General features: G+C 37.4%; 1 pseudogene across 1 annotated transcript; it reads left to right on the top strand.

Moving 5' to 3' along the window:
• Positions 1 to 63,217: 63,217 nt before the first annotated feature.
• On the top strand, positions 63,218 to 66,329 carry LOC306875648 (zona pellucida sperm-binding protein 4-like; annotated as a pseudogene). Its single transcript has 7 exons — positions 63,218 to 63,503; positions 65,105 to 65,292; positions 65,352 to 65,449; positions 65,524 to 65,681; positions 65,752 to 65,942; positions 66,018 to 66,165; positions 66,237 to 66,329. The product of its transcript is annotated as a zona pellucida sperm-binding protein 4-like (transcript).
• Positions 66,330 to 72,089: the final 5,760 nt, after the last annotated feature.

Here is a 72,089-nt window from a genome sequence, read left to right as displayed (position 1 = left end):
AGATCATTATGAATTTGCATTTGAGAACATCTAATTAGCGTTCCCCCCTTTCATCAGAGTAATGGATGATAAATTCAAGTGAATAAATAAGGAAGGGAAAAACACTAGCTGCACTCGAAAGCTGAGAAACAGAGTTAGGAAGGCAACAAGGCACGTCTGAATCCAGTGATTGTGTAACATCCTGTCTACTGCGATTATTTCATTTGAAACATTTTTGATGTATCCTTCACTGGCTATGATATCCCACTATCCTGTGCACTGGATGATAGTTGAGCTAAAAATAAAATGCCTGAAATTTGGTGGTTGGTGTGTGAAATGTTTTCGGCTTTTGATTACATTTCTAGTGAGAAATTAGTATTGCAGTATTTAAATATTTGCTTAGTTATCACAAAAACACTGTGCATGAACACTAACTGCAAAGACGATGATAGGCAACAAATCAGCCTATTAGCTTTCTGACTCAGTCATTATGAAGGAAACTTCTTGTTTCAATTCAATTTTGAAATGAAATAAAAACATAGGACTGAAAGATTAAAGTCAAGCTGTCTTGCATTATTAAATAGGTAGGTTATTGCACAAAGAAAATTACCGCATATCACCACCTAACCAGTGTTATATGTTACAATCAGTTTGAACCATGATACCATTTCACCATGTGAAAAATGTGACATTTTGGCAAGTCTAACTGATTCACTGTGCTATATATGGAATCTGCTGAAAGATGTTGTCTTAGATTAACTGATTTTTCAAGTAATAGCAGTTTTATTTAATTAATTCAGCTTTTTCAGATCATTATGAACTTGCATTTAACAATATTATCTCCCTTCATCAGAGTAATGGATGAAAAATTCAAGTCCACAGCTATAAAGTTCAGATACATATAATGATCTACATGGTGAATAAAACAGATGTCCATTTTTACAAGCAAGTTAACACTTTGTAATGTGAAGCTACAGTATTAACATAATAACCAATCATTTACAATGCCACACAGTATATACAATATTATAAAATGCTTAACAGAACATATATAATTTTTACAGGCCTTTTGAAGAAGTGTGCGAGCCTGCAGGTGCAGTTATCATTACAACACTGCTATTATACTAAATACATGGCACATTCACGGCACAAGGTAATAATTTCACTGGAGAAAGTGATATTGAAGTCATTCCAAAAGAAGTCTACTTACTTGTATGCAATGTATATGAGGCACTCATGGCTCATGAAATTCATCAGGTAAAGCTTTCTGCACCGCTTAGAAAATGAAATTAGAAATTGTCCCCCACATTTTCCGTCAGTGCATCCAACGCGTCTGGCTATGTGCTTGGCTGGTAATTCAATTAAAGTGTGTTTAAGGTGAGCTGCAGCAGCTGTCAGTCTCACTTTGCTCAGAACACAGCGTGTCAGTGTGTGTTCTCCCTCTGCTACCACCCAAGGGAAAAAAAATAGGCAGGGTGAGAGACTGCCAGAGAGAGAAAGGCACTGCCTGTATAGCTAGCTAGAGGTCTACTGCTTCATCCATAGTTCCTCTCTCCAGCTGTATTCTCTCTGCTCAATTGAGCTTCAGTCTTTTAGAGAAGTCTTGTTCAGAAGAGGCCTGATGTGACAGATATTGCAGGTCTAATTGACTGCTGTTCTCAGTTTTACTTAGTTGATTATGTGATAAAATGTAATTATGGGCTGTCAATCAATTAAAATGTTAAACAAATTAATTATATGATATGCAGAAAAACTAATTGAATTATTTATTTATATTGACATTTGCTGAGAAAATGTCTTAAATAAGGATATATCAAAGATAAAAGCATTACGGAAATTGATATGTACTGTACAATATAAAAATTATATAATAATAAAATAACAAAATATACATTAAATTATATATTTTCTAATTATTTTAAATACAAATTTGAAATATATATTTAATATTATTATTATTATTGTTGTTGTTGTTGTCATTGTTGTTTTTGTTTTACAATTAATCTCAGTCAATTACTGTTTTAAATTGACAACCTTAAATTAACTACATCAGCAATCTACCTGTATTTCACCTTCAGTGCAGATTTCAAAGAAGTAAAATAGTGGGCAGTCATTCAATTAAAATGTTAATCAAATTCATTTTATGATATGCTAATTAAATCAATCATTTGCATATATATATATATATATATATATATATATATATATATATATATTTATTTATTTATTTATTTATTTTTTTGCTGAGAAAAATCCTTAAATGAAGACTATATATATATATATATATATATATATATATATATATATATATATATATTGAAATTAAAATAAATAATGTAATAATATATTATTATATTATTATTAATGTAATGTATGTGTTACATATTATACAATAGTTGTGATTTTAAATTTATTACAAATTATTTTAAATAATTTGTAATATATATATTTTATTATTATTAGTAGTAGTAGTAGTAGTAGTAGTAGTAGTGTCAGGGATTCACAGTCACAGCCACCTCAGTCACCGGCCACAACAATCACCAGATCACAATCACCTGCCTTCTGATCACCCACACCTGCAGTCACTCATGAGCACTCATCAGCTCCCCTTTAAATACATGCTTCCCACAGACACTCACCGTCTGGTCTACCGTTCATGACCTTGAACAGTCACCAGACCCAGCTATACTCTTCCAGATTCTCCTGTGTTTCCATGTCTTAGTTCCTAGTTTGATCCTGATTCCCGCTCTCCGTTGTTCCTGCAAAGAAAGGGCTCTGGTCAGTTTACAGCTAAGACCCATTTGAACTGTTTCTCTCTCTGGATTCCTTACCTGTTCCTCCCCGCATGATCAACATCCTCTGTTCAATAAATCATCCTGTTTCACTCTCCTGTTTCGCAGCAGCAGCACCACCACCAACATTTTCAGATGAAGCTGCACTGGAATTCATAGTAAATATTACCTTAAGTGCTTTTCTATAGTAATAAAGAATGTCATATTTGGCTGTAAAGTTTTCCCAGAAAGTTCCACACTAGTATATGATTTTGCTGATGAGAATAAACAAAGTGCTTTGAGGTAAATGGTTCTGTGGCTAGAGAAGCAAACAGTGCTGAGCAGTCATTTTTAGTTACCTTCAAATAAACAAGTATTTTGAAGAACGTCAAATCCATCGTTCATCTGTTCAGAGCAGTTAGAAGCAGAAAGGGGAAGAGAGGAGAGATGACATACCATCTGTGTTATGTTCTCTGGCATTGTCACTGTATAGAACAGAAAGCTGAGGAATTTTGCTGACTGAATGAGAGCCTATGGAAATCTGTACTGCTCAAAAAGGGCGAAAATATGTCACGGCTGAGCTGCTGCCAAATTTTAGTCTCTTCTATCCTAACAAGTGTCTGTGGGTTGTGATGATACAGGACTTCATTGCAATGTGAACAATTTACCAACGAAAAGTATAATTTTTTTTTTTTTTTTTTTGAAAATGGCCGATCGATTCGCAAGATAAGACCCTTCTTCCTCAGCTGGGATTGTGTAGAGCCCTTTGAAGATGCATTGCAACTGCAATTTAGACCTTCAACCCATTGACCGCCATAGAAGTCCACTATATGGAGGGAAATCCTGGAATCTTTTCCTCAAAAGCCTCAATTTCTATTTCAGAAATCTGGGAATGCAACCTTTATTAATGTCTCAAATAGCCTACAGGACTGACAATCATATTGTGAGCATGGCAAAAGGTTTTTTTTTTTTTTTTAAATGCTCTTTTGCGTTCTGTAAGTGAGACAGTCCTACATGTTAGGAACAGCATGAGGGTGAGTAAATGTGGCAGATTTTTCATTTAAGGGCAAAAGAGTCCACAAAGTCCACAAGACTGTAGGGATTGACGGGGCATTTGGGACAAAGACTGGTATAGTATGGTCTGGCTCAGTTGATAACCGCTGTATGTTTTAAAGAAAAAAGAGGGGGAAAAGTGAAATGCTATTGAGTGTATGAAGATGTCTTAAGTTTTTTTTTATTGCAGCATCGTGGGTGCCCTTTCACTCTGCAACAACGACTGTACTTCAACAGGCACATAAAAGTTGTGAGACCACCATAAAAAGTTTGGGCATTGCATTTTAAGAAAGCTATTACGAAATTGCATGTTGTAAATTGCAGGTTTACAGTTACAAAGCGTTTACATTTGGTCATTCTACCACTACAGTTTGCAAAAACACATTTAAAAAAAAAAAAAAAGAAGATAATCTGTTATAATTAATATGGTTACACATAGTTGGCCTAATGTACCTTTTGTACAGCACAGAGAGCCCAAAATGAAAATTAACAGCCAGAAACTATTTGAACAAAATGAATAGTACAATCGTGTGATTCACATTAAGTGGAAATGGTCACCTCATGCTATTCACAGTAGGTGCAAATAGCACTTTGCTGCTGTTTGCACTAAATGGTCATGAGTGACTGCTATTATGAACCTAGAAATGTGGTCCATATGCTGTGAATTGACTCTTAAAGACCCCTGATCATCTACCTTTATAGAGTGTCCTTTCACATTGCCTTTATGGACTGAATGAAGAGAGAAGTGAGTCATTTTTCAAAAAAAGAGTATGTTTTTTTTTTTCAGTATGCTTTGGACTGTTGCTTTCATTCAAGGTTAATTAGAATGACTTCATAAAGTCTCTCAGACTTTCTGTAACTGCTGTGCTGAAAGACTGGTTTAAGTGTATTTTTTGGTTCACGTATGGGAAGGACATAACATGCTCCGTCACATCACACCTCTTCAATAGACGGCCAACTGATAAGCCAACATCATTATTCCAAAATCCTTTATTGAGTATTTTGACAAAAGCAGGAGGCCACAAAGGTCGGTTTGAACGAGAGAGATTCTTATCTGAGCATACAGTCATTCTTATTCTGAACAGAGCCTATCAGACTTGCACACTTGCTCGACAATAGAGCGCTTTCCATTAAAACACTTTTAAATCAATCATAAATGTGTATTGAAAACCACAATGCTGATTGCCAGGAAATTCTGGTCAAAGAGCAAACCACACAAAAGATCACCAGGCGAGTGTGGTGAATAAAGAGTAAGAAGGAGTGAATGAACACTGGGGGAGGAGAGAGAGAAAGGCAACAACAGAGATTAGATCAGGTGTTTTACTGTGAAGGAGAGTCTGCTCTCAGGCTTCATTATGCTAGAAGCTGTAAATCCATTGGGGGAGTTAATTCAATTTGAAGCACCATATAAAAGCATCATTTACTGCAGCTTCGCATCCATTTCTGTTGGTCGATAGAGCCCTGGTTCCTGTAGAAACGACGCTGGTAAAAACCAAAAGCATACTACATAAAGATGGATACTTGCACCTTTACAAGCACAATGTGTTGGTTGTTCAACACAAGCTTGCAGTGTTGGGGAAGCCACGTGGAAACTAGCTTGACGTGCTAAGCTACGTATGGAACATGTTTCCACCTAAAAAGGTGACTGCTACTCATGACTGTCATTATTCAATGTGACTTTATATCTGATAATGTGACTTTATATGTAAAATTGTTACTTTTGATCTTGCAATGTTACTTTATATTGCCTAGTTATGACTTTTTTTCTCACTTTGTATCTTGCATATCTCACATATCTTGCAGTTGTCAGTTATTAACATTGTGACTTAATTTCTTACTTTCTAAACTATATCTTACAAGTACCTTGTTTATTTTTAGGCAGAAACTGGCTTCCATCATTTATACATTTGAATATATTATTATAGTTATTTACGCTATAAAAAGTCTGTTAAGATTTTTCATGTTTTTGAAACCAAGGTATCTGATAAAAATAAAAATGGTAATATTTTAGAAAATATTGTACAGTTGAAAATAAGTGTTTATATTTTAACATATTTTTTAAATAATTTATTTATGTGATGGCAAAGCTGAATTTTCAGCAGCCATAACTCCAATCTTCATAGTCACATGATCATTCAGAAATCGTGCTTACATGCTGATTTAGTGCTCAAAAACATTTCTTCTGCCCTATAAATGCTGAAAACCGTTTGATACTTTAATATAAAATATTTTCATAAATATTAAATATTTAAAATATTTCTGTGGTGACCAGTTTTCAGGTTTCTTTGATGAATAGAACGTTCAGAAAAAAATAATTTATAAAAAAAAAAAAAAAATTTAACAATACAAAATTATGTACTGTCCCTTTTGATCAATTTAATGTGTCCTTGCTGAATAATTTTTTTTTTAAAAGTTTTTATTTGACAATTTCCTCAGAAAAAATGTACTAAACTAAACTTTTAAACGGTACTACTGTATGTAATTTATCAGAGACATATTTGTGACACAAAAACAATGTATTATCATTTAATTTACACAAACCACCTGCACAAATTGATTTACTTGATTGAATCCACTTTCCAGTGCCACAAGAGAGAGGATAGTTTAGGAGAGTGTCACCCTTTTGTAAAACTGTGTGCTCAATACAAATATGTGCTCGTCAGAAAAAGGAAAAAGTACCTTGCTACTGGAAAAAAGTTATGCTATTTACAGTGCCTACAATATATACAACTGAACTACTGTGACACTTTAAAAAAAAAAAAGGTCAGTGTAAACCATAAATGCATTGTATGTCATTGGATAAAGGCACCTTCCAAATGCATAAATGAAAATGCAGTTAAATGTGTAGTGTATAGCTACTTTTAGTAAGTTAGGTGCACTGCTAACACTACTGGGAGTTTGACATTTTAATTAATTAATTTATTTGCTTATGTGTTTTTCTCTGTAGGATCACTAGATGCATGACACTTGTGTACCCGCTAGAATATCGGTCACGCTTTAAAATCAAGATCAAAACCTATCAGCTGCCTGGAAGCAGTGTGGAGAGCATGTAGACCCCTGGGAGATATGAGTTTGTGGCGTACAGCACAGCGGTTTGGGTCACCTTGACCCAACTAGCAACAAAGTCCCTTATAAGACAGCAATCCCCCACTGGGTTTGCAGATTTCAGTACGTGTTTGTCTTATTTCCTCTAAACATGGTCACTACCTGTTGTTCAGCCAACCTAGATCAGGAGATCGCAGGCTTTAAAAACTCCATCAAATTCACTGCCTCACTGACTCCATCAAAGCATCTTTTTTTGGGTGGTGGATAGAGGGCTGAGTCAGGGATGGAGGTAAAATTGGATAAGTCCATAATCGCCTTTGTGGTTTTGTAGACTCTGCTTCTTAGTTGCACACGATCTGGTGCCCTGACACAAGCAGAGATGAGGATTATTGGATACTTTGGTGAGGAGTGTAGTACGCATTAGGGCAGGAGGTTAGGGTTGAGTGGTGAAGGACAGAGGGTACGTTAGGGTGCAGTGGGCTAATACACCAACTGAAAAGACTAGCTTTAGAACTGCACAAATATTTCCATGCCAGTCAATGCTGGTTTATTCTGGTTAGCAGAGTTGAATTGAATTGAGAATTTTTTTAAGTTCCAGAACCATTTGCGAAACAGAAAGAATACCGAATTATAATTATAATTCCAGTTATTATCAGTAACTACAATAACAAAAAAAAAAATCTTCACTTAAAATATAATAAACATTAACTGAAATAAATTAAAATATATATAAAAAAATATATTTTATTTCAGCATTTCGAAAGGTAACAATTATCAATTTCATTTACTTTAAGTCCTAAATAGCTAAAACTAAATAAACTAAAACTTCAAGTTTTAAAAATTCAATTAAATATTAATTTTTAATTAAAGTTATAATAACTATTTAGACATATTAAACAATAAAAACAAATAGACATGAAATTAAAACAACATTTCTAAAATTTAAAAAGAAAATATACAAACAAATCTAATTCACAAACAGACAGACAGACAGACAGACAGACAGAGAGACAGACAGACAGATAGATAGATAGATAGATAGATAGATAGATAGATAGATAGATAGATAGATAGATAGATAGATAGATAGATAGATAGATAGATAGATAGATAGATAGATAGATAGATAGATAGATAGATAGATGAAAGTGCTGATGCTCCACACTGAAAAAAAACTTGATCTGTACAATTGAACAATACTTGGTACACAATACACAATGATGGTAACATTCTCTGGATCATTTGAATGTGTCATTTTAAGTAGAAAATGAACTCCAGATGTAACAAAACCACAAGTTACTAAACCTAACAACAAAAGCAATAATAAAACAGTGTAAATAAATAAATAAAATCAACCTAATTAATTATTCATTCCCCAGTGCATGATAGGAACACCAGTATCAGAAATGTGTGTAGGTTTTACTTAATTTTATAATATTGATATTTACACTTTAATTTCTACAAGCTAGAATTGAGTACTAATAATTTACTGTACTAATAATTGACTTAATTTTTGCCTGAACTAACTTTTGGTAAACGCATCATAGCTTGTCATAAAAAGTTGCATGGTGCCTCCCTCAATGTAATGTCCCTGGGCATTTGCCCAATTGCCCATATGGTTAATCTGCACATGCTGACAACCCAGCAACCAAAACACAACATATTTTTCAGAAAGTACATATTCACTGTTCAGCATCAATTAAAAGACTGAAACCCACTGTGACCTGAGGTTCAACCGAAGCTAAGTGGACCAACCAGCCATTAGTATCTGAGCTAATGACTCTGGACCCTCAGTAGACTTCTGCCTGCAGTTTTGAAGTTTATATTCCTCCCTTTAGAGTACCAGAATCCTTCATCCATGCTTGGCCTGGAAAGTTTTAAATATGGACGACCTGATTTCTGCCTTCAGTGACCCTGGAGAGACCCCTGATTCTATTCTACCAGGAACCTTTCTCCGTCTCCCAGTTTGACATTAATACAATGGAAATACGCAGAGCACTTTATCATTCATGTGAAACACCGTTTATGACCTACACAATCCCTCATTACTCATTTACATGTAAATGATTTCACATTCCCGCACTAGCCTCCTTTTTTCATTTTTGCCAGGCACCTATCGTCTTTTTATTTCTTTTAGAGGGCGCTTTATATATTTTAAGGCGATAACCGAAGTGGGCAGATAATTGAAATCAAAGCAAAGGCGCAGTACGGAAAGCAAGAGCTATATATAATGATTTTATATAACTTGTTAACCGATGCATAATATTCTATAGTAAGAATGAACTTGGGAGCATGTAAGATCTTTACAAAACTGTATAGCTTTGACAACCCTGAAGTTTTCACATTCAGGATCAGCTTGGGAGAAGTGTTAAAAAACACAGATACAGCCAGATCATTTCCATTATGACCAGCGCAATCTACCAAGAGCAACGCAAATACCAGTAATTTGACGAGCGCAAACGTTAGTAAATCCTGTTGCGTAATTCATTTTAATGCTCTCCACCCATACATTTTGTGTCTGAAAGGGAAACTCCTACAAATGCATGTTCAATAAGGTCATGCGCAAAAATAACTGTGTCCACGCTTTTTCAGTGCTAATTCTTCACTACGTGTCTTTAGTAAATCCTGACAGTACTATTTTAACACCAAAAGATGGTTTGCACTGTGCAGGCTATTAGTAAATCTGGCCCTTAAAGTTGTGTATAAATTGGAAAATGCTTTATGAGGTTACTGTTGCGAAAGACCAGACTGGGTTGGATCCATTTGCAGCTTTTATTAAGAATGGTCAAACGGGCAGAGTAAATCACCAGCAAACTTGAACAATGGAGGCAAGGCAGAGACAGAGTCGAGAAATAGGCAGAAGGTCGAGGCAGGTAGCGATAATCAAGAGTCCAGTAAACAAATCCAAGTTCCAACAAATCCAACGTTAAACAGTCCAAGGGTCGAGAGGTACAAAACAAACACGGGTAAATAACGCTCAGAAATGACAGCCGGGGCAAATCAAGACTTCGCCATGTGTGAATGGCTTATATGTGTGTGTGTAAATGAGGTGCAGGTGTGGAGTGCAATCAGTCCCAGGTATGAGGCATGATGGGAAATGGAGTTCATGAGATTCATGAGAGTTAGTATTCGGGCGATGGCTCCATCTGGTGATGCGAGGGAGGCGGTATAGGAACCTCTACCGTAACAGTTACATGTTAAAATTGTAAGAATTAATTCTCCCCTAAATCCCTTGAGATGTTGTCCCTTTGCTGTTTGCTGCTCTAAAAGCTTCAGTCTGAGAAACCATCTCTGACGGTTGCGGTAAAAGCAGGGACAGTTCTCAAAAGTGCTTTTCCAAAACATCACTCAAACTTTCCTCTACATTTACCAATGGACACTCTTCACCCAACTTTGATAAAATGCATAATTTCCAACACTGAACCCTTTAAAGTGCCTCTCAGGCATTCTTTCTCTTAACAAAGCAGACAGCAAATTGTTTCTTTCTGACAGCAGCAGTTCTGTCTCTCAAGCAGGTTGAGGTAGCAGGACACTCAATTAAAACCTCTTCATACTTATGGCTGCCTGTCTCAGTACTTGAGCTCTTCTAAGATGCCACAGTTGCAGGCCACAGCTCTTCGCTTAATTACAGATTTTTATACAAATGGGAAAACATCTTGGCTGGTGTCATTAGTGTTTCAATCCCAGTCTGGAACTGTCAGCAACCTGCATTATTCACACGAGATGTGTTGAGCGTTGGCACATCCTGGTTTCTGAAACCCTCAGTTTTGGCATGCTGCTAAGCTCTGGTATCCCTCGAGAGGAGAGCCAGAGAGAAAGAAGCCAGCAGCCTGAAAGCACTTCATCATGGGTTTATCAATGGGGTCAGAATGAATATGCAGAATTTATATTTGATTGGACACTGCAAGGCCAATTTGTGCTTCTGTACTGTAGGTTTAGCAAAGGTGATTCATCAAGGTCAAAACTTGTTGTGGTAATAGATAACCAATAAGTCAATGTTACTTCTGCAGCTGCATTATTACTTTTTAAGGTACTTTTGCAGTACTTTTTCTCACTGTGAGTTGGCTCATGCTCTCTCACTTATGGAGCAGAGGCATCACTAGACCCCTTTTACTTGGGCTCGAGCCCTGGTAAAATACCTCTATACCCCATTAAAATATTACTGGTAAATCCTTCTGCGTTATTTTCTCTGATGATATTTCAGTAGTCAAGTCATGTGTTTTCTCTCCACTGTTAATAAATAAAACTGTTGCCAGATATTCAAATAACTCTTTTTCAATCTTTTTGTTTGCAAAAAGGTTTGAAATTGTTTGCAGTTTAGCTCTATTCATTCAGACATAACTTACACACTGGATCATTAGTAGGGGTTTCTCACACTAAAATTGTAACATGATATTTTTATGAGAATGGAAACAAAAAGCTTTAGATGGAAGAAACAAAATCTGAATTTGTGTCTGAATTGCATTGCATTTGATGCAAAATTTCAAATCAACTGGCATATGCAAACAAATGATGATGGAGCTTTTCTCTTACTTTTCTGAGCCACCTTTTCACTAGGCATTTACATATTTTGAATTGTGGCTCAAGTGTCCAAATACTTTTTGTGGGCGTTGTATATTACCCAAAAATGTATTTTCAAAGGAATCACAAATGTGGAAAACCATGAACCATGAAACCATGTTTGACAACGAAATTGCTTGGTTTCCACAAAGCAAATCCATTATTTGCTGTGTTATTTTTTCTGCTATACAAATAACTTGTTTTACTTCATTGCTATTTACCAGAAGTATTTTGAAGTCTTTAACACATAAATCAGAGTGGGGTGAAATAAATCTTTGCATGCTCTGTTTGTCATGATAAGCTGTCTTGTGATGAGACTCTTTCATAGTAAACTTCACACACATTCTCTAGAATGGGGGCTGACAGATATCCATGTCAGTACTGGCATGCAAAAGTGTAATTAATAGCACCTGAGCAATAGAAAGTGAAAGAGAGGTGTATGTATTTTAATTTAAATGTTAATTTAGTAGTGCCTCACACTTGCAGAGCCTGTATTAGTTGATTAGGGGCTATAAATAGACTATAAAATAGTGAGAATTAAACACCGCGCCACTGATTGTGCAACACAAATCGTGGCGGCACCACATTTGTTTAGGGGAATTTGGAAAGTTCTGCTGTATTTCTTTGCTTTTAGAAAAATGTTACCACCATCACTTAGAAATAAATTGTTCATGAACAATTTGTTAATTTTGAATAAAATTTTTAGTGAATTGCAGTTTGTTTCATGTTGTCCTGGCCATGCATGTGCAACATCCTTTCATTCATCGGCTCTGTACATGCAACAGCTCTACTCAACAATTGTTCAAAGTGCTTTGAAATCATTCCGAAACGCATAAAATGATTTTTATGCTTAAAACATTGATGCATTTCCAAGAAACACCTTTGAAGTTCAATGAATAAAGGAAAATTTAGTAACAACATTGGTAGTTCTTAAGGTTATTTCTGTCTGCGTTAAAGCACTCTTTACTTTAAACAAAAAAAAAGGGTGAAGTTTTTTCTTTCTTTTTTGTTTGGCCTTTTCAAATGTCAGTGGTACATGAGCTGTAATGGCCTGGGTTGAGCACACAATGAAATAAGCACCTCTGAGTACTGAATGCGAGATTTTGCTTCACTAAATTATAACACATCCAAGGAACACAGCATTCATTTGTATGGAAGAGGTCCTGACTAGCAAACACTTAACACCCTCTTAGCGTAATTGGATTTATCAGATGAAAAATAAGCAATGCATTACCACTGACAACATTTCTATGACACTTCTATGGCTTTAGTAACTTTACTTACAGCATATACTGTACCAACAAATAAGATAGATATGGCGTAAGAATTCTAAAGGCAATCGAACATGCCACCCATTGAAAACCTTTCAGATCCAAGGACAACTCTTGTATTGACTTCTTGAGAAAATCTTCAGACTGGGATCGTTAATAGCTCAAAATGTAATTGAAATTACTTTGAATGAAATCTGAAGTTCATAAATGTACCTCATGCTCTCACACTGTCCAAACTGTCCGCTCTTTGAGTTACAATAACCTCTTTGACTCTCAGATGACCACTTTTTGTTGCATCTCAATGGCCTCTGGAAGCAAAGAGAAGTGAAGCGGTTGCCCTATCTTTAAACACATTAGAGATTCTAAGGGGGGAACATGAATATTTTATGCTGTTACCACAGGTTTATGCGGTTTTGTTGAATATGTGTGGATGGATTGTCAACGTTGAGTAAATAAATATGAACAAACAGCAAGAAACATAGTCTGGATGCAAAAAATCAATGCGTTCAGGCCAGGAGCCAGAATCAGTCTCCTTCCTCTGTGGCAAACCATATACCCCACAATGATTATTCCTCAGAGACGACCAATAACACTTCCTGTACACTCTATAGCATCTGTCTCATAGTCTGATGCATTGCATCAATGATGTATGAGGAGATGGCATCGAGGGAGGTTTATACTGTAGGCATGAAAGATTCATAAATGTCATTCAAAACAGAATATTAGACAGCCACCACAAAAAGTCTGCACGCCATTTAGAGAGAGGCTCCGTTACGAAGAAAGAAGCCTTTTGTCACCTATGGAGACTGTGGCGTGAGCTATTTTGGTCTTGCTTAATGGACTCGTGAAAGGTTCCAATGTAAGCGAGTAACTCAGCCTCAGTGGGCTTCCTCTGATTGCATCCACAAGCTTAGAAAAAAGGCATTTGGGGTGGACAATTAACCTTTAGATCTGGGCTCTGATTGGTTGAATTGTGGTTTAACCTTTAAATGTAGGTTTACGGGGGACAGTGAGACATCAGTAAACACGCAGAAATCAGGTCTTGCCCCAGTGGTTTTACAAACACATCAGCTGTATTAACAGCTCATTATGGACTTTGTTGATGATATGTGGCATGCCCTGCAATGTTTCCCTTGCTGTGATCTCAGTGAGAGCTGCATGTGTGCATCTGTGGTGTCAGCATACTTAAGACATACAGCTACAACACTGGTGTTTTCTCAGAAGAGGCATGACTATAATTAGAGGGATGAAAATAAACATAAATAATAAAACTAAAAAAATATAGTACAGAATCATTTAGAATATGGATACACATTATATTGGCACCATGAGTACCATTAGTATTGATTAATATTGGATATTCATGCTTATTTTCTCTATTTTTACATTTTGATTACCCTTCTCGTTAACAAATATTAACTAAAGTTTATCTTTAAAAACATGAAGCATTTTATAACACTGCTGAATGTAATTTTGAGCATATCTCAAATATGTATTCTTTTTTAATATCGTACATTGTAATGTTGCAATGCATACATTAAGTTTACGTAATTTACTTAATTTAAAACAATTGATTTGGATTTTTAGTTTTTCAAATATTTAGATTTTTTTATATGTTAATGTATTTATACTGTACATACATACATAGAGCAAAGCCTATAATACTAAAACTAAACCATATTTTTGTTACTTTAAATAAAATATCTTAAAACAAAATGTATTTCAGCTAAGCAACATTTCTTATTTTTGTTTAGTTTAACTTTAGTAAATTACCATAATAATCCAAATTAAATAAACTAAACCTAATAAGTACAAAAAAAAAAAAAAATCTTATTCAAAATATTAACAAAACGTGTAATGAACGCCTTTTTCGGAATTCTACCAATTGCATAACTGATGCACACTTATCTGAGGGTAGGTGAACAGTTATGAATTGTGCATTGGTGTCTGAAAGTGAACTCAGCACTTATTACATTCAAGCTTGTGCGGATTAACAATTTGAGGCCCAAGAGGATAATAATTTATAGAACACTGAGATGGCTAATGAATGGCTAATGAATATGTAATTATAGATTTTCTATCAATCTCAATGACCTGTATATTCATCTCAAGAGAGCAATATACTAGGAATACAGTATAATAATTGTCCAGTTCCTTGCTAGGCTACCTGCTATAGCTCAGCAATCTCCCCACTGGAAGGGTGTCAGGACAAGGACGGCAGATACAACTCGAATCTCTTTCGTTCTCTTTTATTGTGCACACATTACAATAATCTCCCACGTTGATTTGTTTTGTTAGTCAGAATTGTTCGATCAATTAGATCAGTGGTATCAGCTAGATCAGGTTATAAACTGGCAAGTCATCCCCGCCCTGACCATCAACTCAAAACGAAACCGAAACCTAAAACGTAATACGCTAGCACACTGTATCCAACTAAGTATATACAGACACACAGAACGGTGATTAGGAATAATAATAAACATTCCTGTAACCTAGCAAGATTACATCATACATAAAATATAACCTAAATTTTGTCTGCTTTTATAATAAGGCAATAAATCTACACAATTACCCCCCAGAACATTTTAATAACTCCCACTTCTTATTATACATATAACAATATTTACCTACTGGAAAGTTCTACAATAATGTATGTGTATGCGCAAGAACATCAGAGGAAGAGCTGACAGAAGTATGATTTTTTTATGCACATGTGCAAATAATTCTGTAGGTTTTTTATGCTGAGCAGTGGAGGTTTCACTCTGGCTGAGTTTCTGTCTGTATCAGAGTGACTCTGAGATTCACAGCTGTCTGCCTGCTTATCTCTCCTGTTGAGTTTCTTGCTCAGAGTTGCTCTATAATTCATGGATGAAGAGTCAGCACTAGAGGATCACCATCTACTAACAATTTCAAGTCCCTGTTAGTGCTGTGGATGCAAATAAAAGACTATAGCTTCAGATCTGTGATCAATGACAAACAACAACAAACAGTCTGTCCTCAGAGAGAGAAAGTGGAAGCGAAAGAGCCATTTATTTTAGTAATACCCACTAACATATTAACAAAGGAAGAGGCCAATATCATAAAATATTGATTCCCCTGTCCTGTAGCGGGGGAGCTGACTTGTGTTTCTGCAGGTTATGCTTTATGTTTTAATATTGAATAAATGTCTATATCAATATTAGATCTAATACTCCTCTCCTTGCATCTTAACAGTGCTGAGCTGAGCTTTTAGGTGCCGTCCTCGGCCGAAGAATAGGAATTTCCATCATCCCCCTGACCAAATCTTTCCTGCAGCGCCCCATGACCTTCACAACATTCAGACAGTCATTAGGTGGAATTAACAGTGGCAATTAACCTTTCACAGATCACAGGAAGTGAGAGTCACAAAGTGTGTGTGAGGACTATATGATGTCTTTATGCGTCACTGTGAGTATGCAAACATTATGAAGTTATTAAGAACCCATTAGGAAGCAAATACGTCTTAAAAGTACAAGAGGTCTGTCCTAGTTCATATACTTCTGCACTATTTTACAGAAAATGGGGTCGGTTGTCACACAGTTGATATGTTTGAAGATAGTTGTGAAGAAAGCTGGAAATGTATGACAGCAGATATGTGTCTTTGGATGTGCCTTTTTTAGCTGGAAGGAGTGGTGGGTGTTGGCATGACTGATCAAACAGTGGCACAGCCTGGCCAGAGACTGAGGGATGAGAAGCAATCTGAGCAGGAAAGGGCTTTGATGAAACAGATTTGGACTAATCTATCGCTCTGCTCAGTCTCAACCTGTTATTCTTGCTCCAAATGAGATCTTAATCGCCACATCGATTACACCTTATTTATCAGCGAACAAACAAATGATCCTGCATGCATCAAAGAGGATGGTTTTGAGCTAGTGCAAAAAGAATGAAACATAAAACAGATTAATTCCGAGTGTGGATAGGATATTTGTGTTGTTTTTGTTGGTTTATGTAGGAATTTCTTACAACTTTTTGTTATGCTCTTCTTATTTATGTGACATACAGTATACTAAGGTCTTTGTTGTATTTACAACAAATTTGTTCCAATGTGATGCTGTTATTCTAGTGATCATAATTGTATTTGTGACATAGAAATGTTTCTATGTTTTGAAAGAATATTTAGTCTGCTTGGATAGAAAAGCCCAGTGCCTCCAATATATCACCAAATATGTCACCGAAAATGTTTTCCTTGCAATCAGTTATATATATATATATACAGTGGTGTGAAAAAGTGTTGGCCCCCTTCCTGATTTTTTATTTTTTTGCATGTTTGTCACACTTTAATGTTTCAGATCATCAAATAAAAACCAATAACGCACACACTTCAAGTGCACTTACGTGGGCGCTGCCTGCACATGTCCGTAGGGTCCAGGAGACCATAGGGTGTCCCATTTGTCATTTGCAGCCGTTATGTGCCCTTGATGCTCACTTCTGCCGAGCCCACACTGAGGCGAGCTCACCGGCAGACTTCTATCTGAGAGTCAAAGTGGCATTACGTCTCGCAAGTGCATACTCAGAAGAAGACTGCAAGGGTTTAGGGTATGATTTGGGACAGGGTCTTTGAGGCGGTTTAGTAAATCTTTTTGACTGATTCATTAAAATGAACCAATTCATAAGAGTAATTTGTAAATTCGGTCATCCTTGTTTGAGCTATGTTCGCTGTTGCTTGAAGGAAACAATGTCACACACTGTAAGGAGATGATATCTGACTAAACTGCATATGGACATTGTACACAAAGGTTTCTCGACTACATTTTAAAAAGTCTTTAAAATATTGGATTTAGTGCTCACGGTAAAAGAAATAAAAAGATATTTGAGAATTGAAGTCACATAGTAAAAATCGCAATTATAAGAAACAACATTGCAAAACGACTTTATATTTATTATTTACTCTGAGGTGGAAATTGGTTCCAAAAGATATGCTATTGAGAGGTTAATGTTGTTGGATAAGTCACTAAAATGGCATAGATTTTCAGGCGAAAAAAGGTATATTTCCAAGGTATATTTGAGCCAATGTGCATGTTTGCATGTGTGAGAAGAACATGCACCTTATGTTTGTGAAAGGATTATCCAGTGTCAGTAGCTCTTGGGTGAAGGTGGAACAGATCGCTTAATGTACAGATGTTTCATGTGCTGTCACGGGGATCAGTCATTTGCTGAATTCTTTGTTTCTTCTACCTCATCCGGTTATCCTGCAAAACCCTTATAGTTGAGTCTTTCTGCTGTGTCTCACCTTTGTGCCTATGGCCTTTTATCGCTTCACAAGAGCAGAGGATCCGGGCCAATCTGAAGGCCAGGGCCTCTCACTGCCTTTGAAGTCAGGAGCTTTGCTGGTAGATCAGCTGGTTTTATGAGAAAATGTGCCTTTGAAATGCGGAGGCACGGAGGACGTGGCATTCCTCTGACTCACGTTTACCATCTATACAGTCAAAAAAAGGATGGAAGTGTGAAATGTGAGGCGTTAATAATGTAACTGCTTTAAATATATCCGTCATCAATTTATATTCAAGGGCAGGAGGCCCTTAGGGAGGCTGGAGGATTCTCTAGAGAGCGACTTAGTGTAAGTGCATGATGGGATGGGTCAGTGAGGCACTGCTCAAGACGTTACATTAAAGCACGGATCTTTTTCTCTTCTCAGCTTTCTGTGTTATACAGCAGGGGCTGCAACACCAAAAGCCACACACACCGAGTTCTCATGTCTGACTTGCTGCTGCATGAGGAAGAGGTTCATTTCAGATGCAGTCTCTCTCCGCCACTGATTTACTTTGCAGTGAAACAGGGGGAAACCTTCAAGTGAGACGGATAAAGAGACTGTTCTGAAAAGTTAGTTTAATTTTCTTTTGAAATTATAGCGGTGGTACATTTTTCCTCCAGGTCATTCTGTGAATTGGGCACCTTTTCCATTTTGTTAAAAAGATTTTTAGTCAATTTTAATCAAAAATCTTAAACATTGTATCAAACTAATAATGTGTTGAGATAGATTGTCAAGTGCATTGTGTCATCCAAGGTTAAATTTATACAATTTAAATTTATATAATTGTGCTTTCAGTTTAAGTTTTGTAATTTAATTTAACATAAGAAGACTTGTGATTTTCAGACTTTTGGTTATCAGTTATTTAGTGTATAAAATTATTTAGGTGGGGTTTTGACAAATTTCATGATGCAAATCGATTCTGACTCACAAGCTTTTATTCTATATGTCAGGTTCAGCACGTCAAATTTACAAGAAAAAACAAATTAAATGCACACTTTGCGCTGCCGCTTCTCTTGAACTGAGGTGCCAAAACTAGGGGTCGACCGATTATCGACCTGGCCGATTATTGGCACCGATATTAAGCATTTTTATGATAATCGGCATCGGTCATTTTCAAAACCGATGTGCCGATAAAATTATTTAATTTTGAAACGCGCTATTTGGCTCTGATGCAGCCTGTCGGAACTCACCACTCTGTGGCCTAGAGCAGTCTCCGCCCACCGCGCATCTGATTTGTTGAGAGTCAGGAGTCCGACCAATCAACGTGGAAGACTAAAGGCACTCTCACACCGAAAGCGCTTGCTAACTGGTGCACCTTCACGCATCAGTTCTCTCTCAAAGGCAGCAGCAGACCTTGCACAAGTTGCAATAAATTACAATCCACTACACTGAAGTTGTAAAAACCTCAAATTTGATCTATTTATGGTTTCCGAGATGGGGGAAACGCAGGGGGAATCGCGGAATCCAGTCATATGGAATTTACTGTATAACGCGGAGTCACGGAATTAGTCAAAGTTTGGATGAATTAATCAAAAGTAGGTCAGTACACTTAAATCGACTCATGATATGGACTATCTGTAAACATTAAGCTGCAAAAAGACTATTTAAATATGAATTCTGCATGTTCGGCGTGTCTCTGTATATGTGAAAGGCACAGACGCGCGGTTTTGACACACACACACACACACACACACACACACACACACTGAAGTGCGGGACGCTCGCGGTGTTTTCCGCATCTGCCATGTCACTAAATGAGGACATAAATACATGAACATCATCCCCAGAACTGCTCTGAGAGTTACTTCATGAGCATTTGACTGTTTCGTTTGAGTAAAACGATCGTCATATCGTACATGGGCTACAGAAACTTAAGAGGTCCTCATGGCAACCCGTCAAAATAAAAGTTCGGTTTATTTACTAATGCTACTACAATTATTACAACTTTTGTTTAAAAGAACAATCACACAATACGCTATTTCTTACATGTTTTAATTTTAAGACTAAGATACTGTCACATAGGCCAAGATTAAGTTACTGTCACATAGGCCAAGATTAGGATGACGGAAATTGGGACATTTCAATAGGCTATTGAACCAAGTGAGCCTATAACAGGCTATTAGTGTTATAGTTTCATTAAAATAGTTGCGGTCTTCTTCACAACTTCTACAATGGAGCTATGAAGACAATTAAATTATTTACACGTATTATATACATTGCGCTTTTTAAATTAATCAATTGATGTGCATTAGATGATGAATTGAATAGTCACCTCTTGTAGGTTATGATTTAGTCAACCGAAAATAATTAATGAAGAATTATGAGAGGTTATGCTATTACACATACATTTCTAACATGTAAATTATTGAAGCCAAATACTTACATTTCCCCAAGCTGTTTAGCTTTAGTATTTAGTATTCATAGGCTTAATCATGAAGCATTAAGTGGCCCCACTTTTAACTCTCTCTTTATACATTACCCTTATTGTAGATGGATGCATGGGGGAAGACAAGAGTAAGAAGTTCAACCAACACTAGGGAAGGCCGTTTTTGTCAGAGCCCTTGTTATTCTTAATTTTGACATTCATTTTCATTTTTACACCAGACATATATATCGGTTCAATATATCGGTTATCGGTCTACTTGGTCTGTAATAATCGGTATCGCATCGGCCCTGAAAAACACATATCGGTCGACCCCTAGCCAAAACGGCATTTATTGTTTGAATACTGTAATAATATGGTAAGAATTTGAGACTTTGTTTCACATCAAAAGTTACAAAGCACAAAACTTATCGCAATTTATTGGGTGGGAGGTGCACTGCAAAGATACGTTCAGGCTAGACTAATCAATTCTTGGGATTTAAGAATTTAAGTTTTGTGAAAATGAGACTTGATTAAATTGAGAAATCAAGATTTTATTACCGAGCCCTATAAATTATAGCAACAATATTGACATTTTACTGATAGATGTACAAAAAACAAACAAAAACAAATAAAGGGATTAAACATGAGACTTTGGATTGTCCTTGATGACTTCACTTCTGTTTGCTGTAGCAGTTTGCAGCGCGCTTTCAGAAAACCTTCCCCTTCCCCAGCTCCACCTGTGTAGATACATGCCAATCAGAGAGCTGTCATTGATTATGTTTACATGGACAACAATACTCTGTTTTTAATACGATTAAGACAATACTTAATGATTAAGAATCCACCATGTAAACAGACATTTTTGACATTTTTAACCTTAATCCGGCTAAAGTCATAATCGAAGTAAACGCATATCGAATTAAGACATGTGGAGTATTCCTATTTTATTCGCATTATTGAGGTGCAGTGCAGACATGTATACATCTTAATCAAACTATTGCCTTTTTGGATATTTTCTCCAGAATCCTTGTAATTGTTCACGTATTGTAATAGAGAGCTATAGCAGGAGAAAATAAGTGAGTGATTGAGAGAGAGATTACCAGCACAGAGGTCATTTTCCCAGCGATTAACCACAACTATCTGGGCAATAGTCATTACTTCACAGTTTTTCTCCCTTGAAGAGTCCAATGCTGACAGGAAACCACAATGAGAGTTTGTTGGAGGAAAACAATTTAATCTTATTTTAAAAAGCAATTAATGATGGTTTCATCAAACGCCTAAAGGTCAAAAATTGATTGAATTCCCGAGTTATCGTTAGCGATGAGAAAGATATCCCATCAGACTGCTTTCAGTTTCTGTCAATGTTTGCGCACATATATGACCTTCATACATAAATGATTTGTAAGAGAAAAAGGTGGAACCATTGTGAGGTTGTGCAGAGTTCACAGCTTTTTACAGAGAAGTAAAATATTTTATGTTAGCAAAGGCAAGAAATATAATCAAGGGATTTTCCGCCAGCATGGTTATGCTACCTTATTTTCCTTTTGGTTATATGTTAAATAATCCCATCTATATTTTACCTGCCAAACACAGTTTTAATATTTCAAATCAATCCATGATACCTGAAAGAAAGAATTATTATGGAGATGTCTTAAAGGCATTAAGGATTACGTATGTGATTAATAACATAATCTGTTTGAGTGAAGCTGATATTTCTTCTTAATTTAGCTTAAAAAGACTTTTGGGAACAGACATCAGTCTCCCATATTTTTTATATCTTAATATCAATCTAAGAATATGCTTAGTAAAATCAAATCATTCTGACCTTTACATGCCAGATATTTGGCTTGTTTATACTCTTTATGCATTCCTTAATCGTAACAGACTTGCAGAAATCTTCTTACAGAAATCTCATTCATATTCAAATGCCCACCATTTGCATAGTTTGTAATAAATACTTGACTTTCAGCTAACAATAAGAGTAATTTCAGCTGTTTTACACATTGTACTTTATGTAAATCCATTATCTGCCTGTTTCCATAGATTTTCCACCACAGTCAACAGAGAAAATGTGTAAAATAACTGTCATTCTTATGTGTTTCCTCCTGTGACTATGCAGTTTCTCAGTGTTTTTATGAAACATATGTGATGCTGTATATGTGTATAATGCTATTGAACCCTGTTAAAAACAATGAGTTGGTGTGTGCCTTTATTAAAAATTAATAGAGTATGTTTAATAAATTTTAATGATGAAATTAAGTAACTAAAATGCTAAAATGTTCTCTACAGTAAATATTCGAAACAATAGTTTGTGTTGTATTTTCTTCCACATATATACTGAATACTGAATAGAGTTCTGCATAAAGAGGTTTTAAAAATCTCTTTTTTTTTTTTTTACAAAGAATGGCAAGAGCTAGGATATGGACTTTGACTGTGGGGCAGCAGAGATGACAGTGGAGAAGCTTTTAGCAAAAATGACCAGATGAATGAACAAGGTGATTCATCATCATTATTATTTCTTTGAAATCCAATATTTTAAGTGTACCTTCATGAGTGAGGAACAAATGGGCCTCCTTATTCCAGAAACTATTTGCATTTGCATAAAAGGAGCTCTTTTCACTGAGCAGCTAAGGTAGCTGGATTGAAAAAGTATTGAGCGTCAATTTATAGCCACTCACAAATGAATCTGGCAATCATTCCTCAAGCCTGCAAGATCAATTGGTCTTTCCAAAGACATAAAATAAAAGAAATGATTGCTTAGTGGAATAGCGCTTAATTGCCAAGTCTCGTCACAGTAAAAGTCAAGTCGTTCTAGTTCTAGTTTATTTTTGTTGTACTGCTCCGGGAATAAAGATCTCTTTGATAACAAAAGCATCTCAATGTCATCGAGACTATGTCTTCCTGCTGCAGTAAACATGCACAGCCTTGCCTCGCATCTCATTTCATCTGGATGTTTACCAGTTATGTGATGTGATGCTGTTAATGCACACTCAACCAGGCTGTTCCACTCACAAAAAGCACTCTGTCAAAATGAGGATGGCTATGAGAAGACTGATGGCCTTCACATTTGCCAAGCGCACCATTAAGGAAATGTTTAGACCCATAAACAAAATGACATAACGGGCGGCTATAGCCCTTAACAATGCCATAAGGGGAAGGTTATGGCATTTGCTTGCACTCAAAAGCAGCGTTTTAAACCCACAGCCTGTAAATCTGCCCGTGTCACTGGAGATTGTGAGTTTCATCAGTTCCTGTCACCCTGAACCGTGAAACGTGACGTCACTTTTAGTGTGGCTGTGTGATTTATGAGGATGAGAGAGCGCAGCCAATGGCCTGTCTCGACATCAGTCATGTCAGTGTTACCAAAATACAATTTAGTCAGAGTGAGTGTAGTCTGGGCCTAAGACGGCACACCCACAGACTGTTCTCTAACCGTCTGATGCAAGCTACACGCTAAACTGGCAGGCACTTTCTCCATCTGGCAAGCTCTAATATGACTAATCTGGCTGGTTCTACTAAACTTTATCAGTTAGTGTGGAAACAAAGTTGTTTTAAAAAATTGTCAGGTTGATACAATGAGTATGGTTGAAAAGGAAATAATCACTAGATTTACTAAAGTTTGCAAGGAAAGGCATCAATTTTTTTAAAGACATTTAAAGCATCTAAAATAGATATTCATGTATGTGCCACAATGTTTTCAGAGTTATGTTCCATCCATCCAGTGAGTCAGTGAGTATATTCTGTATAATAGTTTGCAGAAACATTCATGCCATTTCGAAAAATAAATAAATAAATGAAATCCTTGAAACAAGATAAATTTACTTGAGAAGCAACGGCGCATAAGATATTAAGACCTGTTTACAGAAAATGCATCAAATTTGAGTGTATTTTTCTTACTGAACTGACAACAAATCCCAGTGCAGAAAGAAAACAATGTATATGAGCATTTATATTCAAGACACAATCAATGAAAAGTTCTAATATTTTATATATATATATATATATATATATATATATATATATATATATATATATAGTTTTAGTATAAGAGAAGAGAAGAGAAGAGAAGAGAAGAGAAGAGAAGAGAAGAGAAGAGAAGAGAAGAGAAGAGAAGAGAATGAAAAAGGCATGATTTGAAATGTCAATGACAAGGTTGTTTCAATAACATCTAAAATCAGTAAGAACAACAAAAATTGCTTATGTATTTTCAGGCTGGTCCAGAAAATACACCTAAAATAAACAGGCCTCTATCAAAATAGTGATTTGGTCTTTTAACTGAAAGGTGAGACTTGCATTCCTGTTCATCACCACATTTTCCACATTCATTTTTTTCTATGAGCTGTCCGTATCTTCCTCCTAACACTGTGTCTGACTTCACGTTGTAGACTTTGCTCACTAATTGTTGTTTAGTAAAAATCCTGTTTTTAATTTATTTATTTTTTAGTTAAGACTGGTCTTGTAACATCTAAATTAAAGGAAAATAAAGCCAGTAATTTAACAGGGAAAAAATCTTAAGTACGATGCTTAAGGGATTATAAAGATTAATTTTAAAAGGGCAGCAAAGATGCTGAGGCAATGATCAGAAGATCCTGTGTTGATTCATTCCCACAGTATGCAATATGGGGTGAAGTATATTGGAAAGGTTTGACTTGCCTTACTTCAGCAATAGATTCAGACGCCAGACGGAGAATCAATAATGATGTTCTCAATTACAGGAATAGTGAGAGCCCCAAATGAACGCTCTAACGAGTTACTTAAGCCTTGCACGGGTCAGAAAGTGAGAGAAAGGGAGAAGTGAAAGATGGTGTGAAGAAAGAGAGAGAAACTCTGCTCATCATAAATAGATCAGCATGCTACTTGAAACTGGAGGTTTGTTAGTTGCAATCATCATTATTCATCAAACCGTCAAGGATCACTGCTAGTGCCGTATCAAGGTCAATTTGGCTTGTGTCGCATGTTTGGGATGAGTATATAATAAGATAAAAACTCTAAAAAATGCTGGGTTAAATACAACCCAGCGCTGGGTAAAATATGGACAAACCTAGCGATTGGGTTGTTTTTACCCAGCAGTTGGGTTACTGCCCAGAAGGTTGGGGTTAATATTTAACCCAACTGTTGGTTGAAAACAACCCAATTGCTGGGACTGTCCATATTTAACCCAGCATTTTTTAGAGTGTAGTAAATACTAATATTGTCACGTTCCCTCTCGGGACACAAGGAGGTGCGGAGACGTGGAAGTTCCAATAATCCTTTTTATTGAAGACACACACAATGAGACGAGGAGCTTGGGGAGAGACGAACATCAATGACGATACTGACGATAAGACCGGACACAGGGGCTAGGAAACACAGGGCTTATAAACACTAGGAAAACAAGGAACAGGTGTGGACTAATCAAACACAGGGCTAGGGACTAATTAAACTAATGAAGACAAACGAGGACAGGAACAGGAAGGCCAAATATGGGCACGGGAGGAGGGGAAACACAAGACAAGGACTGACATTACGCCCCCCTCCGGAAGGCGTGTCCTCACGCCTAACACCATCCAATGGGGAGGGGGGGTGGGCGCTCTGGTGGCCTCCAGGGCGGTGCCCGTTCCAGGGGCCATGGCGGGTCAGGAGACTCGGGAGGCCAGGGAGGATCTGGAGACTCGGGAGGCCAGGGCGGATCTGGAGACTCGGGAGGCCAGGGCGGATCTGGAGACTCGGGAGGCCAGGGCGGATCTGGAGACTCGGGAGGCCAGGGCGGGTCAGGGGACTCGGGAGGCCACGGCCTATTTTTTTCGGGTCGTGTGGCCTTGGCCCTTGGCCCGGCCACACAGGCTGTGACCCTCTTACCCCCCCCCCCAAAATTTTCTTGGGGAAGCTCCCCCTACAGAGGAGCGGACTCTGTCGGGCGCTCTTGCAGCGCGGACTCTGTCGGGCGCTCTTGCAGCGCGGACTCTGTCGGGCGCTCTTGCAGCGCGGACTCTGTCGGGCGCTCTTGCAGCGCGGGGCTGGATGGAATCAGCGGAAATGCAGGAGGGCGCGTGCGTGGAGCCGGCACGGGGGAGCGCTCTGGAAGCGCGGACACTTGGGGGCGCTCTGGAAGCGCGGACACTTGGGGGCGCTCTGGAAGCGCGGACACTTGGGGGCGCTCGGGAGGCGCGGGGCTGGACGGAACCAGCGGAGACGAAGGAGAGCCGGACGGAACCAGCGGGAACTCAGGAGGGCCGGACGGAACCAGCGGGAACCCAGGAGGGCCGGACGGAACCAACGGGAACCCAGGAGGGCCGGACGGAACCAGCGGGAACCCAGGAGGGCCGGACGGAACCAGCGGGAACCCAGGAGGGCTGGACGGAACCAGCGGGAACCCAGGAGGGCTGGACGGAACCAGCGGGAACCCAGGAGGGCTGGACGGAACCAGCGGGAACCCAGGAGGGCTGGACGGAACCAGCGGGAACTCAGGAGGGCTGGACGGAACCAGCGGGAACTCAGGAGGGCGCTCTTGAAGCGCGGGGTTGCGGGGGTGCTCTGGGCTGAGGACAGCAGCAGTGCTGGGAAGAGTTGGGTGGCCGGAACATTTGGTAGGGCATGTGGAGGGTCCTGGCGAGCGGTGAGCTGGTGAGGCCGGGTTGTTCTCGGGTTGGGTTGGACGAAGATCGGTTTGACATTCTTCGACTTCGAAATCAATGCCATGTACATTGAGGACATAATTTATCAGCCCGATAAGGGAAAAACTGGACGTGGGGATATCGCAGCTGATGACATCTTTGTCCAACCCAAACCGAAAACACACACCGAGCGAGGCGTCAATCCAGCTCACCTCGTTGGAAAGCTCAAGAAACTCCTCAACATACCTTACCAAATCCCGACCATCCTGCCGCAGACACCAAAGCCTGTCTTCAGCCATAGTTGAGTTGTATTGTTCCGGTCTTCTGTCACGTTCCCTCTCGGGACACAAGGAGGTGCGGAGACGTGGAAGTTCCAATAATCCTTTTTATTGAAGACACACACACACACACAAAAAGGATATACCTTTTACAAAATTGTGATATAGGCATACAATTCATAGTAGATACAATTATAGTTTAAATTAGCTAACTAAAACAGTAAAAAAAAAAAAAGGAGAATTATTTATTACTATATATATTACTATGATTTATTTAATGTTTTTTTCAAGTATTTGTAAAATAGTTTTCTAATATATTTTTAATTTTTTTTTCCCACTCTGTCCACAATTTTGGTCTTTCTCCACCGAGCTTTGCAAATCATTATGGGACTGCATACTCCACTAAGGATACATACAATGCTGTCTAAACATTTGGCCAAAATAGGGCATCTTTGCATGCAAAGGCATGTCTTTAATGCCTTAAATTGCTTTTTTACATAGACGGTGCACTAAACTTTGGGACAAAGGCATGGAGTTTGAATATGGATGTCCATGGAGGGATTTATTTGACTGCCCATCACTTCCTTTCCTTTCGAAGCACACTTATTTGTTTCCTTATGTGAAAATCACTGCTTTCAGAGTCAGAGTGGGGTGAGAGACTCTGACAGCTTCAGCTGGTTTGTCAGTATATCAGGTGGAGGGGGTCAGCGTGGTTATGCACCCATCAGACTGTTAGCTTTACAGTGGGTTCAGGCTGCCAGAAAGATGAGGCCACTGCCAGTCTGATTTCATCACTTTACACTGACAATAAAAATTGTTCTGCTTCCCAAACATCACATTAAGACTGATACCAGATGCTCAGTACAAGCACACTATTATTTAATGCAGGTGGAGTTTATACGAAGTGACGTACAGCGCACTCAACATATGTATTTTTATGTTGATGTGTTGAAATATGACTTTGTGTTGCTAGCATGTGTCATTGTAAGCTGAAGTACAGCAACATATAAATGACGATCCGATGACTAAGTTTAACTGACAAACCCAATTTACATAATTGAGGTGCAGTCTCCATGTACTGCCACCATGGTTCCATTTCAACGTGCTTCCTATGAGACTAAATGAGGAGTTGTTATCTAATTACTTGTAGACTGGTTTGATGTATATGACCAGTCCATCATGACAGCCCTTGTCTTGATATGTCACATGACATGCACAACCATTCATTTTCAATTATTCATTCATGTTCGGATGCATCATAACATCAGCCAGCATTTCATAATATTCAAGGCATATTCAAAACAGTTGTATATACTTTATGTGGCCATTTGTATGTTTGCGATAAGACTTCATTTTTGTGGGTGTGTTTGTGCCATTATTTGATTTGCATAATTTCTTTAGGGAATTGGGTGCTAAAACAATAAAGCGAGAGAGTTCAAATGATGCTTACAGCAGATGCTATCTATTCTTAGTGAATCGCCCCTTCATGTGTTCCTTATGTCTTTAATTATCTTTGATTACCACACTGAGTATTTCCTTTAACAACAAACATAAATTATATTATTATGAATGAGCCATTAAGAATTATCAGCCTGATCGCAATAGGATTTGTAGGATTTTTAAGATCAAAAGTTGTATCTGTTAACATTAGTTAATGGACTGTGAATTAATATGAACATAAAGTTCATGCAGTAACTAACAATTCAGAACTTATAAAGTGACACCCTTTTTTAAAGAAATTAATATTTTTATTCAGTAAGAATGCATCGAGTAAAGAGTGCAACAGAATGACAATGACAGAACAAAAACACAGAAAATAAAAGAATAAAAATAGTACAATTGTATGTATATTACAATAGACAGTTTTGTATGTACAGGAATATTATGTGCAAATTTGAAATGTAGACTAAGATTTTTGCATTGTTACAAAAAATTGCTTTAAAAAAATAGCACATCTTCTGCAAAAATATTAAACAGCACAACTTTTTTCAACATTATTATTATTATTATTATTATTATTACCAAACCAACATAGAATAATTTCTGAAGGTTCATGTGACATTGAAGACAGGAGTAATGCCATCATATGAATAAATTAAATTTTAAAATATATTAAAATAGAAAAATTTCTTTTAAATGGTAATAATATTTCAAAACATTATTATCTTTACTGTATAGCGTACATTTAGATACATGCTGAAATGTGAAATATGGACTTATTGACATATCGATCGAAAACTGCTTTTTTAAAATAATGACTGAATAATGACACTGTGAACACAATCAAAATAGGCTCAGCATCAGATTGCATCTTGCAGCTACATTTCTGCTATTTCTGCTATACTCCTGCTGCTCAGAACTGTGGTGCTTACATGAAAAGTGTGAATGCTGCAATCTGTTCATTTGGGCGCTAAAATAAGTACACACTGCTATGCAGTTCGAAACAAGGTCTGAGGTCATTACAGCGATCATTAATCAAGGTGAGTTCTGAGAAGAACCACTTATAATAATGCCAATTATGTGGACTGTAGACATATTGATAGTACTTCTACATTCTGTATGTGTGTGATTAGTATAAAGAGCAGCACTCATGGTTGTTCTTCTCAGGTCACTGAGTGACAGATGAGTTTAATCTAAGGGGCCGGACCAGCTGCTGAATATTGATGGGGGCAGAGAACTAGTTAACCTTTCTGAAAGCAACATGATTCCAATTTTTGCGGTGTCTATGCGTGTGTGTGCTTGACTGTTTGACATCTAAACTGAAGACGTCATAGATTAGCCATTTAACCATTGATTCGAGTATTGAGCTCTTAACAGTGCTGACATTTGGGTTGAATGTATTCTGCCGCCCCAAAAAATTTAACAAGTATGCTAATATCATATTATCATAAAACTCATCATTATATGATTTCTTACTAATTTAGTCTGATAATGACTTTTTTGTAGTTATAGATTTATTGTTTAGAAAAAAATGACACTAAACTTTATCGTCCTTTTAACTATCTCAGCCATCTAATTTCCTAGCTCCCCCTCTGTGCCACTTCTTTCAGCAAACAAATCTTTATTGAAAATCAGATTCTCTGAGCAGAGAGCTTGTAACAAAAGCTAAGAGCCTGTTTAATAATGTAGGTGGTGACCTGTGTGTTATTGGAGACAGTATGATTGGATATTACATTCAGCGGAGGAAATGTCAAGATCTGGGCTTTCTCCGAGAGGTGTGTGACCTCAGTTATTAGCAACAGCTGCTCTGAAAATCACAAATGTCACTGGCTGGGGAACCGGAGAGCTGGGACTCGGAGAAGAACGGTTGAGAAAGACTGGCGGATGCAGGACCACCGATCACAGACACACCACACCCGACCTGTGTTAATGAGAGGTTGTGAGGTGAGGAGACCATTGGGCACTGACGGTTTCGGTCTTGAGTCTGAGTGCCAAGTGTATCTATTTGTGTCAGGATTGCAAACCACAGCTAATGCAAGTTACGCCTACTACCATTGCAAAGAATAAAGTCTGGTCATGACAGAATATATACATTTTTTAATTCTGTTTACAAAATTTTTTCTTCTTTTGTCCTTTTCTGGGAGTTAAAGAAATGTATTTATTAAACAATATTGTTAGAAAATATTTATGAAGCCTGTCGAACAATGTTCCTTCAATAGGCATTTAGACTTAGGTTAAGATTTTGTACCTCTAAATAATATTATATCATTTTTTTCAGTGACTATTTCTGCAGATTACATTAATGCTCCAGTAGGTGGTGACAAATGACTGATCATTCATTCAACCGATTTGTCCAAAAACACTGATTCTTTTGGGAATCAGTCAAATGATTGTCTTTGAGTCGTTGAATCACTCTTTTAAATTATTTGTTCAATACTCTGATTCTTTCAGAAATCAATCAAGTAGCTGTTTATGCCAAGCTTACACGATTTTAGCCCAGATTTTCACTTTTTGCAAAATCGGCGACAAATTCCCGAAATCGGATGAATATGAGAGAATCGCCAACGTGTTGCAGACATCCGTGAAATATTTGGCATGCTAAATATCTGGACCTGTCGGCAATTCAAAATCCTGCTGTGTGAAATGAGTTCTGACTGAAAAATACATAGGCGATGACCTAGAGCCAATGAGAGAGCAAGATAAACGTTAGCGGGAAGTTTGAGGAGGAGTTAGGCTATAGACTTTTGTATGGCGGCATATGTATATTGAACTTCTTGCAGGCTACCATTTTAATAACATTCCCAGTCTCGCACGAGAACTCTGATCTCATGGTGATCTTGGGTTATTTCCTTATCACTTCTTGCGAGCGTTTAATTGTGAAACTTAGACCAGACAGAGTTGACGGCAATTCTTGCTATTGTAAAATCATGCAGTGTATAACCTCCTGTCGCCGATCCATCATGCAATGTGAACATGGCAGCAACTGAATGCTATATCAGATAGTCGTGCAGTGAGACCTGACGACTTTGAAAATCATGCAGTGTGAACTCATTAGGAGTTCGATCATTTCGTTCAAACAAAGCTAATTCGCTCCACAACCACACGTGTCTTTTTAAATGATTTATTCAATCAATCCAATTCACACAAATTCATTCAAAAATGAAACACCACTACCGTGTTGTTCCTTGAGACTGTGGCTTTGTTTGGAGGCATTTGTCATCGGCGGAGCAAATATAGACAATATAGACTATTGTCTAAAACGGAAGTTATTAAACTACTTGTTTGCAGTATAATACCATCAATTCACTCATATGTGTTATTTTAAACGAGGATTTGATTCAAATGAAATTCTGCTACAAACATATTTTAGTGTCATTGCCAACAGACAAGTGGCTTTCAGGAGCGTTTAGTTGGGTTTGACAGGACAAGTCGATTTTTAATCTCTGGTAGCGTATAATAAATGAACAAAAAGAATCAGCAATTAAATTCACCCAGCATTTATTGGAAATAGGATTGGCTAGCAGACAGTACAAGCTCTTCCTGGAGACTCAGTCATAACTAAAAGTTTTATGGGTATAGAGAATCAAGGTTATAGAAAAAAAAAACATAAGATCTTACACAAGCTACAACAAAAGCACCACAGAGCACACACTGAAAGAGTAAAGTACTGTACGAGCGACCGTGACTGCATATAGACATTGTGTACATTTATATAAGCCAGATAGGTATTGGCAACCAGCTTCATCTGATGAATGCAATTATAGTATCTGAATGTAAATAAATTAAACAGTATTAGGGATGTAACGATTACCGGTTTGACGATAAATCATGATAAAATTCCCCGCGGTTAGTATTACCGTTTCATATTTTAATTATCATTAAAACCGTATTCGATTACCGTGATTTAAACAACTCGCGATAAATAAATACTGTCCGGCATAAAGCAGAGTTTTCAGTAACAGTGTCACGAGCGCACAGCAGCACAGTAGTTTCGTTCTGAGTGAAAATAGGGCGGAAAAGCTGGGAGGTTTTAAAAGAGTGCTTAGGGAATTATACAAATTAATATATCAATGAATTAATCATATGAATGTACCTCTGAAGGATCTGACTGTCTTCAGAAACGATTTGATGGCATTTTGTTTTCATCTTCGCTCCATGTAATACCTAAAGGAAGTGTTCGCGGAGTTCACAGGAATCAACTGTAATTCAGCTTTTCCATATAAAGCGCCACCCGCTGCCAGTGAGTGGATTTACAGACACTTAATTACATTCAGTCTGTGTGCAGTTTCTGTCTGGCCAAAAAATTGACCAAATTTGCATGACCTGCTGTAAATTTTAACCGGTTGATGAAAAACAAACTTATGTACATTTAAACAATTCAGATATGCTATATAGGATTATTTATGGAGCCGATAAAATACATATAATCATTTATTAATTATCATTTTAATTTAACCCTTTTCTTTAAAGGCTGAAATGTGTGGTCTACCTTTATGTTAAACTTTTTCAAAGCTTTATTTGAACATTTACATTATTTATTTGAACATGCTATTAAACTGGTGTCAGTCAAATTGTCATTTAAAATCCAGAGCTCACTGGTAATGTTATTGTTTTAGTGATTATGTAAACAAAAAGTCATTTTATTTGCTGTTTGTTGATTTTTAAGTATGAAACTTGGTGAAGTGATTTATGTTTCGGTACTTTTTGAACATCTCCAGCACATTTTAACAATACCGTGATAATACTGATAACCGTGATAATTTTGGTCACTATAATCGTGATTAGAAATTTTCATACCGTTACATCCCTAAACAGTATACTATTTATAGTATATTAGATTAACTGTATATAATGATATTATTATTCACATAGACCTGAATGATTTCACATTACATAAAATACAGAAAATGAAAATTACAGTTTTATTAGCAGTTTTAATAAGTCCATGTGTGACATTTTCCATGTATTTTAATAAAATTATATGCATGCAAATATTACTTATTTGATTTTATATATTGGGGCATATAAATAAAAATGATTAAATATCGTCCTTGTGTTCATTTAATGAAAAGCATGCCTTGATTAGTTTTTAATTAGCTATATTGTGTCTTGTCAAAATAATGGTTCCTTTTATTGGAAAATGTTACATTTTGGAAATGATTAACTGTATTGACCATATATATACTTATTCAGTATGAATGGAATAAAAAGAAAAAGTACAAAAGGTTACAAAGTTAAAATAGCATATAGACAATAAACATCTATGTATTGCATTTCATAAGCATGTAGGGTACATAAAAAACCTCAATATGCTAGTCTCTTATTCTCTAGCACAGGACATTTCCTAAAAGAACACACTTATTTTATTTCATTTTTTCTCATAATTCAATATTTTAACTTGGGTTAAAGAACCTGCGAATGTCACATATTAAAAACTCTCAACAGCTTTTAATAATAGTGACACCCTTTAATACACAAAGTGCTAAATATTAGTAAGAGATGGCTTACATTGTGCTAAAACTGCTATTAAAATCTAAGATAGGGAGGGGTCGTCATTACATATTGTCATTGGCCTGACCTATTCTGAATGCTTTTCCATGCAGTGCGAATAACTCGGCATTAATACTGACCATTACTGATTAAAGCTGAAATTAGACTTTTTCTAGACACTCGTTATTGCTAGTTTAACTAATCTGCAATATAAAGAACATTTGTGCCATATCCTGCATTCAACGTCTGTCTCCCGTCATCCCATCTTTTCTTAATTTTCAGTATAACATCCACGATTATATCAACACAGTGTTCAAAGATTTTTTGCTGTTTACAGGAACACAACAATTGAATATTCACCCGATTTTCATAGGTAATACAAAGGCAGCTCACAGGTATCTACAGGGAGTTGAAATGCTGATTAACTTCTTGCTGTGTAATGGCATCAGAAATCATTCAGCAGTGTTTTGCATATACGCAAGCGGTCGTACAGAGGATTCCAGGCAGAGAGAAGTAATTTAGACTAGGATTTTGGTTTAGAAGTGCAGGAAGAGACTGATTTTACTCATTTCGTGCATGCAAGAAGTCAAATAAATAAGGCTGGTCTTCATGCACCATGTGTCTCTGTGACATTGCACTGAAATATGTTGGTATTGTGCCACTGAACTAGACACAGCCTGGCCCGAGTACAAAGCTTTGTGGGATTTCAGAGGTGCGGGTACAGGATGTACAATGCAAATCGCTTTCAGTGAACTCGAATGAGGACGCCTTGGTTTTTGACCTGTTTTCACGGCAGACACTTTTGCTGACAGTGAGGTTGTTGTGTTGTGTCTGGTAGTCGTGAATAAAATGATAACCGCAAAGTTCATCATTTAGAAATGATTATGGTTTGAGTTGTTATTTTGCATTTTTGCATATATTCTTGTATCTTTTGCATTTGTGCATTCAGCGAATAGCGAATTTGAGAGTTTGTGTATCAAGTCTTGCACTTACATGGCTCAGCTTTTATTTATGTTGGCATCTAATGCAGCCCTCAACAATCAAAGCGCTGCCAAACATGGTGTGATGACTGAGATTAAATTAATAATGCACATCACTCTCAAAAAAACTCTGCATTGCTTTTCTTTCAGCCCTGTTTTTTTTTATTATTTATTAAGTTCATTTTTATTTAATTATTATTGTCATATTAAAAATATTCTTCTGAGTATTTTAATATTTTAGTTTAGTTTTATTTAATATTACTTTATGTTAGATAATATTAAGAAATTAAATATTATTTGTGAAATGTAATACAGATGATTTACATTAATCAGATTTAGTTTTGTTTATTATAATATATCTTAATTAAGAATTATCATTATTAAATAGATTTTTCAGATTATTTTTTAAAATATTAACATTTTAATATAGTTTTTGGTTAGTTGTTTTATTTAATAATATACATTTTTAAACAATATAGATAATAAATATTATTGGTTTACTATTGCATTTGAATAAAATGATCTGCTGTTTCTTACTTTTAAGATATGTGAAATGCATTTTTGTTGTGTTTTGGTTAGAGCTTTAGACCATGATAGATTATGATTATTTATTATATCAGTACTTATGAATGTCTATTGCTCCAAATTTTGTGCACAGTGGTTTTTACAAGGCAACAAAAAGCTGACCTCTGTTAAATCATTTCCACAGTTAAATTCAATTGCATTTTGGGTAAATTATATTATGGGGTAATTCTGTTATGGTTTGGGCTAATTTGATTGTGTTATGGACCAAAGCTGTTTGTTATCAACTGTAGTTTGCTTTGCAAATACTGATGTGTTGTGCTGTTCATGGCCTTTAGCTTTCCTGTGCAAGGAATAATTGATGACGGACCACTGAATTATTATTTTAAATTAATGTACACCATAGGTGGCCAAGATGCAGATGATTTTCATAGATATTAAAAGTAATCTTGGGGAAAAAAATCTGATTGTCACATTACCCAATTTGCTTGTCCTCTCTCCAATCAGAATTGAGCATTCAAGCATGCTGTGGTATAGAAATGCACCTAATACTTTCGATGCTAAGGGCCACGAACCATATTAGAGTGCCTGCTCACCAACATTGAGATTTACCTTGATGTCTATCTAAGACCAATGAAAGATGCTGCGCTTGAACAATCTCACAACAACAATAAGAAAAAAAAGTGGTGTTGCAGCTTTGACCACAAGGCCTGACTTCAAAGTGCAGATGAAAGCTTTTCAGATGTGGACGGCTTCCCAGAGAGGGTTTGCTCAGTACTCAAAATGCTCTGCATTTCCACTTCGTGAGACCAAAAAGAGCCAGAGTGGGCATTCTGACAGGCCAACCCCTGGTACTGGACTCAGAGGCTTCAGACAAGCCTGGATATAGTGTAATTCTCAAATGTTTTTGGTACAAAGCAGTGCCTAAAGCAGAAGACTATGACAAGCTTTGTAAGAAAAAGGAAAATCTGGGAGAATACAAGACATATTAGATTTTTTCTTCCTCATATTTTATTGAATTTTATCTAAGGACACTACTGGTGATGAAGATTATGGTTTCCGCCAGTGGGGAGATTGTGGCTAGTTGTCTTTTTGTACTTTGATTATTTTTTACTTTGATAAAGGCCTGCTAACTTCTCTGTATTTTTCATTTATTTTAACTGGCCACTGACCATGAGCTGGGGAATTTAATTAAAAGCCCTCATGTCCATCATATGGTTGATTGAAGTAAATATGAGAATGAATAAAGAGAAGCTTATCACTTGAATGAATGTGCTGCGATATTAAGCTAATGGAGAAAGAGTGAATATTAGTGTGAGTCATAAGCTTAAATTAGTATGTGTAAGTGAACAGAGATGAGGCATGTCAGACTGTTTGCTCTTAACACTATTAGGGGATTTATAAACCTTGGGGCCATAGTAAGATAAGAAAAGAAGAGCAGAGTGCCATCAGACACTGACCGTTTTAGAAATGTCAAATTACTTGGTTTGGTTCAAGAGCCAGACTGGTAACCCAAAGACGGTGCATTCAAATTCATAAGCTATCACCGATGTTCCCTTGACAAGATATTTGACATTTGCCATATTATCAGACAAGCATTTGCTCTTTTCTAAAGGAACTGGATGTATTTGCATGGTTTTATTATTCATAATTATGATAAAATGTTCTTGCCAGTGCAGTTCTAATAGTGGCACTCAGTTGCATGTGATATTTATTTTTCAAATCTTCCAATTAATCTGTTAATGGAAATAGGAGTGGGCGATACAACCAAAATCTTATACCGCAATCATTTTTTTTCTCAGTTATCAATTTCAATGTCACAAAAAAACAATACTAAACTAATTTATATAAATAATAAAAAAACAGTCAAGCTTACTGAAGATAAGTAAACAGTCTGTGATAAAATAAGAAACATAGATCTACGTGAAAAGCAAAAGTGATTCATCTTGGAGCAGTATGAGATTTTCTGCTTTTTTGTTGTTTGATTAATATTAATGGCACAGACGGCACTAGGTTTATTAGCCTGCTGTCACTTTAAGACTGCATGCATGGATCTAATAAATTCATATGCATGTGCTTTCTCAGGGTTTTACATTCAAGACGTAAATGACTGTGATTACAAGGATACTCGTAAATACGGGTATTTAAACACAAGCCCAAGGCGCCAAAAGGAACTCAGTTCGGCGTTTTGTGTGCTGGTTTGCAGGTGCGTGTCCTCAAACCATCTTTCAGACAGTGCGCACATACCAATTTTCACACTCACAAATTTATGCTGCTTATTGCGCTCAAACAGTTTAAAATCACTTGTTTTTAAATCGCAGTGCTTAAAAAAATGCATTCAAATGATAAGCTTTAGTGATGGCGTAGCACAGACACATTACATGAGCGCAACATGTTGCTATCTCAGACAAGCAAGTGCCGATGCTTTGCAAAAGGGTCAATTGTTGACACAGTAAAAGAGCAGAATTTCAAAATTTGATGGGAAGATCAGATAATTAATGCTCAAAGAATTTGATGAGATATCCCTTGCTTTTGATCACAGTAGGCCTACCTTAGCGAATCCGAGCACAGTGTGTGACATTGTCATGATCAATTTAGTGAAACTCTTGCGGAGACACGTGATTACTGGGGTCTTATTCTCAGGAGAAAACCGTAGATGCAGCTACGCCATGCTCATACAGACGGCAATGGCAATCATCATGCTAATTTATGTAAATCTCTCATCTGATACAATCACTTGAAGTGACTTAACCTTTAACCTCATGTATGTTATACATTCTGAGTGTCATAAAAAAACAATTACATTTTACTGCTATCACACTCTCAGGGTTATTACAGAAATAAACTTATGAATTATGATACAGAGTAAAATACATGGCAGAAAATCTCTAATATTGGCCAAATAGAGGTTTGCAACTAATTCTAAAAGACAGGAGATGGTGGGATTATTTTTGCCAGATCAGAAAGCAATAAAATGTTTGAAAATGTTAGCCTCCCCTCAAAATGTCTGACATTAAAATATTCTCTCAGAAATATCTCCACTTTGAAGGAATAACTGTTCTGTGTTAGCCAACCACATTGTGCGCCGTTGGTTTTAAGTAGCTTTTGTGCTAATAACACAAAAGGGTGGTTAAATGGATGTGAAAGGCATGATTCGAATCCAATGTTTGAGGTCAAGAATCGGTCACAGAAGAGACTGAAAACAGTGAAAGGTTTGGAAATAGAAAGTCTGAAATATTTCTGAATTGTATACTCTACCATTCAAAAGTTTGGGATGTTGCTTGTTGTTTTTGATGAAAGAAATTACTATTTTTATTCAGCAATGACTCATTAAGTTGATCAAAAAAAAAAAAAGAAAGACATTTATAATGTTGTAATGTAAGATTTGTATTTCAAATAAATTATGTTCTTTTAACCGTAATATTCATTAAGAAATCTTGTAAAAAAAAAAAAAAATCCACAAAAATATTAAGCAGCATAGCTGTTTTAACATTGATGATAATAATAAAAAGAACAAATTATTATATTAATTCACAATAATACCGTTTACTATGCTCACACATAAGAGACTTCTTTTAAAAAACTTTTTAATTAAAAATCTTACTGACTTCAAACTTTTGAACAGCAGTGTACCTGAAATGCTTGAGAATGAGAATTTATAGTGTGTATCCAGTGGCCGTGTCAGTCTCGGGTCACAAACAATGAGATAGTATCAGCAAGCTTTGAAACTTCTTGGAGGATGATACTTGTGGGGATATATACTAAAGAAGGTTCTGAGGAGCTGGCAGCGCTTTCTGAATGTGTGATGAGAGGGGAGCGCTTACATCAGTGTCTCATGACGCTGCAGTTCTTCTGCTGTTCAGTGGGTGGTAGCAGAAACCCCTCTGACAGCCCATCTCGCTTTAATAAGCAGGACTGTACAGGGAATTCAAAGCCCACCTTCACAGTCACAGAGACAGTGAAACAACAGAGAGTAGAGGAAGAACGTGACTTGTAGCAGTATTACCACTGTTTTATGTCCTGCGCTCATATGTAAGTCAGCTGATACTCTCCTGCTCTGCCGGCCTCTGTCTGTATCCTTGAGCAAAGGGCTGAACTTAAAGTATACCCTCTTTGTATTCAGCTTTTTTTTTTTCAGGCTGTTGAATTATGCCAAAAGTGTTTCCTGTATTACAAACATGCTGTCTATGCAACTATGTTTTATGAGGAATTTGACTGTCATCACTTTCCAACTGAAATTAACTAACTGGATCATAATACTGAATATATTTTAAAGGCCATTACATTTTTATTGACGGCATTACAGTGAGTGGCATCTAAAGTTCTATAGCAGAACTTTGAAACTAGTTTCCCAAACTACATAGTACTCAGAATTTTGAGGTACAGACTTTTCATTTAATTTTATGGAGCAAGTGCCAAAAAAAAAAAAAAAAATGTGTTCAGCATTCTTGACTTAATGGAATGATTTATATTTTGAGTTGAATCAGGTTTGGCACGATGTCTCAGGGTTGCGTAATTTATGGCAGAAGAAATGCTATTTATTTGCATAAATAGCATATTTTTTAGATATATCTTATGACTCACTGGCGATTTTATCTTTTAGATTCAAAAGAATAATTAATAAAAGTAGTAACGATACAAGTGACTATCAAAGCGATGGTATAATTTATCTTGGATCAGATTCGGCACAATATCTCAGGTTTATATCATTTATTCCAGAAAATATGCTATTTACTTGCAAAGACAACATTTTTTATTAGATGAACAACTTAGGTAGGAATGTTGTGACTCACTGTGTACAGCTAATGTAAGAAATTAGCAATTTTATGTTTTAACCATAGATGTCAATAGAAGTAGTTTACTAATAGCATTACAAGTTAGGCTACTATTAAAGAGTAACTATCAATTTTTTTACAGCCAGAACAGCATCTGCAGAAACATAAGAATCCCAATCAGTGAACAGATAATTTTACACTAAACACATTTGACAAAATTAAATTCAAATGTATGGTGAATTTGTTTTGAATTTGTTCATTTACATGAAACATGCTGTGGCGAAACGTAACGTGTAGCCACTAATTAACTGGTTGTCTCGACAGCAAATTGACATTGACTGTTTAAAAGGGGAATGGAGAAGTGACGAAGGGATGTGACGACAGCAGAGGTGGTGCGAGTGCGTTTCCAGCGCACCTGATGTGAGAGCGTGGCTCGTTATGAGAGGTGGCGTAAGAGGGTGTGGGTGGCTGTGTGCTCTATTGCTGTGTGCTCTTTTGCTGTGATCTGCCGATGCACGAGTGAATTCGTTCTGCTACGGAGATCGAAAAGGGGAAACAAGTAGCAGTGAACGGAACAGGTGGTTTGATTTCCTGAAGCGGACAACGAAGCCGGAGTATGAGTGGCTGATATGGTTACATGCCGTATCTCTGGTCCAGCTGCCGGCACGGGTTTGTGCTTCCGTGGGTTTGACGCCACAGTGATCGTTCTGGGATCTATTGCGCAAACAAAAGGTACTCTCCAGAAAAATCCGGGAATTTCGAGCGAAGACGAAGTCCAGGAAAACGTGGTACAAATCCCATGCACTCACCCCAAACACAAACGCCATACATACATGACTTTTTGCACCGCACGTACAGTTACATATTTGTTCACGCTCATAAGCAGTTTTTTTTATTATGTTTTTTTTTTTTGAACGGGTTTGTTGTTGTTGTTTTTTTTCTCCTATTTTGAACTGTTTTTGAAAAATATTGAAGTGCGCTTAAACTTGCCAGTGGCTCGTGTGGGACTGAGTTTTCGTCATCCTCTGGAAAGAAATTGGTGAATGGTGCATTGTTTTGTTTTTGTTTATGGTGTAGTGTAAATGACAAGGATTAATGTTATGTGTCTGGTGGATAAAATTCATTGTCGAAGGAATTAAATGTACACTTTTGAACATGAACTATGGGTTCTTGGTATGTGCTTCATTGTCTCCCAGACTGCATCTTTTGTAATCAGTGGTTTTTAATTCTGAGCTATCCGGAGGAAAAAATTGACAAAGTTTTATCTTTGTCTGGCGCCCGAACTTAAAAACTTAAATGAAAATTAATCTGGTAGAAAGCCAGGGGAGGCACCACCGTTACAGAATTGGCGCCCAAACAGGGACCTTGAACTAAAATTAAACAGACATCCTAAGAAATTAACATTTCAAGAATGTATAGGTTGTTTTTGAAGTCTGGGGAGAGTGAATCACATTAAGCTTTGAAAATGTAACCTGCGTATTGAATTTAAAGTGTTTAAAAAAAAAAAAAAAAAAAAAATGTGTATAAATTTCTGAAATCTGCACTTCATTTTGATCTGCCAAACGAATTGTGAACTTGGGGGTTGGTATGAACTTTTGAATCATGCCTATGGTGAATGTGTACTGTGCAGCTAAAATTGTGCAACTGAGTTTAATGCTTACAAAAACACTTCAAAGTGGTTTGCTGTGAATGTTGTACATTTGTAAAATTGAACTGCTAAGTTTGAGGGTGATCTTTACCATTTTGTTGTTGCCTATTGGACTTGAGGTGCATTGTCAAATTTTTTTTTTTGGTTCATAGTTGAAACGTGACTTTTGTTGTTTTGCCCAAGTTTATTATTTTTGACACTGTTTGTTATTTTGACCCCAAAAAACAAGACCCAAAGACCATTGATTATCTACTGATTTTAATTTTTTCCCTCACACACTGACATACTGACATGTCTAATACATCTTCCCCCTCAACATTTGTTGAGATGGAAGTACCTGAAGTGGAAACTCCCAGCTGGCAGCCACCAGTCCCTATTATCTCTCGAGCATATTCCCCAAATTACACTCAAACATCGCAATCGGGTACCCAAGTGCAGGTTGTGTCATCCATTCGGTCTGGCAGTACTCCAATACAACATCTCACCTGGGACCCGAATGCAAGTCCCATGCAGATTTGTACCACTCCTGAGTTGTCTTCATCTGTGGGGCAACAGGAGTTACCACGTGAGTTACAAACACCTGGAAAAGGGATACAACAACTGATGAAACGAGTACAAGAAGACTTGGACACAGTAAAGAAATCCTTTCAGCGACAGGAGACCACAGTTTCAGAATTCACCCAAGAGGTAAAAGATCAGTTTGTTTATCATTCAACTCAAATGTCAACTGCAATCGCTACGATGGAGGACAATCAGAAACAGTTGTTCAAGTGCATTGCTGATAACCAACAAAAGATGGAGACCGAGATGGATCAATGGACTAAAGTCACACACCGCGTCATCACAGAGGAATTAAACAAAAGTGGGGCTACTCTTGTGTCTGAAGTTCATTTCCTTATCCAGCAGTTTCAATCAGAAGTTCAGCAGGATCTTAAAGTCACTTTTCAGAGTCTGAAAGACGATCAACAGCAGCTCACAAAAGAGTTTCATCAATGTAAAACCCAAATGGATGACTTGTGCAGGGACACTCAAAAGTTGCATTTAGGTCTATCTAAAGATCTTCAAACACCGATCAAGGAGTTGACAACTTCTCAACCTCAACCAGGAGTTTCATCTATTAGTGTGCAAGCCTCATTAAGCCCAGTATCTACTATTGCAGATATCCCCTCTTCTATAACTAAAAGGGATTATCTAAAACTCACCTTCCCCACATTTGGAAAACCAACTGATGATACTGACCCATTAAACTATCTGACTCGATGTCACGATTTTCTGGCATTGCATCCTTTAGCAGAGGCAGATCTTTTAGCTACATTTCGCACAGTCCTGTATGGAACTGCTCGCGATTGGTGGGAAGTTGCACGTGCCTCCGTATTCACCTGGACTGAATTTGAGGCTGGTTTTCTTTCTGCGTTTCTCACGGAGGACTATGAAGATGAGTTGGCGGAAAGGGTGAGAACAAGAACTCAAGGAGAGAATGAACCTATTAGAGACTTTGCTTTTTGTTACAGAGCTTTGTGCAAGAGATGGAAATCAAACTTGACTGAAAACGAAATAGTAAAGATGATTCTGAAAAACATTAAACCTCACCTTGCCAGTCAGCTCCGCAGCAGAGTATTCACCGTAGAGGAGTTGGTGAAACTAGGACATCAAATTGAGAAGGACTATGAGCAGCAAAAACGGTATGAAAGCAGTTTACCTTATAAACCGCAATCTGTCTCACCACAAACATCTCTAAACCGGCAATCGGACAAGGCTGCAGTTCAGTGCTGGCGTTGTAAAGGACATCATTCCCCAGGAACCTGTCCGCATTTCACTTCATCCGTCACCCAATCATTCCCACAAATGCAATCTTCTCAAAGTAAGAGATCTAAATCACATCTACCGAATCACAATTCTGCAGGTTTATCCACTAATAATGCGGTTTCAGCTATAAAGAGTGCATTTCCTTTTAAAAAGAAACATGTCACCAATAGCATTCAAGGCACAGTACCCCAACAACTGGTTATTCCAATAAACATTGGTACCTGGAAAGGAAAAGCCATTCTTGACACCGGAGCCAGTTACACCCTTTTGCATGAGAGCTTGTGGAAGGAACTTACCCCGCAAGAAAGTCTTCAACCGTGGACTTCTGGACCCCTCTATTTGGCAAATGGTCAAGCTGAAGTTCCCATGGGATGGATCAACCTTTTGATAACACTGCATAATCAGAGTTTTAAAACACGTGCAGTAGTACTCACCTCAACATCTTTGACCTATGCAACTGTCTTGGGTCTGGATTTTATCTTCCTCAGTGAAATTCAACTTAATATTGCTGAGGGAAAATATTTCTTTAAGAGTGCTCCTGGAACTGAATACTATTTCCAACCAGGACCTGCTAGTATTCCGGCAAGCAGAACACATTATTCTCTGAACTCATTGAGCCCCCAGCAGTTAACCAGATCTCAACAGAATCTGACCCTTCTAAGTGCTGTTCCACCACCCTTACCTATAATAGTATCAAGAGATATGGTTTCTACACTTGCTGAGGATCTAGTTTGGATTGACAGATTGATCAAAGAAGCTAACTTGCCAATCAACGAAGACAATCAGCTTCGCCAGATCCTGGAATTCTACTCCACTGTATGCACCCTTCGACCAGGACGAACTAATGTTCTGGAACATTGTCTGTACCTTCATCAGCAAGTGCCTATTAAACAGCGTCCCTATCGACTCTCACCTGTCAAGCAAACTATAGTTAAAGAGCACATTAAAGACATGTTGAATGCTGGTATTATTGAACCATCATATTCTGCTTGGTCCTCACCAGTCGTCCTAGTACCAAAAAAGGACGGAAGTCTCAGGTTCTGTGTTGACTATCGGAAAGTCAATGCTATCACTGAATGTGATGCATATCCACTACCAAACATCACAGAAATTCTGGAATCCCTCTCTGGTGCAACAATATTCTCAACTTTGGATCTCAACAGTGGGTATTGGCAAGTTCCGATGGAACCGGCAAGCAAACAGAAGACCGCATTCATCACGTCAGGTGGGCTATATCATTTTAATGTTATGCCTTTTGGACTTAAAAATGCACCAGCAACGTTCCAGCGACTTATGGAAATTGTCTTAAGGGAATTGTTGGGAGTCATATGTTTCGTCTACATTGACGACATTATCATTTATTCTTCCACGATGGAACAACACTTTGCAGACATTCAGGTCGTTTTGGAAAAGTTGCAGTCTGCTGGTTTAACACTGAACCTGAGAAAATGCAAACTCTGTCTTCATGAGATTTTCTTCCTGGGTCATGTTGTCAACAGTCAAGGAGTGACTGCTGATTCAAGCAAAGTAGAGGCTATTCATACTTATCCAGTCCCGAAGAATCTTAAGGAAGTCCAACGATTCCTGGGATTAGCCGGCTGGTATCACCGATTCGTGCCAAACTTCTCTCAGATTGCTGAACCGCTCAATGCTCTGAAGAAAAAAAACAAGTCATTCCAGTGGACGCATCAATGTCAACAAGCCTTTGATCACTTGAAAGCTTGTCTTTCATCACCACCAGTTCTGGGTCATCCACAGTTGCAGTTGCCATTCACTGTATATACTGATGCAAGTGATAATGGATTAGGCGCTATCCTGACTCAACGAAAAGAACAAGGCAGTGAACAGGTGATTGCGTATGCCAGTCGTAGCTTGAATAAAGCTGAAATAAATTACTCCACTACAGAGAAAGAGTGCCTTGCTGTAGTCTGGGCTCTTGAGAAGTGGCAACACTATCTGGAGCATCGACTGTTTACCGTTGTCACAGATCATTCTTCTCTACAGTGGGTAATGAATTCCACCAAAACAACCAGTCGACTCATTCGATGGGCACTTCGACTACAAAGGTTTGATTTTGTGTTGGAATACCGGAAGGGAATGTTGAATGTTGCCCCCGATGCTCTTTCTCGAGTACATAATGTACCTGAGTGTAATATGTACACGAATAAGAGAGAGGATTCGGTATTCCCAATTTCTCCTGAAACTATCTGGAGTGAACAACATAATGATTCTGAAATCACTAAGGTTTTTCAGCTTTTAGCAGAGCATCAAACTCCTGAAAACGGACAGTATGCAGTGTTGGAAGACAAGTTATACCACATCACTCACCTGTCAGAAGGTAAGAGTCGGTATCGGGTAGTTATACCTCAGAGTCTGGTGTCCACCCTTCTTCAGTATTACCATTCCAACCCGTTGAGTGGTCATCTTGGTATCTTTAAAACCTACAAAAGAGTGCAAGATGTTGCATATTGGCAAGGTATGTGGACTGACGTAAAAAGATATGTCAAGAACTGCATTAAATGTCAAACCATAAAGGGTGACAATAGGAAACCTGCTGGTAAAATGCAACCCATTATCACTTCAAGGCCAAGTGAGATGCTTGGTGTAGATATCATGGGACCATTACCTAAAAGTTCCAAACAATATGAATACCTGCTCGTCTTTGTAGACTACTTTACCCGATGGGTAGAGCTGTTTCCTCTGAAACATGCCACAGCATCAGCCATTGCTGAAATTCTGAGGAAAGAAATACTTACCAGATGGGGTGTGCCTGATTACATTTTGTCAGACCAAGGAACACAATTCGCCTCATCCCTCTTCACTGCACTATGTAGCCAATGGAGTGTGATCCCTAAACGAACCACAGCTTACCATCCACAAACCAACATGACTGAAAGAGTAAATAGAACCTTGAAGCAAATGGTATCTGCCTATGTAGAAGACAATCATAGGAGTTGGGATCATTATTTACCAGAACTACGTTTTGCTATCAACACTGCTGTTCAGGAATCTATTGGAATGTCACCTGCTGAGCTCCATCTGGGTAGGAAAATCCACAGTCCATTAGACAAAATTTTGCATGGATGCAATCTTACTCCCTCTGGTCCTTCATATGACGTTGTGTACCAATTGTCAGAACTTCAAAGGAAGGCCAAGGAGAACTGTAAGAAAGCACAGACCAGACAGTTACGAAACTACAACAAAAACAGACGAGATCTATTCTTCCATGAGAAAGATCGAGTCTGGGTCCGGAATTTTCCACAATCCAGTGCTAAACGCCATTTCAGTGCCAAGTTAGCCCCAAAGTGGAAGGGCCCATATCGGATCGTCCAACAGATGGGATCACTGAATTACAGAGTAGCACTGGAATCCTCAGGAGAGGATGTGCGAATAGTGAATGTGTGCAACCTAAAGCCCTGTTTTCCCACAGCAGAGGAGTTGGAGTTGAGAGAGCAGAAGAAATTGCAGGAGATATTCCTGGAGTCCTCAGATGAGGAAGATTTCTTGGGATTCTAGTCAACACTTATGTGTTGTTTTTCCAAAGGGGGGGGAATGTGGCGAAACGTAACGTGTAGCCACTAATTAACTGGTTGTCTCGACAGCAAATTGACATTGACTGTTTAAAAGGGGAATGGAGAAGTGACGAAGGGATGTGACGACAGCAGAGGTGGTGCGAGTGCGTTTCCAGCGCACCTGATGTGAGAGCGTGGCTCGTTATGAGAGGTGGCGTAAGAGGGTGTGGGTGGCTGTGTGCTCTATTGCTGTGTGCTCTTTTGCTGTGATCTGCCGATGCACGAGTGAATTCGTTCTGCTACGGAGATCGAAAAGGGGAAACAAGTAGCAGTGAACGGAACAGGTGGTTTGATTTCCTGAAGCGGACAACGAAGCCGGAGTATGAGTGGCTGATATGGTTACATGCCGTATCTCTGGTCCAGCTGCCGGCACGGGTTTGTGCTTCCGTGGGTTTGACGCCACAGTGATCGTTCTGGGATCTATTGCGCAAACAAAAGGTACTCTCCAGAAAAATCCGGGAATTTCGAGCGAAGACGAAGTCCAGGAAAACGTGGTACAAATCCCATGCACTCACCCCAAACACAAACGCCATACATACATGACTTTTTGCACCGCACGTACAGTTACATATTTGTTCACGCTCATAAGCAGTTTTTTTTATTATGTTTTTTTTTTTTTGAACGGGTTTGTTGTTGTTGTTTTTTTCTCCTATTTTGAACTGTTTTTGAAAAATATTGAAGTGCGCTTAAACTTGCCAGTGGCTCGTGTGGGACTGAGTTTTCGTCATCCTCTGGAAAGAAATTGGTGAATGGTGCATTGTTTTGTTTTTGTTTATGGTGTAGTGTAAATGACAAGGATTAATGTTATGTGTCTGGTGGATAAAATTCATTGTCGAAGGAATTAAATGTACACTTTTGAACATGAACTATGGGTTCTTGGTATGTGCTTCATTGTCTCCCAGACTGCATCTTTTGTAATCAGTGGTTTTTAATTCTGAGCTATCCGGAGGAAAAAATTGACAAAGTTTTATCTTTGTCTGGCGCCCGAACTTAAAAACTTAAATGAAAATTAATCTGGTAGAAAGCCAGGGGAGGCACCACCGTTACAATGCAAATGGATAAGTGGCCATATAAATTTTACTTCAAAATGTGGCCTGCAAAATAATGATCCTTAAACTAAGATAGTCACATCAATAATCAAGGAACTTTGCTGCTGTACCATGGGTGCAGAGGGCGCAATCATATTACGCGGCGCCTCAAAGTAGTCCTAGCTGGGGACGTAATATGATTGTGCCTGCTGCACCCACGGTACGGCAGCAAAGTTCCTTGGTTATTACGCCGGAATGAGAGTATAGTTCCTAGCCATATCGGCCTAGAAAATCGCAACTTTTTATTTTCCATCGGTCTTAGTACACGATGTAACTACAGAAGTGTCAAGTTTTAAATAGGAAAAATATTGAAACTCTTTGGTCATTTTTGAGCGAGATGCTAACGGTCTAATCTGATCCAATGATCTATGCTAAGCTAAGCTAAAAGTGCTACCGCCAGACACAGAGATCGGCTGAATGGATTCAAAAACGGTAAAACTCAACTGTTTAACTCTAGGGGAGTTGGAAAATGAGCCTATTTCCAAAACAAGTGCAGTGCTCCTTTAAGTTCCTAAGAAATGGAAGTGTTTCTGTGCCTATTCAAATGGTTCTCTGACTCAATTAACACTGCAATCGATCAAGTCTCCAAACATATTAACTCATTTTAATAGCCTTCATTTCACTCTCATCCTCCATATGACGAAAGCATGAATAATGGTGCCATTAATTGCGATCACTATTCAGATTTCACTGTCCAATCCTGCAGTGTCATTACCTGCCTTTTGCCATCGATTATGATGTAGCACACAGGCAATAGGCCCACGTTTAATTGGGTCGGTTATGATTTATATGTAAATGTATTTTCATATTGCTGATTTTATCAGCCTGTGACTGGAAATAAACAGTGTTTGTGTTTTACATCTGCTCGCAAAAACATTCACAACGAAGCTGGCGATATAATTACTGCAGGTAGTCTTCAAACTGAATAATACCTTTATCTGTCCTGGTGAAATGGCAGTCTAATGGATTTTCCCCCATGAACCCTGTTAAATGAAAATGATTATGTAAATAAAATGCATATTTTAGGTGAGGAAACTTTAAGGTTTTCTCATTAGGATGTAAAAATGAACAGTTTTGGTTCACAACGTCTTCATCGATATGGTTGTAAAACACTGTGGAGTTTTTTTCATCACCCTGACGGGACTTTAATACAGCGTGGTGGGATCAGACAGGCCAAGTGGACGATTCAGGGGAGACTGACTAATTTTCACAGTGCACATAATATTGATTAATACAGACTAATAAAACTATGACTTAGACTTCAGATGAGGATAATGACTATGTTTAGACTGCAGATATTCCTCCGTTTTTACACAGCCTTGTTAAATAAACTCTTCAGTCCCTTATAATTCCTTTGTCTGAACACTAACATTTTTATTGTGTATGCTGTTAGCTTACACTAAAAAACACCAGGTTAAAAACTGTTGGGCTGTTGTTTTTAGCCCAGAGGCTTGGTAAATATAGAACAGAACACATGCTGGGCTAACCTGTCCCAGCAAGTTGGGTTGTTTATTTAACCCAGCATAATGGTTTGATTTTACCCATTATTTTTTTTTATAATAATGGCTTATTTTTTTAACCTCATACTTGAATTAGTACTTACAAATTAACTGTGTCCTCTAAACATTTGTAAAATTCATGACACAAGGAGTAGTTTATGACATCTTCCTTTGTTTTCAAAGAGGACAGTTCTTAATGCATGCAGCATATTGAATATTGCCTACATTTAAACTCTATTAACAATATTTTAGAATGGATCAACCGGTCTCTGTGATCCCGTTTCCATTGAAGCTGAATCTTGTGCCGGAACTGGGTTCGTGTTTGGTGGGGGAACTGCAAACCTCACACTGCTGCCCTGTGTTTCACTCGTAGGCCAAAGATGCTGTGACTCACTCCATAACCTGCCCATAAACAAACAGTGCACAGCTATTATAACATATTTTAACAACCAAAGTAATTACGGTAGATTGAGTGACTTTATAAATAAAATTAGGAATTTATTTTATGCAAGGCATAAGATTTCCATCACATGAAAATACAGCTGCTAGACTTTAGTTGGCTGACATTGCGTCCCTGTATGATATTTCCCATGAAATGAAATGATTCTTTTAGTTGAAATAAAACATACACAAACCTGTATTTCACTAAAGAAAAGCACAAATTTAGAAGCACTGAGAACTACTCTCCACTGAAGAGGACAAAATGTGTATGGGCTCAGTAACTCAGTCGCTGGATTGTTACGTCAAGCACTGGGAAAGGGGGTGCATTTCACCTAGCCACTGGCTAACACAACAAGTACCCGACATTGAAAAAATAACCCAAAAAAATGACCCAAACCCAGTGTTCGGGTTGAAAAAAATAACCCATTTTTTAGAGTGTATTTTTTAACCAAAAATGGATATTCTATCATCTTTTACCCATCTTCAAGCTGTTCAAAAAATCTCTGTAGAACACAAAATAAGGTATTTTGGAATTGTTTTGCCCATACAATGGTCAGTGGGGTTCAAAACAACATTGGAGTCTAGTGACTTTCATTGAATCGATAAATCAAAACAAAACAATAATAAATATATATGCTTTTGTGGTTTTTCTTTTTTGGGTGAACTATCAATTTAATAATAAAAAATTTAATTTAATCACATTCTATATATTCCCTGTCATGCATTTGCAATTTCAGACATTGTTCTGAGGCACTGAGACAGCTGATGAGGCTTCCAGTTGTTAAATATTAAATAAATAGACAAACTAGACTGTTAGTAATGCTCATGGTAGAACACACATTGATGATGCATGTTTTACAGATTGAACTAAAAGTGAAATGTGAAAAGAACAGTTAGTTTGAAGCTTTTAGAAAGCAACTTTGATGCTGGCAGCTATAAGCAGCCAGTGTAGAGAAACTGGGAGGGGTCTGACGTGGGTTTTCTTGGTCTGGTTGAGGATCAGACATGCTGCTGTGTTCTAAATCGCCTGAAAAGTGCTTGATAGTTCTAGGTGGGAGGCCAGGTGGTGAAGCATTGCAGCATATTTACCTAGTTTATGTAAGGTCACAGAAACTTTTATGAAGTTTCTGTACATCGTTCTCACGAGATGCCTTTTCGGATGATAACTGTTTTAGATGGGGACATGATACAATTTCCCCATTTACAGGTGCTAGTCTGTGATTTTATTGTCTTTTGAATCAGAAATGTCTGTCTTTCTCCTACCATTCAAGGGAAAATTACTTCCAAATTACCTAGTATTTTTGAAAAGCACCAGAATCATGTGGTAATTTAATTTCCACCCGAATCGTTGGATTGGTCAAAAAGTCATTTTGGAAATTCTTCTTTGACTACTTGTAAGTGCTGTAGGGCTGCTGTTTGACACTTTTGCAGGTAGTGATAGTTTGGATGTTTGGTACAACGGATGCTCGTGTTGAAGAACTGAGAACTATAATTAACCCTGGCCACTTACTGCTAAGTTTTACCGGAGTTAATACCTTGTTCCATGAGTATGGAGTCTTGAATTTTTGATGATTGACATAGCATCAATTTGGGAGCTTGTGACTGTAAAGACCAAACAATGAGTTTGAATTGTTTAGTGTTGGATACTGTATTATCATCCTTAAATTTCGAATATCAGTTCATTATTGCTTATGCTGTTTAAATTGCTGCTTTTATACAGAATGCTTTGTCTTGACAATCATGTATTGGTGCTGTGTTTGTGGTCTACATAAATAAAATTTATTTGAAATGACTTTCTCTTGCCTCTCTATGTATTAATTGCTGTTTGAATACATGAATCTTATCACAGAATATCCATTTGGCTGTGTGGCTGGTTAATTCTGTGTGCAGATGCTATAACACTGCACTAGGATATGCTTCCTCTGATCTGCATTACCCACTGCCCCCCACAGGCTGGAGCTTTGGAGAACCTATAGGCACCCTTTGATGGTGTCTCAACTATCCTACTGAGTACACAAGAAATATCAATATACATTGCAAATGCCTCAAAACTTCTACTTTATGACTTTTCCTTTAGTTTCTAGGGGAACTGACAGTCTTTCTTGCATAAACTTGTGGGTTCTTCAGAGTTCCTCAGAAACATGTCATTTTTAAGGGATATTTAAAAGTTCTTGAAATGCCATAGAAGAACCTTTAAATGAACAGTTCTTAAAACAACTGTTTTTTTGTTTTGTTTTTTGTGAACATTTTAATAGTCTGAAGAACCATTTGGCACTATAAAGAACCTTTTACACAATTGAAAGCTTCCATGAATTTTTAAGGTTGTTCATGGAACCACTGATGCCAGTAAAGAACCTTTATTTTTAAGAGTGTTTGCAATCATCATTAATTTCATGCCTTAATCTGATAAGGTCAATGAGCATTTGCAATATAATGTGTGTTTATTAAGCATTCAGTAATAAGTAAAATGTTAATCAGAGAGATTTGAGTTAGCATCCACTTACAACACTCGTTAAACTACAGATAGAATTCTGAATCAGTATTCGCCCCCTCACTCACACTTTCCACAGTGCCAGGAGCAACGCCATGGGCTTCCAACTAGGCTTCTGTTAGCAGTGCCTTAGGATCCTGTCATAGCCGACTGGCACAACCTGAAGAGCTCAGTAAGAATAAGCAGAACTTTACATCTGCAATCATCTGAGGGTCAGTTTCAAACCTTCCCCTTGAGCAGAGTTCTATGAGATCAATAGAAAAAAAATTGCAAGAAATCAGAAAATCGTAAAACCTAAAATACTAATGTTCCTCTGCAAACTGGCCCTGAGAAGAATCTGATCACAGCAGGAATGAGACGAAGAACGGTGAAGAATGATAATTCGGTTTCTATTCGTAATGGGCATCTCATTCTTTGTTTGGTGACAGTTGGCAATTGGGAAAATCATTATGTTAATCTACACTAACAGTGCATTCACTTTATAAATCTGGCAGGAGATTTTGCCGGTTCGTTCTGCATTTCAAAGACTGGGGAGAAAATTAGGGGGTGTAGGAGGCACCGCCATTTTTGAGCATGAATTACTCCATCCAGTGCACTCCACGGCCCTGCTACTGATGTGAAATTCCAGAGTCTGTTGTGACAGTGCCTGTTTTTCTGCTCTTATCGACTGCACCGTCTGAGCGAAGCACGGGCAGCGAGATATGGACGAGAAACTTTTTAATGCACTCTACACGTGAGGCTAAGGCTTTATTGTGTGTTGTGCATGAAAAGACACATTTTAATATTGCATTGCTATTTTCATCGGCTCATGGACCAACCTGACTGACAGCCATTATCTGAATATAATTAGTCCAATTAAAAATCTTAAATGTACAGGAAAGATGTTAAAATGATACAGAATTTTTTTTCTTCAGTTTATATACATTCATTTATATACTGTACATATTCATTTGTATTCATTCCATTTCTTATTCTTTATCTATCATCTTTCTATCTATATCTACTGTATATATCTTTATATATAATTATGAATGCATGTGGGTGTGTATACACAGACCCACACACACACAAACAAATTGCCAATGTTTGTAGTCACTTTGCTCAGCAACCACAATTGCAAATAACCTATTGTCAGTCTAATGAACAATGTTATTTGGTGGTGAAATTTGTTGTGATAATTTGTAATAGGGCCTAATACATTTAATTATTTATTGAACATTGGTGTCTTGTATCCCAATGCTATTGTTGTGTCTCTAACTCAGAAAGAACACAATTATAGTGAACTTCATAACAGATTTGTTATTCAGAATTCCTCTGCAAGAAATAACCAGAGGGGGAAGTAATTACTGCCAGCTAATCCACACATAGACACTCGTTAACATGAACGTAATGATGGTTCTCAGAATTCCTGTGTTAAAAAGATACATTTCTTCTTATACCAACATGGTTAAGCACGGTTACGGAGCTTGATTGGTTTGAATGCTTGGCGCACTGAATATGACATTTCAACAGAACTTGACGGGTGAAAAAAATTGAGTAGGTGCTTGTGGCTGTTCTAATTTCAGATCTTCAGCTTTGCTCAGCTTTGCCCTCATTAATCAAATAAAACAATCCAGCTCTGGCGATGTCTTGAATATTTTTCACATTGTTTCTTTAGCCGTTCCTTTTTCATCTGCCCATTCACACTCTCTCACTACTTGCTGTTTTGTCTCCCTTAGTAATCCTTAGTCATACGTTTCTGTTTCTAAGCATAATCATCTAAAACTCAGCAAATGTTCTATCAGTTCAATTATTAGTTGCTTGGTAACCATAATATGAAGTGCTTTATTTTTGTAGTCATATTCATTGTCCGTGTGATTTTGTGGCTCTTTATCTATATACTGCATTTGTCCACCCTCAGATATGTCTCCTAGGACAGCAATTATACATTAGTGTTTGTGATTTTAAAGAATCACTTAGTACTTTTTATCCCTTATTTTAAAAAAGTTTTATTCATAAAGAAATTAATAACTTAAAAAACACACCCTACAGTCATATAAAATATGACCAGTCCAATTGCAATAACTTCCTGTTTTTTAATACTTGAAAAGTATTTAAACTCACTTTTACAGTTGCATTGCTAACTAAAAACTATTGCATCTATGCAACTTGTCAATAAACAGAGTGCATCTTTAAAACAAATGGTCGTATGGGGATGTCTCTTTTTGTTCATCATAAAAATTAATAAACGCCTCTATGTGCAAAGTCAAAGCCAAGAACAACTTTAGACGTGTTAATGAAGTGTGTTAATTAACATTCTCTAAATTGCAATATTTTTGGTTGTTTTTCTGTGCTTTTTGAAATCACAATATTCTTTCATTTATATTCAAAAACATTTGGTTGCTGCCTTCAGCATTTTTTGAATCCATGATTAACTCATTTGCCTAAATGCTTCCCAAGATTTGTTTGTTTACTGAAAACACAGAGGCTCCTCAATTATTTCATTCAACCCCTCAATGAGATTATGTATGTATTTGACCAGAAAGCATTCTGTCTGCTGCCAAATGACATCTTAGAAACAAATTATTGCCTTTTTCTACACCTATAACCCGGGTGGTGTGAGGGAGACGGGGAATAGCTCAGTTTAATAGCCTTTAAGCTTGAATGATCAGTCTTGCAGAGGTGCAGTGGAGACAGTGGCCCATCCCCTCTACTCCCACTGGCAGCTTTTGAGTGGGTGGGTGGAAATCAAAGAGACCATTTTAAATGAGCATTTCAAATCCATTACACAGCAAACATTTAGATGCGCTGGAGGCAGCACATAAAGCAGAGAAGCTGTGAAATGTTTCCCATTGTATTACAACACATTTTGCTGCAGCCGAAGCAAGACAAAACCACATGGGTATGGATTAAGAAATTCAAGCCGTGAATTCATTTTACAAAAAAGACCCACACTTGATCATTCGCCAAATTGTAGAGTGTGGCATAGTACTAGAGGAAATGTTCGCTGATAACGCATGAACCCTTAAAGGGATAGTTCTGTCATCATTTTCTCACTCTCATGTCATTCCAAAAACTTTATGACTTTCTTTTATTTATGCATTTCCCAGATGCTTTTTATCCAAAGCAACTTTGCATTCAAGGTACACATTTACATTTTCATCTGTTCTTGCTTACCCTGGGAATCGAACCCATGACCTTGGCTTTTCCAGAGCCATTTTTTACTGTTTGAGCTATGGGAAAGCTGCAGAACACAAAAGAAGATATTTTGAAAGTCAGCGGGGTCCAAACAACATTTCCACAGGAAAAATTAAAGGTTTGGAACGCAATAAGGGTGAGTAAAGATGACAGAACTATTCCTTTAGGAAAGAGAAGGAAAGGAACTGTGAACTGACAACTATACAGAATAAATCTGTCATGGACTGTACAGTTACTTTAAATGCATTCTGGCAGAGCTTTATTATGTGCATTTTATGTTGAATTGAATCATTCAGATTAAGAATTGTATTCATGTAAATGATTCTGCTTGACATACAGTGGGATCTAAATATATAAATATACATATCTATGCACTCTTTATGGGTTTGTACCTTAAAGCACAAGCTGCTTTTGGTTCATTCTCAAATCATGTTTTACACAATTTTTTGGCGTTTGTGGCATGTTGAGTGCATGCTGTTAAAAAGAAAATGCAGAAGCATTTTCCTAGTGGTCTCAGACTTTTGAACCCCTTTGTGAATTGACAACACACTGTGCCTGTTATATGGTTTGGGAAAAGACCCCCATAAAGTAAAAAAATAAAATACAAATGCCCGTGATAACCAGTTCCAGGTGGCAAATATCGCCTTTTAATAAAACTCCACAGTCTGTTCACTGACTGTCTGATGTTGCTCAAAAATAGGAAAGCACTTTCTCAATCTGGCAAACTCTAATCTGATTGGCTGACTTCACGCAATCGGGAATAAGAACACAGTTTTTTTTTTTGTTTGTTTTTTTTTGAATCAGTCTGTCTGGAAACAAAGTCATACAAGGTAACATACTGATTTAACTGGTGCTGTTGAGGATGAAATAGTCATTGGATTTGCCACAATTGCCAGGGCAGTCCAGAAAACGTTTCTTATTTTCATTTAGATTAGACACTGAAATATTTACTAAAATAACATAGCATAGACATTAAAAAATAGAAACCTAATGAAATTACTAAAAATTACTAAAACTAAACTAAAATTACTAAAACTTTCAAATTGAAAAGAAAATATAGAAATTAAATCTAAATATTAATAAAACAAAATATAATATTATCTCAATTATACTAAAATGACATATATAAATCTTAAAAATAATTTTGTTAAGGCACTTGGAAACATGTTCACTACATATCCACAAACAGAACTGTATATTACTTTTAAATTAGTACATTCTTTTTTATTTATTTTATTTTTTTCCCCCAACGGTGCTCTATTATTGTGGTTGATCTCTTTACACATCAGTTATGCATTCTCCTCACGTCTAAGTGGCTGATTATTGGCTAGAATATTAGTAATGTCTACCAGACCTTATGTCGTAGTCAGAAGTCTGTCTACAAGAGACTGCATCTCACCTGATGTCAACAAACATGTTTGGAAAGCGAAACCATTACCGAAGTCTAGGGACCTTTTGATGGAGGACATAAATTTGCAGAGGCACAAACACACAAACCATGGGGCTATTAGTTACGCAATGGGAGGTCTCTTTCCCCAACCAGCATCCATCATGGTAAAATAGCATCCACAGCTGTGCCATTCCCATCTAAGTGTGTGTGGTAAACTCAGGAGATGCTACTCTCATCCCATTACTGGAGCATCTCATGTCCGACCTCAGCATTAGTGAGTCCCTGTGTCCTCCACTGAGTGTGTGTGCATCTGTATCTTCCTTTATTGCAGTGTGGATCCGAAAGAAGAGCTGCTTAAAGCCAAGAGATGTGACTGATAGTGGCAGATGGAGGACTGATGATTCCAACTGCCCACTGAGGGAAGACACTTCACACATCTCTATTTCACAGTTTGGCATTTAGGCCCCAGTACAAGTCACAAACAGCCATCAGAAAGTTTTCTATCAGAAAGTCAGAGAATGTGCAGGATAAGAAACTCCAAGGGACCAGATGTCCCACTGTACGTGAATAATACCGTATCTGCACGGCTGTGCGATGATATACAGCGTGCTGAAATCCTATGGGTGATGTATGAAGTGAAATCTCTCTGCCTTCCCAGGATACAAACAAACTCTTGCTACTGACTCATTTGTAGGGAGAGGCAGAACTTGACTACTCATGTTTAAACATGGCCGCTACAATGCTATCTAAACAAACCCTTCAGGCTGTGAGCTGATAAGCCCCGGATGGGTTTATGCTTTGCGTTTAAGAACAAAATGACAAATGCACAGGGGCTACGTTCACACAGCAGCATAATACGGTCAGTTTTGTTTTAGAATGCTAAATACTGTTATGTTCATATACTGTATAATCTTAGCAAACTGAAGTGGAGGACTTTAAGTGTAAGTTTGTGTGAGCGGAACCACACTGGACAACTAGCTAATTAAAGGCATAGTTCAACCAAAAATTAGGATTCTGTTATCATTTACTTGCTTTCATATCGTTCCAAACGCACTGCAAAAATAACTTCTTAATAAGATTTTAATTAGTCTTGTTTGACGTGTTTACCAGTAAAATATATACAATTCTTGCAGGACTGCATAAGATAGTGTTCTCAGAGAATATTCTGTATCATTAATACAACTGAATTTTGTGTTCATTTGTTTTAAACAAGTTAAAAAGAATTAAAACATGTCCCAGTACAGAAAGACAAATACACTTACAGTATATTCAAATTAAAATATGCTGTATGAAAACAAGTATTAATATTGTATGCAATGTTGCTTTTAATGAACATTTGTCTTGTTTTATTTATTTATACAGTTATTTAGTGTACTTGCATTGGAAAAGAGACAGTCCGATATTAAGAATATTTATAAGAACTCAAGTTTTTTAATGACTGTATACTTTTTAAATGAAAAGATTTATAAATGTATAAATCTCCTTGTGTATCATAAAATTGCATAAAGTGTGTCGTATATTGTAAATAGAGGATACTAGTTTGTGTTTACTAGTAAAATACACTTGAATGGAAGAGGATCAAATCCTTTTATCAAAGTTGTCCTAAAACCAAAATGAGTTCTTGTCTTAGGACAACTTTGAAGAACTTTTTTGATCCACTTCAAATGTTGACTATAGTATACAGTGCTGTGAAAAAGTTTTTGCCCCTTCCTGTTTTTTTGTTTGTTTGTTTGTTTTGCATATTTGTCACACTTGAATGATTCATATCAACTTCATTTTAATATTACACAAAGATAACCAGATAAATACAAAATGGAGTTTTGAAATAATGATTTCATTTATTAAGGGAAAAAAGCTGTCCAAATCTGCCTGACACTACGTGAAAAAGAAATTGAATAACTGACGTAAATCTAATAACTGGTTGTGCCACGCTTTGCAGCAACAACTGCAATCAAACATTTTTGATAACTGGCAATGAGTCTTTCACGTTGCTGTGGAGGAATTTTGGCTCACTCTTCTTTGCAGAATTGTTATAATTCAGCCACATTTTAGAGCATGAATGGACTGTTTAAGGTCATGCCTTAAATTTGACTGATGAACTCTATATATGTTTTTTTTTTTTTACATATTTGCACCTTATACTGTATCGCGAATTGAGGATATTTGTTTCCACTTAGACCACCCATCCAATCGGTGAACATTGTTGGTGGGCCGTCCGAATACAAGCTTGCTCTTAATAACCAGTGTGTGCACGACTTCTGCATGAGAAATATACATTCTGCTAGAGGCTATGCAAAGGAGTTCCCACGGAAAGAACATATCAGCAGATCGCCATGGCAACCCTTCATATACAATTGACAGCTTTGTTTACTAGTCTTCACTTTTACCAGTGGAATTTACATTATTTATGCCATTTAAAAGGCCTCATTCTACTAACTTCAGTCCTCGGCGAGGTGAAATACTTTCAAATTAGTAGAGAAAGCGTAGGTTGTGCGTTTCAAAGTTCACTCCATTTCCATTTAAATGAATAGCTGTGTGAGCACTTTTGAGGAAATATGACATTTTAGTTAGGTTAACATATTGTGTATGTTTTTCAAAGTCATCATCTGTGAAATTACAAAACCACAGGCACAGAGAGAAAGGGGGCTATGTAGAGGCCCAATAATATCATTACCAAACACGTAAATCATCAAGCAGCCATTTGCACATCAAGCAGACATCGCTCCTGGCGGATAGACAGCTGTGGTTTTTGGGTTACTCGGTTTTAGGTGGGAAGCAATGCCCTTCACAAATTTCTGATCATATGAATGTCATACTAAATGTTTATTGATCATATTGGTTTGCTGGAGAACATTCTGATCTATTTATGACACAAAAAAAGAGACATTCATGTTATTCTGCTCCGTTCTGATACAGTATTTTGTTCAGACCATGCTGAATGGATAGTAGGTTTAGTAGAAACCTCTAGTTCCTAAAAGCAAAAAAAAAAAAAAAAAAGTAGCTGTATATTATAAAGACATGCTATCTTAGCTAGGCATTGTCATGTGAAAAAAAAATATAATAATAATAATAATAAATTAAAAAAAAAATCAAATTTGAGCCATTTCCACCCTGTAGAGAATATTCTGTTATTCTTAGTCTTATTATTTTCAATTCCGTTGACTAATGCAAGAACTTGCGGTTCATATCAGACCATGTCCAGCAGACTTTCTCATTCATTGCCTTTCTTTTATTACCTTTCCATTTTACCTGCCGTGCAACGCAGTTGAATTGAATATGTGAATGGAAATACCATTGTGCCTTTTGTTCTTCAGTTATGAGAGTTCAAGTGTGAATTAAGTGTGGTGTTTCTTTTTCTTTTCTTTTTTGATAAAAAGAAAAAGGACAGAGAAAGAAAGTGAAAAAGAAAGCAACTGAAAAGATTGTTTGACCAAGAATAAAAAAAGTCAATTATATGACAATTTTAGAGCAATGAATCATAAATGTAATTTTTCCCAAGGTCTACAGGTTATTCCCTACAGTAGTGCCTGTGACACTTACTGTAACATTACTTTACTTTGAGAGGATAAAATAATAGAAGCAACTGCTGAACAGTTTGAACTTATGGTCTGTGAATTCTGCTGTTGCTAATTTAGCACTTTGCACTGTGAGGTGTGTGAAATCTTATTCATGTAGAACAGACTTTGACACAGTTGACAAATGGGTTTATTAAATGTACTCAATTGAATGTATACATTGTTCTTTGCTTAGTTCACTTAAATATGTTTTTTTTATATATATGTTTTTTAACACACACACACAAATAAGCCTGATAGATATCACTTAAATAAGTGTTTTGAGAAATTCACCTGTTGCTGTGACAGACCTCATTTTTTTTTTGGCCAATCAGAAAACACTTTCTGAATCTCAGATAAATCTCAGGGATGGGGATAATGCATGTTGTGCATGAAATTAATTACATTTACAGGTCAGTTTTATTGTTTTTCATCAATTTTTCCCAGACATGAACATATTTTTTTGAAAATGTTTTAGAAAAGTGTGTGAAAAAGTTTTATGGTCGGTCACAATTGTGACCGGTGGCATAATGTATGTACTGAATTAACATATTTCTTCAGCCATAAAAATTGTTATATATTTTAGCCCAGCTATTTTAAACTGTTTGATCACATTCTAGGGTTAATGTTATACATAAAAATCCCTTACACAACACTGACAGGAATACTGAGATAAAAGACAAAAAAATACAACCATCAACATATTTCAAAATTGTGACTTTTTTTGTATCATATATAATCATTTTTTTTTATATTGGTGCTACCAGTATTATAAGATCAATCTTGTAACTTGTGATATTAAAATTTTTAATTTAGTGCAATATTTTGTCATTGCAACATTTTAGTGTAATTTTCACTAACAACTGCAATTGGATTTATGTATACCTTTAAGCATTAGTTCACTGTTATCCCACCGGTCACTATTGTAACCATCAAGATATTTATTCATGCTATGACCACACTCAACAAAAACTGCACTTATTTAATTGAGAGCCTTTATTTTTCCATATTTGCAAGAAGTGCACTAAAACATCAGTCAGTAAGGTTTTTAGAGCTTTATAAATTAAAACATTTTTTTTTACTGTCACTATTGTAACACATTTTTTTATAATTTGACATTATAATGGTTTCATTATATTCTGTGATTTAAAGAACCCATTGTTGTGAACCCATTGCAAAGTCTTTTACCGAAGCCTAATCTTTAAGTTAAATTAAAATGAATGAAAATTCTGTTAACATTTACATTATGCAGGTACATATCATAAGTAGTAAAATGCCTGAAATTGATTTCTGCAACTTTGAGCTTTGAGACTTAATGGCAACCAAAAACTCATTAAAGGGTTAGTTCACCCCAAAATGAAAATTCTGTCATTAATTACTCACCCTCATGTCGTTCCAAACTCGTAAGACCTTCGTTCATCTTCGTTCATCAGCCACTGATGGCCACCGTTTTACCAATGTATTTACTATGTTTCTGGACCTGGGAATATTTCAGTTGTGTTGCTGTCTATGGAGTATCAGATAGCTCTCTGATTTCATCAAAAACATCTTAATTTGTGTTCCGAAGATGAACGAAGGTCTTACAGTTTGGAACGACATGAGGGTGAGTAATTAATGACAGAATTTTCATTTTGGGTAGAACTAACCCTTTAATGTCATGTGTTTGAAACCAGAACCCAATGAGAGTTACATTAGGTTACACATCAGCACTTCATACAGTATGTTCATCTTGGTATATGCCATTGAATGCAGTCTTTCATTCATGAGTTATATTAGGCTAAATTAAAAGTTTCTGTCAGATCCAAAAGCCACGAGAGTTAAAAAAAACACTTTTTGAGGGAGGACCAAAAACATGTAAGCTAAAGTGGGGGGTATATTACATTTACATTTTACCCTTGATATTTATGAGACCTTGAATTAATCATTGAATTAGCACATTAACACAATTTAAGAGTACAATGGTTTCATAGCCGTTTCATAGCATGACATATCTTATCAAACCTGGTGAGGCCAGCAGAAACGTTGCAGATCTTGATGAATCAGGGCTGGGTGCTAATTGGTGGTAAATACTGAGGCGGAGAAACAGTCAAAGGTGGCTAATTATCACCCTTTAAAAATAGCTGTTTGCAGGTGCTAAGTAGTTGTGTTTGGTTCTGGAACATGGCAGCACGTTGGAGCTTCTTGCAAGTTGTGGTACTTTGGATCACTAGTCGTTTGTGTGTTGCATATTTACTAGCACAAAATCAACAAGCTTTCCAGTGGCCTGGACAGCAGTCTTCTTTGAGTGTTGATGATAAACAACCAGCTCCTCAGGCAGATCCTTTTCATAAGCGTAATGTGGAAGACAATGAGAAGGTGCAGTGTGGAGAGCCTGACATTTCTCCTGCAAACTGTGCTGCTATAAACTGCTGCTTTGATGGACAACAGTGCTATTAAGGCAAAGCGGGTATGTAATTTGTAACATCCTGAGACTTGAATTGTGATCATACATCTAATGGTGCTTTTCCACTGCATGGTACAGCACGGTATGGTTCAGTACAGCTCACTTTTGGGGGGGTTTCCACTGGGAACAGTACCTGGTACTTTTTTAGTACCGCCGAGGTTCCAAGCGAGCCTTACCGTTACCAAAACATGACATGTAAATTCTGCCGATCACTGATTGGCCGGAGAAAGTCATCACTGCCTGTGTCATAAAAATTTCAGCACAAGACCAGCATTCCCGCTAGATTTAAATCGGCACAGCCAGGGATGGACCGAACCCAACTGTTTTGAATGAGCGCACCAGTGGTGTAGTGGCGGGTGCGCTCATTGGTTGGCTTAACAAAAAAAAAGTTCCAAACAAAGATCACCGCAGAACAGTCGCACATCTCAGAGCAACAAGTTACTGAATTAATCATGAGTCATTGATTCAAACCATTCATAAAGGCGCTTGCTTCAGACGACCGATTCATTCAAGAATGATCAAATCATTTGAATAAATGATTCAATGACTCATTAAGACAGTCACTTGCTGTTACCTACTGGTGGTTTACTTTCATATTTAAAAGTAGCCTACTGTATTTTCCCCATTTCATATTTGTATATTAAACTAAGTTTAAAACACAGCATTACTTATGCAGTTGCAATTTTGGAAAATTATTCATGTTACATTTCAGTATTAAACTGTCTGGGCTTTTTTTTTCTGCAGTGGAAAGAAATTTGAGGCTGATTTCATTTGATTCATGTCTTATATTAACTGGAAATTATAAATAAAACGTACATTATGAAACAAAGGTTGACATTTAATAAGTTAAGAGAAACTGCCTTTTTTTTTTGGCTAGTAGAAGTTGTGACTGGCCGGTAACTTAATTTTATTAGCAAAACTGTCTGGTGAGTGAAAGTTCATTTCAAACCCTGTTGAAGACCCCTGGTATAGTAGCATGTACAGGCAAGTCAAGGCAACAGGTTTAGTTGGCGTTTCCTTGGGGGATGGGAGAGTATAGCCACTTCTCCAGGCAGCACTGGAGCGCACCTTTTTTAAACCACCAAAAAATGGCTGTCGTTGTCTGAGGAAGTACAGACGATCCTCTCATTGATGGCTGAGCGGGTCCAGCGAGAGAGTGATGGAGCGACATGGAATTAAAACATTTTTCAGGAGTCATGGCAGTAGAGGCGGTGCAACTATAATGACGCGTGAAGAATCCCACCCACTCGAAAGCGATTACTAAACTGCAGTGGAAACACAAACTGAGCCGTGTCGAGCAGAGTAGTACCACGCAGTGGAAAAGCGCCATAAATGCAGTGTAATTAGACTCAACTTTAGAACATGGCTTGAACTTTTTTTTTTTTTTTTTTTTTTTAATAAAGCACCTTTTTAGATCACAAGTACCTATTTGCAGTTTCATTTGTGTAAATTAAGTGACACGTGAGTAATGTTTGTTTCTTTAAAATGAATTCTTGCACCATTTAGCTCCATTTGGTAAATTGTTAATACTGGTTTCATGTGGCATGTCTTGCCTACTTGAGGCCTTGTCTTCCCTATTAAAGTGTTTTTCCCCTCTTTGCCAGTGACTGTCCAGTGTAGAAGAGATGGGCAGTTTGTAGTTGTGGCAATGAGAGATGCAACCCTTCCAAGGCTGAGTTTGGATTCCATCAGCCTTTTGGGTGGAACTGATCCTCCTTGTGGTCCTGTTGACACCACTGTAGCTCTTGCCATCTACCAGTTCCCTGTCACTGCTTGTGGCACCACAATGATGGTTGGTATCTTATCTTATGTAGCACTTATCTGCTTAAGTTAACTTTAACTTCCTTGCAGATGGATGGCGATGTTCTAGTCTATGGAAACTGAATGACTTCTACCTACGAAGTAGGTGTTGGGCCACTAGGCTCCATCACCAGGGACAGCCATTATGAGTGACTAATAGTAACTTTAATTGGTGTCATGACTCTTGGTCCAGGTCTTCTAACTTGGGAGTCTTCCCTTTCAGGCTCTTCTTCCAGTGTAGATATTCTGGCACCAGTGTTGAGGCACTGGTTGTTGAAGTCAACACTGTTCCTCCTCCACCTCCTGTAGCTGCTCCTGGACCTCTGAGAGTGGAGCTTAGACTGGCTAATGGGCAGTGTTTTGCTAATGGATGTGTGGAAGGTAAAGTGTAATTTTTAACTTGTCCACTTAAAACTGGGGTTGCTCTGAATGTGCCGTCTGACTTGTGCAGAGGATCAAGCATACTCATACTATGGTGACGCTGAGTATCCTGTGACCAAAAGTCCTGCGGGAGTCGGTCTACGTTGAAGTGTGCATTCTAGAGAGGACCGACCCCAACATTGTTCTGACTTTGGGTCACTGCTGGGCAACCTCAAACCCTGACCCTCAGAGCCTGCCCCAGTGGGATCTTCTCATGAACGGATAACCACTAAGGTGACTTTTTTTTTTAAGTGTAACACTGCTGGATAGAATTGTTTATTATTTGCTATTGTGCAGTTGTCCTTACCAGGATGACCCTTACCTGACGACTATGATCCCTGTGGATGGGTCTTCAGGCCTGCCGTTTCCAACCCACTACAAACGATTTGTACTCAAAATGTTCATGTTTGTGGAACCTGCAACTTTGGCTCCCTTAATGGAGACGGTACTTATCTCTCTGTTTTTCAGACCTTTTTGTATTTGGCTTTACTTTGTCTAAAATCTGTTCTCTGCCAGGTTTTCATTCACTGCAGTACATCAGTTTGTACCCCAACTCCAGCAGACTCCTGTGTTCAGACTTGCAACAGGAAGAGTGAGCGCTACTTCTAGTTAATAGTCTGTGGCATACTTGAGCCCTGTTCTGACTTTCTTTTCTCTTGCAGAGAGAGATGCTGGGAAACGAGCAGATGGTACCCATACAGTTGTCTCCAGTGGAGAAATTATCCTTAAATTCCTGTGACTCATTTTCCAATAAATTGTCAAGATTCTGAATATCTTGAGTTGAAGTTCTTTTGAGCCATCCTGGGTTCTCGCACTTCTACAGATCAGACTGCATGTAGAGGCTATGCAAATTTTTGTGCTGGTCTTAATGCACTCTTTATTTGAATTAATCCATATGATCACACTAGTGCTGCGCACAAACATTTAGTTCTAGCATTGCTTGACACTTCAGCTATTCATCGTCAAACTGAAATGCCGTTTAGGGGTGTGATATTCAAATGGCTATTGTTTTTAGCAACCACATTTATTAATATGATGATTCGTACGATGAGATTTGGGTGGCATACGAATGTTTCATGACTCACAAGTGAGGTGTGTGTGGGTTTTTTTTTTTTTTTTTTTTCCCGCAAGGTTCTGTGTTCATTTTTACGTTAGATTGATAAATGAGGCCCAATGAGTGCTCCAAAAGCAATCAAGTGCTTTTAAGAAAACTGTATTGCTGGCTTGTCTCATTTCTTTTTGAGGTATAATGCATCAAGAATTTGAATTACCAGGCTTTGTTTTGGACTCCTCGGCATCTCATCTGTGAGGACCTTGATAAGTTTTTCATGCACACAAAGCACCAATTCACAATTGCTGTGGATAATTCTGTCATCCCCTCAACAAATTAAGCATTGAAATATAAAATGGCTAATTACCAAACTACAATAGGCTAATGGGAGAAGCTCACAGTTTTGTGAACCGCTTTGGTTGTCTACTGATTGAATTCAGGCACAGTTTAACAGTTTTATTCCTAACAATGCATGCATCTCGTGCTGGCTTAATTGCAGCACCCTCAGAACTGACAGTCAGCAAGCCTCTGGTGGTAAAAGTTAAGCTTTTAGATCTTATTCCCTTTGTGCTAGTGGCATCTGCCGTGTTGACAAACACCCAGTCATTTGCGTGTCCAGGGATCGCTGGTCTTTTCCTGTGAGTGCCATGTCTTACTATGAACATGATTATCTGAATCCCTTCTTACATTTAAGTTCTAATGTGAAAAAGTAAACTCTGGTGGCGGTGCTCTTATGGAACAATCTGTGCCAAATACAGATCGCTAAGTCACTAGCTCTCTAGTATTTTCTGCATGATCGTGTTGCGAAACCCTGACGAGAACTATAAAGTTGTATGGGTTCTGGTCGTCAGTTTTGTGTAAAATTTAGTATGGTCTCCCTTTACAACTGAGTTGTAAATTGGCCACACACCACAGGAACATGACTTGGAATGACAGGAAGAGGAATCTAGCTAGCTTCAACCCAAAATCTCAGAGAATTAAACCATCAAATTTCAGTTAATATGACTTCTACTTCCTAAAATTAAAACTTACGTTACAGCATTGTGGAGTTCAGCATGCTGTCCACTACCTCAATTAGAATTCTTAAGACATTTAAAAGGCATTCTCATTCCAGTTCAGAATAGTGCACAACCCTGATATACATTAACAGAGACATGATGATTGAAAGCGGTGAGTGTCAGCACTTGCAAATGATGCATGTGTCATATGTAGGAACTACAAATCATCTTACTCTCTGCTCTTAGTATGAGTCACTTGAGAATTAAGCGTAGAATAAAAATATCATAGTTGATGTACTGCAATAATGAATCTAGGAAATAGGCTCCAGAGAGAATTATGAAGGTTAAAGCTGCTGGCAGTTATTTATATTTCACCATTTTAAATGGTGATGCATTGCATATTTGCTTGCAAATAAGTTGTTTCTCAACTTTCTGTGCTAATAGCCATAAAGTGTCTTACAAATGCCATAGAAACAAAGTCACGGAATGTTAAAATATTCCCTCGTTATTTATTTGCAAATACACATTTGCATTTTTATGAACCGTTTGCTAGATTTATACATTAGAAATTTATGTGTTCTCTATCATTGGCGATCACACATCTGCTCAGAGGTATAAATGTGACTGAATAACTGGCTTACCCAGTAAGGCCAGGTATAACAAACTTTTAATGGGACCCCTAACAGTGTTATTAGCAAAACACTGGCCATTTAGAGCATCAGGAGAGCTGAGCCTGCCAGTTCACGTCCCGTCTATTTTAACCTGAACAATAATGCGGCGTTGAAACTGGAACCAATAAAAAAATGATTAGCTTACTTCCCAGTGCTAATTGTGCTGCGACTAATTCTGTGATGCGCCGACAGTGTAATATTATACACTGAGGAAATTACCAGCAATTAACTGAAGGCAATCCAGGAGATTATTTTAAACAAATATTGTTGGAAAATGCAACAAGCCGTTCAGTTAGGTTTGTCTTGACATTTTTCTTTCAGTGCAGCCTGTTTTTTTCCGGGTTAGCAGAGGGTTTCCTTGAAATCAAGCATGGAGCATAATGGAGCCTAGATCAAAGACTGGGAGTTATAAGGCTCAGCTATAGCAGTGGCATGAAAATGGGAATTCGTAAAGAAGCAGACCTCATTATAAACAACCATGCTATCTGTGAAAGTGCTGGGTGGGCTTTAGTCAGTGTGACGGAATACATTGGCGTTCCCCAAAGACATTTGCAGTGCATCAAACTACACATGACACTGCAGCGGCTTTGCAATAAAGCAGATGCAGGACTGTGGCCACTACCATGATGGCCAGCTGGCCTCATCATATTCTTTGTACTGAGAACATAGGCGTTTCCCTGCTGACAAGACTGTTAAGTCCAATGCTGGTTCAGACAGGTTAGTGCTAGTCTGAGATGAATGGGAATGTTAACGGATGGCTTTTTCTATAGGCCTCCTTGGAAAATAAAATTTAGCTGGAAAAGCTGGTTGTTAATTAAAAAGCCTCCTGGAAACATGAGCATGCCAACATCCTTTGATGGAGAACAGAAAATACATTTTCTGTTCTTTTCAGCAGGAATACCCTCAATAGTCATGAAAAAATAAAGTGAAGTAAGTAATGTGAGATGGAATATAGACTTGTGATTGGATGGCAATGAGAGACAGGAACTCAAAAGCTGCAAGGTTTGATTCCATGATCTAAGAAAAATGCCCTTCTTTCTTCCCGTCCTTGTAAATTAAATGTCTTGAGTATTCAAAGTTGCTTGCTTTTCACTCATCACTCCATCCCATCAACAAGCCATTGCTCACCGCTAAAATTACACCATTTCCTTTGGATTGTTTGAGAACAGCTTCTACTCAGCTTCTTCAGCTAGGGTTACAAAAAGTCTTTTCACAGTCAGATCTGTTTGTATTATATCAGTGACATGCAGCTGTTTGCCTCAAACAAGATTTTAATAATTGCGTCCGATAATTGCATAGAGAAAAGCTCCTGTGGGCCACTCAGGAACTCTTGACAACAAATTACTGCATGCAGGACTTTAAATAGCTTTCAATGTGGCATTTTCAAAGCTATGAGGCTTTCACTTTTATGTTTGTGGATATCTGACATATCAAGATGATGAATATGTGAAAATAAACTATTCATTAAATAACTTTTGATACTTGCTGAACTAGTTTATTTTGTCCATTTAGAGTAATGTATTTAGAGTAATGTGACTCAATTACTTCTGTATGTACACACCAGTGGCGAGACTACATATGGCATTGGGCCACTCAGATATCTGCGTGACAATAATCTCTCATACATAAACATAAGAACTACTTGAATGTGTAAAGATTAAGTAAGTAAAAATACCTTGTGGATGAATGTTGATCTTCCGGTTGAGCGCTTCTATTCTATGGTGAATGGTAAATACAGATGTCAATCTGAGGGATTGATCCAGTCACCCTCCTGCTGTAAAACATTCTCCAATTTAGTCTTTATTCACCATCCCTAACCACTATAGAGAATGGTGTTACACTGTATTGCTTTCTAGGTGACTGTTTTAATTAGATGCCATATTAGAAGGATCACGCGGCCTTTCTGCTGGTGAGTTTAAGGAAGTGTTTTGATTTTCTTTCATGAAAAATAACACCATTGTAGATCATTCAATGCTACATTGAGAATTGCCATAGTTACTCATCGTTCAAGGAGAAAACTGGAAAATGTAATTTATTTCACTTTTGTCTTTTTTTTTTCTTTTTCTTCATGTGAAAGCACTAAGGGATGCAGGTTGAGGAGGTGACGTGAGGACACCAGATAGTAAATCTTTTAATAATGCCACTGATTAAAAATATCGCCTATCACTCAATTATAATAATTAACATTACCTTTGCAAACATAATTGTCCCAGTTTGTTGGCTTGTGAATTAGCAAAATTTGCACACAACCATTTTGGTTGTCCTGTGTTGAATTAAATCTGGAATCAAGGCTACTTACCAAATAAGTAAAGATGAGGGCATAAAATGTTGGTTTTAAGTTATAATTTTACCTGGATATTATCATAAATATTATGTGATTGTAACTGTTCCATGTTTGTTGACTGTAATTGCAAAATAATCACCTAAACCACAATACGAACATTGCCTTGACCACCGTATTTATTGTGGATTGTAATTTGCTTTTATGAACAATATCTTGCAGTATTTGCTTTCATTCATCAGGCAGTTCACTTTAAAGTTATAGATATACAAATCCAGTCTGAACTAGTTTTGGGAAATCAACATTGTTACCTCATTAAATCAATGAGTGTTCAACATGCAATGGTAGTTTAACGGTCTTGCTGTTTCTAAAGCCCTATTAGTCTTCATTCAGTTTAGGAGATTCTTTATTTAGCAGTGAGGTGGTCAGTTCAGGTTCCTAATCTCACTTTCTTTCTGGATTTAATAAAAATGCTTCATAAAATGTTTTAGAGGCCTCTGACTAAGCTTTTAATGGAGGACAGGTCATCTCAGATTCAGATCTCACTTTTTACCAACATATTTTGTGTGGCCGCTTAAGGGCTGGTGGAGGCCTTGAGGTCACATTGTAATTCTGCAAACTGAAGGTGGTAACAGGGGACCTGGAGGCAGCAGACAAAACTTTCAGCTTGTTAGATTTATTTCTAATTATAGAAGAATATTTTTGGACTTTTTCCATCTTTTTATTGACAGAGACAGTAGAGGGGGATGAAGAAGTGCTCATAGATATTTTCAGTCATTTTTCATTTATAAACTGTATTTATTTATTTTTTGCCAGGATTTTCTACATGGGTTAAAGATATTGCTTATTCTCACAGCTACAAACATAAACAGTGGCCCTCCCCCATGCCACCATTACTTCACAGAGTAAATCACTGTTTTAATCAGTGAAACATCTTGTTTTAAAGCCATAGATGCATATTCTATTTATGGAGTAACCCTGTTTACAAATTCTTTGCCTTCTGGCTTGAGGATATATTGCATATTGACCTAAAAACACTTAACGTTTAAACCCTTTCGTTATCAGCTTACAACAATAAGATAGAACACAGTAAATTTGAGTATGGTTCCAAAAGTGAAAAAAAAGAACCTTTTAGTTTTTCAACTTTAGAAAGTTAAAACATGTTTTTAATAGCCAGCTTCCTGGTGACGAACAGCATTAATCATAATCCTGAAGAAGCTCGTTGAATCCACCAATCAGAGAAGTCGGTGCTACCATGGAAATGAGAACTAAACCAAAAGTGCACAGCTGCGACTTACAACATAAAGTACAACAAATGTCACAGTCAAGTTACAGTTTGAAACAGCTTGAATATATTTATGTATGAAA

The sequence above is a fragment of the Barbus barbus genome (genome assembly GCF_936440315.1).
Source record: "Barbus barbus genome assembly, chromosome: 10".
In the NCBI taxonomy this organism is placed as follows: Eukaryota; Metazoa; Chordata; class Actinopteri; order Cypriniformes; family Cyprinidae; genus Barbus; species Barbus barbus.
The sequence above is the reverse complement of the archived record's forward strand: the minus strand, read 5'-3'. Positions and strand labels throughout refer to the sequence as shown.